Raw genomic sequence first — 72,089 nt, forward strand, 5'->3', positions numbered from 1 at the left:
TTTTTATTGTATTGTTGACAATTTAGTTCGTAAGCATTGTAATATGTGACTCTATGGAGCGGGTCAATATTGACATAGTGGGTTCAGGGCATCAATATGTACTTGGGTTGAAAGGGAAAAGGTTTCTAGGTATTTTGTATTGATGGCTGAACGTTCACGCATATGTAATTATGAGATTATATATATCGATTTGCATGTGTGTAAAATTAGGGGTGTGACAAAACTGTTTGAATGCGAATAGTCTGATATATCCTTAATGAATTGTTTTCTGAAAGTTTGGTTATTGAATGGATATTTATCAGAGTGTTGAGTTTCTTAGATTTATAGTTTTATACTCTTGACACGCAATTGGCATTTGAAAAAAAAAATTATTAGTTCTTTTTTTTGTTGTTTTTTGTTTCTTTGTATTTTGTATTTTGTTTTTTGTATTTTGTTTTTTTTAATTGACTGTAAACTTTCTAATCTAGCAGTGCAACCTTGGAAAGGATCAAGTTTTGGTGAAAACTTTCGAATCCAGGGTTTTGCCACCCTTGACTCTAGGGTTTTCAGCAACACCGATCACCAGCTTTAGGAGGTGCTAGTAATCTCTTCTCTGCACCATGAGGCTAAACAACAGCTATCTAGAAGGTTTAATGAATTGATTTCTACTGATGAAACTTATTGGCATCACTTGCTATTTGGCTCAAAGACGCGGATAGAAATCCCTAATTTTTCCATAAGAGAGCTTCCAATCGTTGACAAATGAATAAGATCAAGGGGCTTTTTGGGAGGATTCGCCAAAAGGCATTGAGAAGGTTGTTTTGGATTATTTCCAGAACAATTTTAGCTCTCAACCTTCTGACTTAAATTAGAGGTGACAAATGCGGCTGACATGTTTAAAAATGGCCCGGTCCAGTCCAAGTCTATTAGCGGCCCGACACTACCTGAGCATGTTATTCTAACGAATCAGGCTGGGCCGAATAATATGAGCCCATTGGCCCTGCTCGGCACGAGCACGACAAAATGCGGCCCTCGATCTGGCCCATTTCTATAATATAAATTCTGTCCTTTATAATGTAAAGATAATACATATATATAATTATAAACAATAAACTTATATTTGAGTGTAAACAATAAACTTACATATATAAAGGTTGTGATATGAATGCGAAATGGAAAGAGAGTTTCTATTGGGACCTCCAAATCTGCTCACTTGACCTCACTCTATTATGAATTATTAAATGACATATATAACATACTATAAAATAACTATTAAGGACAATAATTACACCAAAAAAATATTATATTTATTTTATGTAGACTTTCCAATTCAATAATTGTGAAGACCCGAAATTCGCCGTTAAATATTTTGGAATCCGATATTTGTTCAATTAGATGAAATATGAATTGTAGGCATGATTCATATGTCATTGTATGAGAAATTTGGTTTCGAATGAGTTTATTTTCGAAACAAACGTTATTTAGGGGGGTCCCTAAAATCAACTTTTTATACGTACGGAAATTGGGAAAACTTCCTTCACGAAAGTTGCAGAGCTCGTCGATACGAGTTCGTGCATATGCGGAATGCAAGAATCGGTATTCGTACTAAGAAATTATCGCGCTTGGAAAAGTTTCCATTTTGGGTATATATACCTAGCTATTTTTGGGAATTTCCAAAAATAGCTAGGGTTTCCATTTTGGGAAGTTGGTACTGTGCATCTCTCTCTCTCTCTCTCTCTCTCTCTCTCTCTCTCTCTCTTGCGCGCGCGCGCGCGCACTCGAGTCGAAAACAGAGCAAGGTTACTCTGATCGATTTCTCCATCCTCCGACCACCTCAAGAATCCAGACTACGTCCCACGCCTTCGCCTAAACCTTGCGCAGCTTCCAGTGGAATCCTTGCGCCGCCTCATGGCCTGTAGCAGCGGCGGGAAGCCAGGGTCGGTTTGAGCCCGTTTTGAGTTCAACGTCGATTTCTCCTTGTACCGGCCACAAAAACTCGATATTCTTGGCTCATTAGACTGTCCTCAACTTTCTGAACAATCACCAAGAAGGCCCGGACCTGGGGAGATCAATTTCACGCTCGTCGGAGGCTTCGCCGTTTTCTGCAAATTTTCCGGCCAAACCGGACTGTTTTGGTAATTTTTGACAACTTCCACTCGCTTTCTGACTTCGTGATAGTTATGAAAGTTGCTCAAAATGATTAAACGACAAGGAAAAGCCCGTCCCCGACACCATAGGTGGTGGTCGGCGGCGGATCTGTCCCTAACTCCGGCGGCCTTTTCCGGCCACCTCTGGGGGTCCCATGGGTAGTTTCTGCTCATTTTTTTGTTCTACGTGTTCATACAATCATTTCGATATATAGCATGTGAATTTTGGATATCGTATGATTTAGTTATGAATTTTACGATTTCGTTCGATTTCTATCATTCGATTTGTGATCTGTGAAGATTCGGACCGTCCGATAGACTTATAGTTTTGATATAATGATCGTAGGACTGTCCCAAAGACTTTGTGTGGTCACTGGTGAAAATCTGACCATTGGATCTTCATAGAAGTGCGTTTTTGAATTGTATGCTAAGTTAATTATCGTATTTGGTTAGGTGATTGACGATTTGAGTTGGCGGATGATTGTGAACCGTATTTTAAGCTGTTGAGAAGACGCAGAGGGATTGGAGGTGAATAAATCTCACATGGTTCATTTACGAACCGAATTTCCTTATTGCACAATTAATTGTTATGTGAGAGAAAATGGTTTTAAGAAAATGAGATTTAAAGTATATAAGAAAATGAATTTCTTAGTTTTACTACGTGTGAACTATAGTTGGTATTAGTGGTCATTTCTAAGTGGATGATTACGTGTGTGTATACACACACACACACACACACACGTAATTTTATACGGAATGGTGTGACATTGAAATATGTGGTTTTTTGATGATTTCGTTTTTATATTGTATGAAGGATTTATTTGCCATGAATATTATGATAATTGGTATTGTTGTGAGTATGATTTGGGTGGAGACGTGATATTGTGAAACGGGTGGGATTCTGTTTATATTTTGTTCTGCGGACTGAAATGTCCAAAGTTCGATGGTTATAATAACCAGAGTGTTTTGTTATGAGGGCAGAAATGTCCAAAGTTCGACGATTATCACTGTGATAAACGAAGTACTTTTATTCTGCTGGCAGAAATGCCCAAAGTTCGACGGTTATAGTAGTAACCGAAGTATATCGGATGCTTGCGCCTGGGCCAAGGTGACAGGTAACGATTCAAGTAGAGCTCTAGTCTGTTGTGGGAGTACGGTCATGGTGGTAACTAAGTTATTGCATTGTGAGTACTTTGTGCCACGTGAGTTGGGTTGGTGATTAAATTGTTGGGGTTGTTATGTGTGTTCGGATTGTTGGATTGTTTTACTTGAATTAAAAGAATGTGATTTAATAAATCAACCGTTCATTTCTTATTTACTCAAGAGTTTTGCAAAAAGCTTACCGGGTTTTATGTTTGCAATCCTGGTACATTATTCAAATGGTGTAGCAGATAACCCTGCCGGTCAGGAGTATCAGGGTGGAGATCGAGCGGAGTAGGACATTGGTGTTAAGTGCTGCACTTAACCTATTTTGGTGTGTTGTAGACTCTTTCGGACTTAACATTTTATCTTTGTTGGTATTGTAATAATTGACTCGAGAGATAGTTTGCTACGAGGTTTGTATTATGGTTTGTGAGACGCTGGTTAAGAAAAAAATTCAGGACGTTATTTGTATTGGTTATTATTCATGTTTCGGATTTGAATTTGTTATTCAAAATTCGGGGCGTGACAATAATATTAGATTGTATTCTATTTTCATTTTCCTTATCTATTTTCATTTTCCAATTTCACTACATACTCATTAAAGCATTCATATATATTTAATAAGAATTAAAAATATTATTAAGATTATGTGACATAAAAATGGATGATATATATGTTGAACGCATATTGGTGAGGGAAAACAAAATAAATCCTCTTATGATTTATGACCAAAATCTAAGTCAATCCATTATATTTGCAAAAAAAATAAAATAATAATAAATAAAATAAAATAAAAATATTTAAATAATTAATCATGTGGTACAAAAAATACAAAAAAAAAATAAACATTAAAAAATGAATGATTTTTTTTTGAATAAAAACAAATGATTTTTTTTTTTTTTTGCACAGCTGAAATAGAAAAAAAAATTTTAAAAAACATAATAGTTCATGGCATTTTCTTATTGATTAGACATTAATTTTATAAACCCAAGTTTGATTAAGAAATGTATATTTAGTCAAGATTTATAGAGTGATTAAACCATTGAAATGACTAAATTTTTTATTTTAAAGATAATAATTTGTTTGCAAATTATATGAGTGAGGTTATTTGAGGAAGTTTAGTGAGATTTAGTAAGTAAATTTAGTATTTCAAAATTTGATAAGAGGTGTAAGAAGCATAGAGGTCAAGTGAGTAAATTTGGAGGTTCCAATAGAAAAACTCAAATGGAAAATGTGCCCCAAGTAGTAAATGGTCAATATGGTTTTTTTTTTTTTTTTTTTTGCATGTTAATTACTACCCAATATTTTATAGTAGGGCTGTCAATGGGTCGTGTCGGGTTGGGTTCGTGTCGGGTTAAGGTATTTGTCGTGTTGCAATATACAAACCCAAACCCAACCCATTTAATAATCGTGTCAAAAATTTAAACCCAAACCCAACCTATTTATTAAACGGGTTACCCATTTCCAACCCGCTTAACCCATTTAACAAATAAGTCGTGTCGTGTTAGACAAAATGACTCATTTAAAGGTTAACAATGCGACCCATTTAACTAAAAAAATGCATAAATTGATTGAATTCACTAAAAACTCCACAAGACTAAGAATATAAATAATTATATATATATATATTCATAAATAATTAAATCCAATAATTATAAAGCAAAATATTTCAAATTGTCTAATCCTATGATCAAATACTCTCAACGCCCAAAATTGCAAGAAGAAGTATAGCATAATCGGGTTATACGGGTTCACTTCGTGTTGGCGGGTTGACCTGTGGCCGACCCATTTATTAAATGGTTCATGGCGGGTTGACCCATGGCTGACCCGCTTTTTAATCGTGCCAGTTCAACCCACTTTATTTCGTGCGGGTTTCGAGTCGTGTTATCAGGTCATGTTGGAATTGACAGCCCTATTTTATAGGTGAATTTGTTGTGAGATATGTTTGAATGCCAAATGGGACTTTGCATCGTTTGGATCAAACTTGAATTTGTCCGATTTTTGGAATAAAGAATTCAATTATTAAGGAGAATGTGACTTTTGTTATGTGCTTTCCTTTTCACTAACTCATTTGTCAATTTTTTTTAAAAAAATACCAACTTGCCTCCACACATGCTCTGCATGTGCAAGTATTTTTTTTTTTTTTTTAAGAAAAAAGAAACAATTATTGTAGAGAGAAGTTAGTGGGAGACAAAAGTGGGTTGTGAGATTTTTTTTTTTTTAATAAAAATATAATTTATAATTGTCATAATTGCCATTGTGATTTAATTAATTCTCAAAAAATTTTAATATTTCAGGGTCATTTCTATCAAATTTTTTAATTTTGGTTAACAAAACCTTTTCTCTTAATAATAGTATAGATTTATATAATATTAATTTGGTTGTTTTTCCTTTTCTTTTTTAAATAAGTATACTCTTTCAAACCGCTATTGCAATTATAAACTTATCCAACTCCCCGCTGGGAAAAATTGCCCCACGTTGTGATTTTTTTTTTTTTTTTTTCTGTTTGTCATATTTATCAAGTTACTATTAATAACCTTTATACATTAATGTACAGATTTTTAGAAGAGTAAAAACTCCAAATGGTATTTGAACTAGGAAGAATTCCACAAATGGTCACTCAACTATGACTCATTCGACATTTTGGTCACTCAACTATTACACTGTCAATCACTTAAGTCACCCAAAGAGTATTTTTTATAATCTTTTTTAATGAAAAAAATTAACAAAGTGACTTAAGTGATTGACAATGTAATAGTTGAGTGACCATAGTGATATATTTGAAACTTCAGTGACCCAAGTGTCGAATGAGTCATAGTTAAGGGACCATTTGTTAAATTTTCCCTTTGAACTATTGTGAAAGGTACTTTTTGGTAACTACAAATTTTATTTACTCCAAATAGTACCTGAAGTATTGTATCGTTACTAAATATAGTATCTCCGTTAACTTTTCCGTTAAAATCGCCTAACATGGCATGTATTTTTGGAAAAAAAAAAAAAAAAAACTCCAAATGGTACCAAAACTATTGCACAATGTATTTTTTGGTACCTGTAATTATTTTTTTTACCGCAAATGGTACCTCAAGTATTACGCCTTTACTATTTTTTTCATCATAATATGATATTCATTCATTGGAATAAGTATTACAAATAGGTTGAAACAATACAAGTTTTGGTATAAAAAGATATAAATATTTCATCAAATTAACTATTTATTTTTAGTTAAAAATTTTATCAACAAAAAAGATTTTACACAATACTTGAGGTACCATTTGGGGTAAAAAAAAATTTATAGGTATCGAAAAATACATTTTGCAATAGTTTGGGTTTTTATTTAAAAAATATATGCCACGTAGGCGACTTCAATGAAAAAGTTAATAGAGGTATTATATTTGATAACTGTGAAATACTTCAGGTGCCATTTGGGGTAAAAAAAATTCGTAGGTACCAAAAAATGCATTCCCCAATAGTTCAGGTACCATTTGAAGTTTTTACTCATTTTTAGAATATAATGGGACGGCAATTTCAGGTATTTTAAAATTTTAACCTTAAGGATTGTTTGCTTAACTAATACTGATTATATATTCACACACACCAAATAATATGAAGCAAATAAGAGAAATTGAATAATAGCAACACTAATATGGTAAACATTCTTTTATAATTGTACATTTATTTTTGAGTGCATAAGTACATGTTATTCTAATTCAACAATTGCTTCTAACTCAAGGTTGAAGCGTCTAGCAGTTGGGAGGTTTGCATATGTACGTTGTTGTATGATCTGTAGAGCCAAAAGGATTGGGAGGCATTTCTAAATTTTCTCTTCCTTCCAACATTTGGACAACTACTTTCATGGATGGACGGTCCACCGGGTGCCATTGGATGCACCAAAGCCCAACAACTGCAAGTTTCTTTGCAATTATAGCATCTCCTTCCTCCTCAATTCGGACTCGTACATCTTCTCCTCCTTCTAGAAGATTGTAAATCCATTCTGGGTAGTAAACGTCATTACCGGAGTCCTGATCTGCACCCTTATTGTTCCTCCCCCCTACAATCTCAAGCAACAACATTCCAAAACTATAGACATCTGACTTATAAGATACATTCCCGAAATTCCTGGAGAACACTTCCGGTGCAATGTATCCAATTGTCCCCCTAGCAGTAGTCATTGACACCATACTTTGATCCTTGGCACATAACTTTGACAAACCAAAATCAGATATTTTCGGAGTCAAGTTATGGTCGAGCAAAACATTGTGGGGTTTGATGTCGAAATGGAGAATTCGCTGATCGCATCCTTGGTGTAGATATTCAATTCCTTTTGCTATTCCTATAGAAATATCTAGATACTTATTCCAACCAAGAAAACCATTCTTATTATCTGCTGAGGAAATGTATTCATGTAGTGCGCCATTGGGCGAGAACTCGTACACCAGAGCGCGTCTAAATCCATCAGCGCAGAAGCCAACCAAGCGAACCACATTGACATGGTGGATACGACCCATTGTTCCCACTTCATTTATGAACTCTTCTCCATCCCCCCTTGAATTGTTAAGGACTTTTACAGCAACAAAGACTTCCGAAGAAAGTTTTCCTTTGAAAACAGTTCCATAGGCTCCTTCACCGATCTTGTGCTTGAAATGATTTGTAATTCTCTTAATATCCGCATAAGAATATCTACTTGGCTTGAGAGCTATGTAATCCTCTAGAAACCTTTCAATTCTTAATTGATTTTCCTTTTCCTTGATATCCCAGCCATAGACACAGAAGACCGAAAAAGGCATTAGTAACAGAATTACGAACCCCACCACTGTACCTGCAAATATATTCTTGAGTAACTATATGTCCACAGCTTCTTCTAGACATTATTAACGAGCAAAATACCTGTTATTTGAAAACTGACCTGTAGCCACGAAGATTGTTCTTGTTGTGCCTGCAAATGACAGTGACAAATCAGATTTTCAACTTTATCAAATTTAATGGATCTGAAATACTAAGCTGGGGCCTCCACCCGTAACAGAAAAAACACAGGCAAAAACATGATGACATCAATATATTTTGAAACAAAGATAAACGACATTCTTACTTTGTTTTCCCAAGTCAGTACATTCAATTTCACTTTTGGTGCCATTGCTGTTGAATCTACACCTCTTCCCTCTTGCTTCACATTCTGTACAATTTGGTGTTGACCAATTCACATATAAGTACATATGGGATGGAAATGATAAAACATCATACATCTTTGTACAAGACTGTATGTACGGTGCGTATTCGACTACTGAAGATTCAGAATAATAGATCTGAATTCTGTAGGCAGCTGAGTGACCAAGGCACCGGACTTCGCCCCATGTATCTATTTCAAATTCAGTAGGACAACGTAACAAGGTAATGTTCTCAAAGTCATACATTTCTAAGGCGTACAAGGAGAAGGGGAAAATTGGCATTTCGAAAGGCTTTAGCAACGGGCATTCATTGGATACTTCGATGCTTTGATTGATATAATCGATGTGTTTGACATAGAATTTTGCTAGTACGCTCTGCTGCTCATCAAGAACTGTCGACTGGTCATGATATCTGAGGCGGAATGGGACGTGGATAGCCAGGGCATTATCAGAACACATGGATTCTGTGCAAGCATTTTGGGATGCTTCAATCCCTTGGAAGAATGCCATGAAAGATAGAAAAAAGAAAGAAATGAGAATTTCTGAGGTACTAGCTTCCATGGATTTCTTCACAAAAAGAAAAGAAAAGCGTGGATATATGAAAGATGTCAGATACACAGTGGTTTCATAATCTTATGCATTATACCGAAAGGTCAGTCAAGCTTGCGAACAAAAAGTCTCCTCATCAATGAAGTCGGCAATAAACTAATATCGCTCCAAATCCTCCAATAACTAGATAAAATTGACCGGCTGATATTAACTGACCGACTCTTTTTTTTCGATGACGAAAATAAATACAAGAAACAAAAAAAAATATTGACCGGCTTACCGACTTCTACCTGTCCATTGGTGAGCATAATTTTTTATTGGAGGTGGAAGAAATTTTTTATTCAAAACACAAACTATTGCAAACAAAGCCGATTGCTCAAGATTACAAACAAAAAAAGACAAAACACGATTTTTTATTTTATTTGTGAACATAATTTAGTAAATTACTTGGCCACGTATTGTTGACTCAAAAATAAACTTATTGTCTGATATTGGTAGTTTTTTTTTTAAATTTTTAATTTTTTTTTTATGAGGAATGAGGTAGCAAGTCACTTTAGTTATGTTAGCAAATTAGTAACACACCACCCAGTCAGTATTTAGACCGAGGTTTGCGAGTACAGCAAAGCCAGACTAATCTTCTCCCAAGCGTACGAACTCGAAAACCCTTTAAACTGGTCACAAACTGGTTGAAGTTGAGATTTGAACTCTAAATATTGGGATTCCATACTAGGCGGTTCGTGATATTGGTAGGTTTTGATTGTAGCCATGTGACTAAAGTTTAGCTGCCCACTTTATAGATATGTAATTTGTGAGAAACTTCAGTCCAAAGTTCCAAACCCACTCCACCGCTTCGGCTAGAAACTAAATGAGAAAAGAAGCTATGACAAACAGGTAAATATATGGCATGTATGAAAGCGCAAAATAGTCAACAAACTATTCATAAGAAGTTGTTCGAAGGATAGCTAGATAAAATTGACCGAGCGACTTATACCTGCTCATTGGTGAACATAACTTTTATTGGGGGTGGAAGAAATTTTTTTTTATTCAAAACATAAACTATTACAAACAATATTGATTCGCTCAAGATTACCATCAAAAAAGACAAAACACGTATTTTTTTTTTTTATTTGTGAACATAATTTAGTAAATTACTTGCCCAAATATTGTTGACTCAATAAAATATCAGTAGGTTTTGATTGGAGCCATATGATTATAGTTTAGGTCCCCGCTATATAGATATGTAAATTGTGAGATACTTTCTGTGTTAAATTTCTCTCTCCTCTCTCTCTCTCTCTCTCTCTCTCTCTCTCTCTCTCTCTCTCTCTCTCTCTCTCTCTCATTTCCTCCATGGAAACAAAGGGAAGGTCCATGATCTTGTACTTGTGGATTTTGACTGTAGCCATTCTTGTTAATCCTGGTCATTCAAATCCCCCGGATTCGTTGTATCCCTGGGATTCGTTTAACGGAAGAAATACATGTAAGTCATCTTCATGCGGAAATATCCCCAACATAAGCTACCCTTTTCGACTAAAAGATGATCCAAAGCACTGCGGCCAGTTAGCCTTTACACTCACTTGTGAGAACAACATTACCCTCTTCAACTCGCCTTTTCATGAGAAATTCTATGTGCAGGCAATCCACTACCATAACCAAACAATCCGACTAATAGATCCAAGCCTACTTCACAACTCCACTATACCTCGTAATTTATTTCCCCGGTTTCTTTTGTATGATTTTCCATTTCAAACAGACGGATTTCGGAGGGTGTGGTTTACAAACTTTACATCAACACCTATAATTTTCCTCAAGTGCGTCAATCCACTTGTAAGTACTTCATTATTGTACGTGGACACTGCGCCATGTGTTGACGTCACCGATGGGTATGGTTATTTTAAGATTGGTGATATGAAATTCGGGGATTGGAACGAGGGCTGCAGTCTTGACTGGATCGCTTTCACTGTGTTGAACATCTCAGAAGACTACAACGCAACTTGCAGATACATATACAATGCACTCTCGATCGGGTTTCACTTGCGATATTATGATAATCAAATGTTGGAAGCTTATTACCAATATGGCCAAAATGACCAAAATGACTGTGGAAGCCAATGGCAAGCTTATGGGATCTGTTTTCCCCACAGCATTCCAGGTACGTCAATTCCTAAATATTTAATTCATTTATTTTGATTTATATTTATATCTTATATAATTTTCTGTTAACGGTTAAAATTTTTTAACTTCCTCTTATGTTTATAATTTATTAATATGCAAAAAAACGACATTTTTATTAAGAGAGGGTAAAACTGATATCAACCATAAAACTGAACATAACTACACACTATCCATTTCTATTTTTTTTTTATTTTCCAGTTTTTATTTATTTTTTATAGCATTCTAAAAACAAAAGACCAAATGACACGCACAAAATGCATGTCAATAGGCTAGTATTATTATTAAAAGAATAGGTGTTGGCCAAAACTAAAAATTTTGACAGAATAATGGCCCCAAAAGATTAAACAATTAACTTTATGAATTAATTAAATCACATAGGCAATTATGACAATTAGACAATTACAAAATATATTTTTATTAAAAATTAAATTAAAAATGATCCCACAATTCCATATTTCTCTCCCACTATCTTTTCTTTGTAATAACTATTTCTTCCATTACTTTTTCTTATTTATTTTCCAATTTTTTTTAAACACGTGCTGCTAATTGTAGGTTCACTTGGTGTTTTTTTTTTTTTTGAACGGGGGTTGGTGCGGCTGCCCTCAAGTCTTGATTAATGAAATTGCAGAATACAGGGGGGGCCACATAGAGCCTAAACCCCTCATTATAATAAGCACAAAGAGAACATCTTGAAATAATACCAAGACTCTCCACAAAATCTATGTATTCTAACAATCACTTATTAGCAAAAAGTGCACGAATGGCTACTTCATTTGTTTTGACATAGCAGTGACATACCGGAAAGTTAACTCTATCACAGAAACAAATCCGGCGACACTTAATTTCATCATGCCACTAAGAGGTTGCGTCCATTTAATCCAGTTAATGGTTCGCCGCCTCGCTAGCTAGGCCAGACAAGGCACATAGAGTGTGCATACCGGGACCAAGCTCATTGATACGCTCAAAGTGTGTGTCAATTTAAACCGTGCATCGAACTGTAGTAAAGAGTAAGTAGGGTATCGTTCTAAGCTAGGGATTGGGGTATACTTCCTGTCAAAAATGTTAAACAAATTAGTATTATTCACAAAATATGAAACAAAAGTAAAACTAAGTATATATTTACAAAATTACATGATAGGGGGATTTATAAGAGTTTGTATTCTAATCTAACTATATAATACATATGATCGATCAAACCATGAATCAAGGAAAAGATGGATAGATAAGATGTAGAGATGTAGTTAACAATCATTAACACGAAAACAGGCAATCTAACCATAAACCATGGATCAAAATATGTGAATGAAGAAATCAATCAAGAACAGAGATGAACGCATACAAAGTTCTTATTACTTCCCTTAATTAAATTAACTAGATGAACGCCATAGTTAACCCTATTAAACATGCAATGCTAGTCATAGAACGCTACTCACTAACAAAACATATTTAACGCATAAAGATCAATGAAAGTTTGATTGATTTAAGCCAAGAACACAAGTTGGAACGCCATACAAGCATGCAAGACTCTTCATTGATTTACCTAAGAAATTATAGGTTTTCTACTTAGCAATTAAGACATAGAACGCTAGCAATCTTAATTTGGATTCAATTACATGCTCAATATTTTAAGTTTGCAACCAAAGAACACAAAACACATAAAAGGTGGGATTGAAGCACAAAATCTATGAACTTACATCATCACATATTAAAATCGCAATTTATAAATTCTAGAAACCTAAAACGTTTTATTGCTTCATGATTACTGAAAACTAAACATCAAAACATAGACTTTATTCTCACAAAATATCGAAACATCCATTTAAAACAAAAACCTAGAACGCTAGTGAAATTGTTTTTAACGTTACAAACATAAGAAACCAAAAACAAAAGATAAAAGGACATAGTTACACTTTTGAAGAACTTCAAGGATGCAAGATGATCTTCAAAAGGATGGAGGACGTTGATGATGACTACGACAAGGAGGTGGAGATGCTTCATGGCTTCAATGCTTGAACAATGGAGACGGATCAAGCTATGAGTTTTTCTTCTTCGGCGTACAAGCTCAATTATTAATTTGTTTTCTCGATAAGGTCGAAGACAAAGGCGTAGTATTGGGTGGGTTTTGTTTTTTTGATCATATCCAGATGGATAAGATATACCTTACCTTCTCAACAGGATTTGAGATCAAGATATGACATGATAAAAAATTTCTAGTTACTTAATATCCGGACGTCCAAGCAAAACTCCTCATTAGATTAGAGATAATTAGGCCCCGTTTGGGATTGCTTCGCTTTTAAAAAAAAATCAGTTTTTGTTCAAAATTTTAGATTTTATTGTGTTTGGTAAATAAATAAAAAACAGCTTTAATTGAAAGTTATAGGTCACTGATAGCAGATTTTAGAAGCAGCTTAGAGATTGCTTTTAGAAGCTGCTGTTAGTGCTGTGGATCAAAACACACTCTGTAGTTGTTTTATATACTGACAACACTTTTAAAAATATTATTTACCAAACACGAAACTATTTTAATTCACAGCTGATTATTCTCACAACACAGCAGCAGCAGTTTTTTTTAAAAGTCGCAGCAATCCCAAACTAGCCCTTAAATATCTGTCCAGGTATTATCTCGAGGACAAGAAAGGAGAGAGAAGCTCTAGATGAGACCAGGTTTCGTCCGCCCACCGAAGATATCCTAGCATCGGTTTGATGCTAGATTCCAGGCCAGTGAATTAGATCGATATCAACCCCCTCACTCTTCGCTAATATATATTCCAGCAAAAGTAGATTTCTTATCCTTCTCAATCACGAAGCACTTGCTTAGTTCCGCTACTAACTTGAGTTTTTCAAATGTAAGATTTCTAATTGACGAATGTCAATTAACCCATGTTTTCATTTTTCAAATTTCATACCCAATCTCCCAAACACTGAATTGCTGGTGTTGATTGGATCTAATCATTCAAGCAACAATTCATGGTTCTGGCAGAGAGATCTTCCTCATCAAGCCCTGCAATTATGTTTTTTTCAAAGCACTTGCTTGGTTTGTATTTCTCTTATTTCACCACCTAAGAGAAAATTGTGTGTGACTTGTCTATAGAATGACAGCTCTTGTTCCTTATCTGAGAATATCTGGGCAGGCATTTCTACGTAGTTAAGGCTAGTTAATTTAAAAATAATAGAATAATAAAATAGAAAGAGTTTTAATATTCCTTTCTGGTTAACTATGGTTAACTATGATTATGGATCATTACACGTGGCAGCACAATATTGAATGATGTTGTCACCACATAATTAAGAGCTTGTCGTGAGCAAATCTGTTCATTCTTCTTATGTTGTGGCATAGTTAGTAATTTTTTATATTATACACGAATAAAATACGTACTTATATTTTTTTTTAAAAAAAATACTCTTATACTTCGTAATTTTGAAAGAGATTCGTTAAATTTCTCGTACTTTTGAAGTCATAAGTATTATACACTTACTATACACGATTTTTGTTTTTCTTTTATATATTTTACACATATTATTGAACAAAAATGAATATAAATAAATAATTTTAATTAAAAATTAATTATTTTATTAATAAAAAAATATTTTGCTGAACTTTTCAACGAACTATTTGATAAAATTTCTGAATAATACATGAATGTATTTTTTGCGTACTAGACACGTCCTTTTTTTGACTAACCATGTATTGTGGCGTGAGAGGCTTCCACAACTTTCAAAACTTTGGTGAAACCTTTGACACTAAATGTGTAGTATCTCGGAATTTCTTTATTAATTTTTGTATGATTTGCGGAAATTATTAAGTTGTTGGTTTGTATGATTAGTGGTTTTGTAGGTGAAGTGAAAGTATTTTGGACAAATAATTACTAGAAATGTTTTATTTTCGAGGGGTCAAGGGTTGACTTTTTATTACATTGAGTTTCTCCAAAAACTTCATTCACGAAAGTTGTAGCAAAACACATCGATTCAAGTTCGTGCATATGCGGCAAGCGAAAATCAGATATTGTATGAAGAAGTTATGGTCAGCAGAACTTTTTACTATTTTGGGAAACCCTTATAAATAGAAACCTTTCGAAAATATTTTCATAATTCCCATTTTGGAAAGTTAGAAACCCTAAACTCTCTCTATTTTCCCAGCGACCTAACCCGTACCTGCTTGACCTAACCCGGCTACAACTTCGCAGTCCGGCAACCTTTAGCTACTCCACCAACACAGATGTGTTTGCCGCCACCTCGTTGTCCTCCTTGTTGGTCCGGTTTACACCGATTCACACCGGAGATGGCAGATCAAAGCAGTGAATCTCAGTTGTGGCGGATCCGATCAGAATTTCAGATTTTGGTGGTTGCTTGACTCGAAACTAGTCGGGTTTTGTAGAGTTTTGCTTCCTTTTTCCATGAATGGTGGTCTTACAGATCCATTTGACCGAAGGATCTCAGAACCACGGTGGGAAGTTAAACCTAGCTTTTGACGGCGATCCCGCCCGAATTGGTCTTTGCTCCATGTATGAAAGTTGCTCTAGTTGGTGTAATCTACATTCTAGATGGTTGGATTGATCTGGTTTTGAGGTTGGAGTGGCGGCGCGTGGCGGCACATCCGACCTCTGTTAGAGTAGTTTCTTGCTATGTCATGACCTACTCATCGATACGAGTATTTTGATATATGGGTTGTAGCTTTTGACAATCGTTTGAACATGCTAGGTTTTTCGTAGTTTTAATTCTCTCGGTTTTTGGTCCGTGAGGACCCAACCGTTGGATCGATTTGTTATTTCAGCATAATGATCCTAGGATGTTTTGGAGGCTTAAGGTAGTCTCCAATGAAGCTTAGTCTCAATTGACATAGCCTTTGGGTTTTAGTTTGCGTGGTTCGAAACATAGACACTTGTTGTACCTTAAGTGGTATTGAGATGTGGCCTTTATGTGATTAGGTACTTGACGGAGTTGTTTTGAGTGGATTGTGGGAATTTGTGCTTATCTTGGTTTGCATGTGAAGACGCAGCGGAATTCAGAGATGAGTAAATCTCACAAGGTTTATTTATGAACGGATTTTCCTTATTGTCAGATTTATTTATTTAAATCGTGTAGCTATATGTAACGCCCTGATTTGCACCTCTCCAAATCGAAGTCATTACAGTGCCGCGAACTCTTAAAACCCAAGCTAAATAGCTTAACTTAGATCCTAAAAGCCGCCAGGCAAAAGAAATAAAATTTCGATACTTTGGTAGTTAATTTACCAAATTTTAGGTAGCGGAAGCTTTTACTTCAAATGAGGTGAAAACCCTTTTTGAAATGTTAAAAGTTCTAATAAAACAAGCACTACTCATTCAAAACTGGAAATAGCAATACACGAATATTGGTCCGGTTCACAGTCGAAAGTCTAAGATTTCAAAAGAATTACCATTTAGGCATAATTCGGAACTTGTCAGATGAGTTAGGCAAAACTAGGGATAAACGAGAAACCTGTGACGTGGAACAAACTCCGGCAATGACACAATTTAAGGAATCAAGTGACTAGGCCACGCTCAATGTTCGTCCAGCTGTCCCGTCTCCGTACACAGTACCTGCATCCATAAACTATCGTAAGGGTGATCTTTCGTCCTCGCTGCTCATTAAGACTATACCTAGCTAGGTTTGAAAACTAACTTAAACATAGGTGCAGGCGAGTAGTGAAAATCATTTATAAGAAAACTTTTCATTATAAAATATTACACTAGTGCACCAAGATCTGAAAGACAAACCTGATGGCCTGTCCCATAGACCAACTGCACTACCTTACCTCATATCAAGTAATCACCAGGTACGCATAGCGAAAGTGTCTGCTACCTAACTACACATACGTACCGAGTCCGTCCTTACGATCGGAATACCTTGACGACCGGCGTAACTAACCCTCCGGAGGTTAAGGGGATCGAACCCAAGGAAGTCAGTGCCACCCTTCACTCTCAAGCCATCGCAACGTACTCATTTGCTAGCATGGTTAGGTGCACTAACATATCTTTCAATTTGAAATAAAAACTACTCATACATACACATTAGAAATAGAAAACCGCTAACTGAGGCAAGTCCAGAGTCCCCTACCTAAAATATTGCAGCTTTGACTCCATTTGCTTTCCTAGGCCAACACGACCACATTTCATATTTTGGGTAATTGGAGTCCTAGTCTGACAGAACTAGTGTTAGCACTTCCGACCAATAACTCTTATCGAAAGGCAACCAATTCCATTAGATCAATGTCAAGAAGGTACTTCAGTTTTCTCGCTGGGTGTAGTTCTTCCAGTTACCATGGACACCCAAATATTGACTATTTTCAAGATAACTTCCTTTTGATCAACAAGAAGATAAAACATATGTCGGTACATATGTATCTCCTCATACTAGACCACTTTGGACGCCATTTTCGTTCTTTAAATTATCAAAAGCAACTTTTGCCCAGCAAACCATATTCTTAAATCTGTCCTTTCTCTTTATTACTCAATACCCAAATATGTTTCGAACTCAAACTTTAAAATTAATCCAAACACCCAACTCAACTTAACGACATAAATTTCAAACCCAGCACCTTCATTGTATTTTGACAACCATTACTAGAATGAATCCATTTCCAAGACATAATTCAAGTTTATACTTGATGCTGAAACCATGAATTCCACTGACAGTGGATAGTCATGGACCAAATACAAATATGGACGTACTGGGTATTGATTCCAATTATACCATTAATCGTAGATCAAATTCACAACTCCAAGCTAAATGGTTAATAGCCTCCAAATCAATCTCGTCTACTTAACAATTACATATCAAACCAATGTGTAGTCTGAGACGTACTATTACCTTTATTGAAAATTCTTGATAATAATGAACTCTCACTCTTCACTTCGATTCAATTCCCGAAAATCAATGTCTGTGACTATCATAGCAACAACGGATTTGACATTGTCAAGCACAGCAGCAACAATACTACAATAGCTGTTCTGTTTTCCCATTCACAGAGATAGCTCGCTTCTAGGATTCTCACCACCTCAACCATTCTGCATTTAAGATACACTCAAGGGTTAATTCAAGTCCACAATTCCATCAGAAGATCGAAAATGGCCAAACGGAGACTAAATCGGCTGCCAGAGTCGCCGGAAAATGCAGAACTGCCGGAAATTTCTCGACTTCGAATTGGCTTCATCGAAGCTCGTCGGTGAAAACCCAAGCCATAGGCTTGGTTGCGATGTCGAGACGATCCTAGCACTAGTAGTACGCCGTCGATAAATGGCCGGACCGAGGAGATATTGTCGGGTCTTCGTCGCGGGTCGTGGTTCTAAGAAATGGGTCACCAGCTCTCTGAAAATCTAGAGCCTTCTCGACCTATTTATCGGACCTCAGCAATTTATAGACTCAGATTGATGGTCAGGATGAAGCGGAGTGAAACCAACGGCCTAGATCGCATCAAAATTAAATCCTTTACTTGAAAAATGAATTTCTCAATTCGTGAATTCCAAATTTCGTAACTAATAGTTTTGACGTCCGGAAAATTTCACGAAAATTACCACAAACTTGTCGTGATGCGTACGTTACAGTCGAGTCAACAAATTGAAGATTCACTTCCATAAAACTTTCTTAAAAATTCCCCGAGTGTCGTTATCACATGCGGAAAATAAAAATTAATCTCATCTTAATTCCTTAAATTTTTCTCAGGGCTCACACTATAGTTAGTATCAGTGGTATTCCTGAGTGGATGACCACGTGTACACACACACACACACACACACACACACACACACACACATATATATGAGGGCCATTATACTAAGGGATCCCCTTCTTTTGTTTTTCTAGGGATACGGCATTAGACTAATTTTTCAATCACATTTAAGCATATCAACCGTTCAGCTTTTAAGTTCTAATGTATAGATTATTAAGCAAATTTTCAGCTAAATAGGTAATCGTTAAGGTATCAAACTAGATTAAATCAACGGACGAATCAAATCTGTCAAACTTGAACCGTTCATACTTATAATCTTAAATCTCCATTTTGAATGTCTTAACGATAATCAATTTGGCTGAAAATTTGCAGAAATGATCTACACATTAGGACCTAAAAATTGAACGGTTGAGATGCAAAAATATGATCATAAAGTTGGTCTAATGTCCTATCCCTAGAAAAGACTAAAAAAAGAAATCCCTCACTAGAAGGGCCATGTATATATATATATATATATGTGTGTGTGTGTGTGTGTGTGTGTATAGGGTTTTCCACTAAGGGATCCCTTTTTTTGGTCTTTTATAGGGATAGGACATCAGACCAACTTTTAGATCATATTTTCACATCTTAATCGTTCAGTTTTTAGGTCCTAATGTATAGATCACTTCTGCAAATTTTCAGCCAAATTGGTGATCGTTAAAGCATCAAAAACTGCAATTTACACGAACGGACTGAATCTGTCAAACTGGAACCGTTCGTGTTTATAATGGTAAATTGCTGTTTTGGATGCCTTAACGATCACCAATTTGGCTGAAAATTTGTAGAAGTGATCTATACATTAGGACCTAAAAATTGAACGGTTAAGATATGAAAATATGATCTAAAAGTTGGTCTAATGCCTATCCCAATAAAATACCAAAAAAAGGGATCCCTCACTAGAAGGGCCCTGTATACACACACACACACACACAAGTGAAATATTGATGGATTTATTGTGTGATGGAAACAATATTAGTGATTCTGTTCATTTTATTGTTCTGTGACTTGACTTTTCAGATGGCAATGTATTGTGAAAAGGTGGTTTATATTGTTTCTAAAAAGTGCTTCGAGTTGTGTAAAACATTTCAGATCTTGCGTGATCTATTTAAATGTTTAGTCTTTTGTGACCATGGGTCTAGCGTGTCCTTCTTGAATCTTTTATTGACATTTGTATAACATTTTTGATCTTGCGTGATCTATTTAAATGTTTTTGTTTTTGTACCATGGGTCTGAGGAGACCAAGGGGTCACAGTGGTGTGAAATCTTTATTGAGATTTGTGTAACATTTTGAGTCATGCGTAACTTTTGAATGTTTTGGTCTGTGAGGCCGAGGGTCACTGATGTGATCAAGAGTGTGGAATCCTTTATTGAGATTTGTGTAATATTTTCTTGGGTCTTGCGTGATCTATTTAAATGTTTTGGTCTATGGAGGCCGAGGGTTATAGATTGGAACCGAGGGTAGAAATTAGGAATCAAGTCTTTAGCCTAGTGATTGGTTAAGATCAGTTAGAGCTCTAGTCTGTCTGCCATTGTATTTCGTGGGGGTAACTGTGCATTACTTGCAACTCACGAGTACAAGTTTTAAAAGAGAGTCTCGAGTGTATTCTTTCTTTTAAATTGTCCAAGGAGGGACATGGTTTTATATTTGATTTGTTGAGTTATCAAATAATATGATTTTGTCACGGAGTGACATTTTCCCGTTGAGGAAATGATGTTGAGATTTTGGAAGAAACCAAGGCGTGAGTTGCTTCCTTGAGTTGAAAGGGTGGTTTATTGGTTTTAGTATGAGTTGCTTCGGTGTGATTTCAATTTAGTCTTCCGGACTAAACTGTATATATGAGATCTCTAGTTTTGCTAGTGTAAATTGAGAGTGTAATTGTGGTTTGAGATTATATTTCTTCGTAAGATTTTGGTGAGTCGTGAAATGATTTTTAATGTCATAATGATGACAAATGTTGAGAGGAAAAGAGTGTGATTTCGTGATTTTGTCATTGAGACTAAAATGATTTTGAAATGTTACAGAGGTGACAATTATCTTTTGGTTGAGACAAATAAAGAGTGTTTTTGTGGTTCGCCGTTGCGCGTTGAAATGATTTCATAACATTACTTGAGGTGGTTTTATTTTGGCTACGAATTTGTGAAATCGATTGCTGAGTAGAGAGTTAGAGTATGTGGGTTATAGTCATGAATGGACTTAATTATGCATACTATTGTAGGATGAGAAATTGATTGTTTAGGTTGAGTTTACTCACACGAGTTTTAATGGCTTACCGGGTTTGTTATTGCAACCCGGTGCACTATTCTATAATGTAGGGGTTAGTCCTGTAGGTCAAGGTGATTGTGACTGAAGTGTTGAAGTCTTGCGGTCGCAGTTATAGGTGTTGGAAGCTAATGCTTGTTACTGAATTTATTAGACTTTTGTTTCGTGGTAAGCTCAGAAGGAGCGTTTACTTATTATTTTGTTAGCACAACGTAATTCATAAACTTTGTATAATGTAATATATGACTCTAAAGAGCGAGTCTGTATTGACATTGTGAGTTTGGACGTCATCGTGAACTTGTTTTTAAGAATTTTTTATTTATTTATTTATTTTTTTAGTGTTGATGTCTGAACCATCACGTCCAGTGTATTGTGTTTGTTTAATTGCTTATTCTTTGTGCTTGAAAGTCTGGGCGTGACAAAATGTGTCACCTCCCTTTATAGTAGTATAGGTAGATAGATATATAGATAGATAGATAAATTAGCTGTTACACTAGTAGTGCTATAGATGTCTTAGTGGTGAAAAGATGAAGAACATATTTCTTTCTTCGTAAACCACTTGTTCAAGTTTTTATTCTTTTTACTAAAATTACCACTTTAATAATTTTAATTTTTATAATTTTTTAATTTTTATAATTTCGGAATGACATTATGGGCATCTCCTACTTTGGTTAAGTTTCTGAGACCAAACTTGAGCCTTCCATTTGTGATAGTGCAGATAACATTTTTAGATAATTTTAGTGTGTTTTTATTCTTATTTCTGAATGGTATTATAAGCTTCTCCTAATTTGGTAAAGTTTTGATACTAGTAATCAGTATATCAAACAAGTAGTTGTTAACTGATACCTTCTGTCTCTTCCCCTATAGGCTTGGTTCAACTTCTGTTTCAGAAGATTAAAGGTATAGGAGTCTCTCCCTTCTTATCCTTTTATATATGTTGGAACGAACTGTTTCAAGTGGAGAAAGATGAACATGAAAAATGATTGATGCAGTTAGTAGTCAAACATCAATTTACCTATGATTTGGTGTGCTAATTTGTCTGCTTTTGCCACCGCAGAATTCTTTGATACTGACAGGAGGACGCATTATGGTAAGTTATTTCCTCAATATTCTTTCATTAATTGTCCTTTTTCTATAGTCTGAGATATGGAACCAAATTCAACTTTGATATATTGGGGCTTATATTCACTTCTCAGCCTGCCAGGCTCTTAATTATATTTTTATTTACTGTTTGATATATTTCTTGCAGATTCACGATGGATACCTATCAAAAGTATTGGTACGGTATAATTTATATCTTGTATTTCGAGTATTTCATATTATAAAGTCTTTCATTTTATTACTAATGTTTCAGAAATTCAGAAAAAATTAATCTAGGCAATTTCGTAATATTTCTTGCAGTTAATAGATGGCTGTCTCTCATTTTCATTGGTATGTGCTCCATCCTACCTGTATACTAATATGCCAATATGTATGATAGTTTCCAAAATAAATAAATTAAAGAAAAAGAAAACATTCTTAATGTATGATAGTTTCCAAAATAAATAAATTAAAGAAAAAGAAAACATTCTTAAATTTTGCCACAAGAGAAACGTATCCAATCATATGATATCTAGAAAAGCATGTGAATTGAACATTTTTGTAGAATATCATATGATTGGATATGTTTCTCCACAAAGTTATAGTCATTATGTAAAAAATGTCCAATCATATGATAGTCATGACAAATCTACACAAATAGTGAAAGCATTAGAATAATAAAATAGTAGCCCATTAACATGTTTGTCAATTTTTTTTTTATTTGAGTAAAAAAATTTGCTCTAAACAGTTTGGTAAGAACGTTTTCCTCTCTTGTTTATGAGGAAAACTTGTCCTTGTTTTTTGGATATAATACATTTATTTCTATTATCTAATATTATTGAATTACCATTGTGTCCTCATATATAAACATTTTGTTTAATTGATTTTTGATTAAGAGGGGGCATTTTAGGTAGTTCAAAAATTTAGCCATTCCCCTATAGAATTGGCTTAGTTAATAAAGATTAGCGTTCCTCCACACATGCTCTGCATGCATCAGAATAAGTGTTTTTTTTTTTTTTTTAATGAAGAAGAATATATAAGAGAAGAAAACAGTTATTGTAGAGAAATGGTGGGAAATAACAGTTTATTAATGCAGAGAAAAGATAATAGAGAGAGAAAAATGGGTTACTGGATCTTTTTTTTTTCTTAATAAAAATCTATTTTATGATTGTCATAATTGTCCTTATGATTTAATTAATCATCAAAGTTTATTAATCTTTTAGGGTCATTTCTGTCAAAAATTTTGATTTTGGTTAACAACACCTATTCTCTTAATAATAGTATAGATATACATATTTTCATATGATTTTGTTTGGTAATATACTCCTATAATAGTATAGATAGACATATTTTCAGATGATTTTGTTTGGTGATATACTCCTATATATCACGCAGGACTATTTTTCCCCGCAAGACTTATTCTTGGAGCTCCCCTAATAATTGCTTTTTTGATCTATAAATGGCGAAGAAGACATTTGTCAATGTACACCAACATTGAACATTTTTTACATAATGACCATAACTTTGGGCCAATAAGGTATTCTTACTCGGACATTAAGAAGATGACTAATAGATTCAAGCAGAAGCTAGGCGAAGGAGGCTATGGTTGTGTATATAAAGGAAAACTACGCAGTGGTCACTTTGGAGCAATTAAGCTGTTGGGAAAGTCTAAAACTAACGGGCAAGAATTCATTAGTGAGGTAGCTACTATTGGGAGGATTCACCATACCAATGTGGTTCAACTTATTGGTTATTGTGTCGAGGGATCAAAAAGAGCTCTAGTATATGATTTCATGCCGAATGGGTCTCTTGATAAATACATTTATTCAAGAGAAGGAAGTGTCCGGTTAAGTATTAAGCAGATGTATGAGATTTCTCTGGGTGTGGCTCAAGGTATCGAGTACCTACATCAAGGCTGTGATATGCAAATTCTTCATTTTGATATAAAACCTCACAATATTCTTCTTGATCATAACTTTATTCCAAAGGTTTCTGATTTTGGTCTTGCAAAGTTATACCCAACGGATGATAGCATCGTATCTTTGACAGCAGCAAGGGGAACAATGGGATACATTGCTCCTGAGTTGTTCTACAAGAACATTGGTGGTGTTTCATTCAAAGCTGATGTTTATAGTTTTGGAATGTTGTTGATGGAAATGGCAAGCAAGCGAAAGAATCTAAATGCAATGGTAGAGCACTTGAGCCAAATTTACTTTCCATTATGGGTTTACGATCAATATAGTCATGGAAAGGATCATTTAGAGATGGTTGACGTCACAGAGGAGGAAAGAGCGATAATTAAGAAGATGGTCATCACAGCCTTATGGTGCATACAATTGAAACCAAGCGATCGTCCTTCAATGAAAAAAGTTATAGAAATGCTTGAAGAAGATGTTGAAGGCCTACAGATTCCTCCCAAGCCACTTCTATACCCACAAGAGATGCCCATTGATGATTTGCAACAAATTAATTTGAATCCAACATGCTCCAATGTTGAGCTAACATGCACGTTGTCAGCTAGGTCATAGCTAGTCAAGATTCAACTAATTTGAATGCCTAATTGGATTAATGAACTTTTAAGGTTTATTTTTTATTGTTATTTTTATTTTATAACAATTGTAATTTCATCCCACCCATCAGATGATGCCGATGATAATAAAATCTGTGATCTCTACTGTGTGAGTTATTTCAAATAACTAATAACCTACAGCTCAATGAATTGTAGAAAATTATGTTATAGGTTTTGACGCACGCGCTTGGTCAGTTTCATTGGAGACGTATGCCTGGTTCGACAGCATGTCCTAGTGGCGGCGTCGTCGGACGGGCTATTATGGACCAAGTGTCCGGCAGTAGATGGGTGTCTTGTTGGAATGAACGCTGCGTGCTAGCTGTGCTATCCAGATCTTGCAGAGTTACTGTCGAGGGAGAGGAACACTGGCTGGTGTGGATCGCCCAAGAGCTGAGTGCGCCGGATGGGAGATGAATTCGCTTGGAGGTCACGAGTTGGTGGCGGCGAGTGCGGGATCTGAAGGGTTCAGATCGGATCGACATGCTCTAATCTGGTTTGGGCTATTTGGAGCTGCGTACGTCCACTAGTGTCTCTTTGGTCGGATTGGGTCAGCTTCCAAGGACGACGATGCCGGCTTGTGTGATGGGGAAGACGGAGGGCTGGAGAAATGGGCTGAGTTTTCTCAGTGCGGCTGCTATGGTGGGACGACAGGAGCTCTGTGGGCGAGATGGAGGCGCAGTGGAATATGTAGACTTCATTCTAGACCTAGGCTTGGGATTGGGCTCTAGTCCAATACTTTGGTTCTTTTATCTTTTATTATTTTGTTTTTTATATGTGTTATTGCACTTTATTTTTAGTACTATGTGGCTTTATGCCGGCAATAAGTCCCTATCACTATATGGTAGGGCGACGTGGGCTTGGTCCCGGTATGCACACTCAGTGTGCCTTGTCTGACCTAATGAGGCGGCGAACTATTTGCTTGATCAAATGGACGCAACCTCCTAGTGGCAGGATAAAATTGAGTGCCGCCGGATTTGTTTCCGTGTTGCAACATAGTGGGAAAGCTGCGCTATTTGTAATGATGCTTCTTCGTTATAGAGTTATATTTCCGGTATGTCACCGCTATGTCAAAGCAAATGGAGTAACCATTCGGGCACTCTTTGCTAATTGGTGCATGTTTGAATACATAGATTTTGTGGAGAGTCCTGATATTATTTCAGGATGTTCTCTTTATGCTTATTGTAATCTGGGTTCAGGCTCTACATCCCCCCCCCCCTTGTATTCTGCAATTTCATTAATCAAGGCTTGAGGACAGCCGCACCAGCCCATTTCAAAAAAAAAAAAAAAATGAATTGTAGAAAATTAGAAAATAAGTGATCATGACTATCGTCTTATTAGGAATCTGTTTAGTTGGTTCAGTCGTTGCTCAAAACAATATTAATGATGACCATTTCTGTCACACCCCGATTTTTAAACAACATTAAAAATCAATATAATTCACACAATTATATAGACGTGATTGTCTGGCCATGCATCAATACAAATACTTGAAAAAAATTTTCCTTTTAAACCAAGTATATACTGCTGCCCTGAACCCACTATGTCAATACAGACTCGCTCCTTAGAGTCATATATGACACAAGTTTACAAATTAAATTGTCACAACAAATTAACCATAAATGCTCCTCAGAACTTACTACATAGCGAAAGTCTTATCAACAGTAAAGTCACAAAATTGGCTTCCTATCATAAAGCTGCTAACCCAATGTCTTAGCTTTAGCCATGATAATCCTGAATAGTGCACCGGGTTGCCACACAACAAATCCGGTAAGCTTATGAAAACTTATATGAGTAAAACTCAAATACAACAACCAAACAACTCACACTGATGATAAGGAAAATAACTCACACTTTGATTCCTGTCAAAACGAATTAAAGGAAAGCAACTCACACTTTGATTCCTTTCAAAGTGAAATAAAGGAAAACAACTCACTCTTTGATTCATTTCAAAACGAAATAAAGCAAAGCAACTCACTCTTTGAATCTTTTCAAAATGTACTCATGAATTGGAAATAACCTTGCTCTGTTATCCTATGAGATACCTTGGCAGACAGACTAGAGCTCTAACTGAATTGCAACCATAATCGGACCAAAAGCATGGTTACTCAATTTACTGCCTAAAGCCACCCAACGACCTTAATTCTTCGGGCCTCTCTGTCTCTCGGAATAAAACATTTAAAGAAGTCACACAAGACTAAAAATGTTACACAAATCTCAATGCTTTTCAGAACAATAGAAATCACCATTACCACGATCGTTTGTTTTCCGAAAATCCACATCTCAAAACAATAAATGAACACATTCATGCATAATTCTTTCATCACCCAACCAATCCGCAATGATAATATATATATATATATATATATATATATTTCACGTAAATAAATAAATATATATATATACACACACGTAGTCATTCATTCAAGAATGCCACAAATACTAACTATAGTTTGCTATTAAATAAATAACTCCCAAAACACCGTTCGTAAATGAACAATGTGAGATTACTCACCTCAAAATTCCAGCTGCATCTTCACATAATTTGTAACTTATAGAACGCACTCTGTCAAGCACCTAAGGAAAGTACAGTCTCAATTCAGTACATAAATCACAAAGCAATTAAAGTTCGAATCCCTCATTTAAACTAAAACCCATAAGTAATGCCAATCGAGGAGAAACGTCATTCAAGAACACCTAAAGTCTCCGAAACACTCTTAGGATCAATATGTCAACACGACAAGCCAATCCATTGGTCGGATCCTCATGGATCGAAACTGATGAAAACCCTAACATGCTCATACGATCTCCAAATGCTACAAACCATATATCAAAACGCTCGTATCGAAGAGTAGATATATTTGGTGAAAGAACTTACCCCAAACATGGTCGGATGCGCCGCAAGTGGCTACAAGTGCACCGCACTCGCTGTTGTGCCAACCTCCAAACCAACTCAATCCAACTATCCAACTAGGAGACCTCAACATAAGGATCAACTTTAATACCTGGGGTTTTGGCCGATTTGGCCTAGATCGGTCGAAATCAAGCTAGAAAGCTGGAATCCACTGTTCACTGTGAGTTGAAGCTTCTCTAGTAAAAATAGATCAAAACCACCACCAAGGGTCAAAAGAGGAGGCTTCCGCGAGCAAACAAGATCGTTTTGAAGCCCAGCTGTCGCTGGAGATCAGAGAACCGATCCGGCTAGTTAACATCAAACTTCACAGCCACGATCCGCCGTGATCAGTGCAAGTCACCACAAGAGACCACCATAGGGAGGCCTGAGATGATGAGACGAAGCGATCTGGGTTGGCGCAGTCGTTGGAAATCATTGAAAAACGTGGGTCGAAAAATCGGGTCCTGGTCAGGTCGACAGGAAGCTGAGAGAGTTTGGATTTCTGGAAATTTCTGGAATTTGCCCAAAAAGGAAATTTTCGGATTTTGTGAAATATTTCCGAAAATTCTCTATTTATACTAAAATTTTTGAAAATAGAAATAACCTCCGCTGATCATTACTTTCTCATACGCACTCTGATTCACGCGTTTCGCATGTCCATGAACACGCTCTATGATTTTATGAAGAAAGTTTTCGGGGAAACTCTATGTATAAAAAGTCAACATTCGTACCCACTAAAGCTATGCGTTTCGAATAATTATTCGTCCGAAAATAATTCCAAAACACGAATAACATAGAGCAAAGCAAAACAACAATAATTCATACAACTGGTCCATTATTAAATTCAAGAATTAAATAACGAAAAGCCAGGTCATCACAATTGCACTAGTACATTCATAAAAAAAAAAAAATTTAAAAAGTTACAAGACCTGCCTTGGATTTCACCCTGAAATCCAAAGTGGTCCTATGAGGCCTACCTTAGGAGAAATTCTACCAAAAATTTGGTAAACTTCCCCTAAAAATATACTACCCAAACCTGTAAAAGAAACTCAACTCTCCTATTACACATTTCCAACCTCCAACTCCTAAAGCCTACGTGCTCCCATAATAACAACCAATTCCAACCAAAAGTACATATGAACCACTATCCTTAAATCTCGATCATCAAATTTTCATACGAAACAAGTAACACTAATTAATGTTATCTATTTTAAGCCGGAAATCGATAATACGAAATAAATATCTAACACTTCATCCGTAGCTCTCACCAAGTGGTAACTACCCGAGTTACCTCACTCGTAGCACTCACTAGATAACCGCTAAGATCATGTCATCAGTTGCACTCATCAGATGGCCACTAGGATCATGTCACTAGTAGGACTCATCAGAAGGTCACTAGGATTATGTCACAAGTAGCACTCATCAAACAGCCACTAGGATTATGTCACCAGTAGCACTCACTAGGTGGCTACTAAGATCAATTTGTAAATAGTACTCATTAGGTGGACATTAAATGAAAGATGTCGGATGAACGGCTTACACTAGACAACTACTTTTTAGCTATACTACACTTTTTAGCTATGAAGAGTAATGCAGATCAGATGATGCATCGGAGGATACTGCCGACCAGAATAGTCTTCTCACTCTTTCTAAAATGTGGAATAACACATACAAAATGGATAATGACTATAAGGCACCGCCGATTAGTCAATCATGCTATCTGGAGGGTACTGCCATCCGAAATACTAGGAGGCGATGGCTAGAGAGTACTATCGACTAACCATCTCATGTCATTTGTAGGGTACTGCTAACCAGATGATGCATTAGAGGGTACTGCTGATCGGATTACTTGCCGACTAAGACTTTCTTTTCATCTGGAGGGTACTGCCGACCAGATGACACATCACAGGGTACTGCCGACCGGATATATATATTATGGAGGGTACTGCTGACCAAAATATTATTTGGAGGGTACTGCCGACCAAGTAAGCCCTCAATACATTTGATAATATAATTAACCCCATAATTTAACCTCTTTAATAACATAAATCATAAGCCTGATTGCCTGAATTATCGACTCTCCACATCTAATCACTTACATCTCAAGGTGAGGAACATAATCATGATCACATCCCTTAACATCTCTCCACGTTACTCAAAATTTAAATTCGGGGTATTCATTGAAAATTCGTAACTCAAAGTAAATATTTCAAATCCAACACTCCTATTGGAAATAAAATAGCATTCCATCAATTCATATATCATAATATTCAACTAAAATTAAGCTCTTATCGAAAATAGACTATAAACCATAAATTCAAGCTCAAGACGAAACTTCAAAACCGTTTTAATTAATTCGTTGTGAATTACTGAAAATCTAATCTCATATCGGAATTGGCTTAAACTTCAATAGTTTCGTTAACTTAATAATTCAATTAACCTACAGAAAGATCACAACGATCCAATAGTCGGATCGTCATAAACCAAAATCCAAACTTCCTGAAATTTTGAAATTCAGATTACTCACCAATCGTTCACCAATTTCAACAAACATTATATCAGCATGTTCGTAATATCAAACTCTACCTAACAAGTCAAACCAAAAGGGCAAAAGCGGGTGCACACGCCCTTATAAGCTGCCAAAAGTGGCGGTGCATGGGGCCCTCTAGAAGGGGAAAATTGTAAAGCTAGCAAGTACTGAAGACATCCCTAACATGGCATGAAAACACGAGATTGTTTTATTCGAAACCTTCTGTTAGAATCATTAGTATTCAAATATTTCCTTGATGCCCTACTAACCCAGAATGTTGATGAAAATTCACATTTTTGACTGCTAGTATCATCTGTGGAGCAAAATTGTTTGCTATTGTATTAAAAGAATTCAATTCACCATGTCCTACTGAAGGGGCTAAATACTGGTTACTACCCTGTGGTTTGGCTCATGTGAGGCATATGTTTTATGATGTGGTGTTGAGGTGGCATGCATAGTTAGCTTAAGAGTGAGTCCCACTATTATAAAATATTTTTCAACAAATAACCTAACCATAACATGGACTCACATAACGGAAGACTAACGGATTGGACTTATTAGATCAAAATTGAAAGGAGAAGGGTGTTTTTGATTAAATTAGGAGTTTAGGAACTGAATTGACTTTAGACCCAAACCACAGGGTAGTAACCAGTATTTAGCCCTTCTGCTTAAGATGTTCATTTGGTAGAAGCAAAACTAGCATATCTGGAATGGGATTAGCCGAGTCCAATTATTTCAAACATGAGAAAAAATCACTAAATTAATATTAAATCCAATATCGCCTTCCAAAATACTAAAGAAATCATTTCAAGAATATTTATTTCTGAAAAATTAGAATCGCATGCATTTTAATTCAAAATAAATTTCCACTCATAGTTTATTTCTAAAACCGTCAAATGTAGGGATTCTTATCGAGCAATGGGTCAACACCTTGTCCTGTACAAAATTATAACTCGTAAATGATGATTCAAAATTAGTTACGATTCTAAAACAAAACTGGAAAACCCCTCGCCCATGTAATTCGTCAAATATCTAAAATCACATCAGAATCAATCCAAACTTCAAGGGTTTCGCCAACTTAATTAATTTAACATTCAAATGAAAATTGAAGACGATCCAGCGATCGGATCTCCTCGAAATCACAATTTAAAATTCCAAATTTTCAGAAATTTCGGCTGATACCAATCTTCCTTCGATTTTTCCCAAAATCATATCTACAAGCTCTACAAGCTAATCACAACACAACCAACAAAATTTGGAGGCCAGAGTCGGCCCTGCACGCCCCCACGCTTCACCAACAGCTGCCTCGAGCCAACCCCTAAATTGGGTCATAACACCTATGCCAAAATCTTCCTCTCATCAACCCCTTCTATTCCTAGAACTATAACAAAGTCCAGAAACTAACCAATTTACCAAAAATTACCTAAAAAGCCAGAGAAAAACCCTAGAAATTCAATCGTTCGATTCGGCCTCCACACTTCAAATTGGATCAAGAGACTTGGAGGGATTGATGTGTGTTCAATGAGCTTAAAAGCCCAAGAAGAAACGCGAGTTCCAATCGAGTACCCGAAATGATGCCTCCACTACCTTTCTCGCCTTGCTGTTACAATTCAAATCGTGCCACCAAACCACCACAGACTTGAAGAGGAAGGAGAGAGATTTCCAACAGCCCAAATTAGCCGCCAGATGACAGATATATTGCTGGAAACTAAAACGTGTGGGGATCGCGGTTGAGAGAGAGAGAAAGTAAACAGGGTAATTAGGGTAAGTTTTTGAAAATAGTAACTTTCCAAAGTGAGACTTCCTATTTATAGTAAATTGTCTAAATAGTAATTTTAGTTTTCTAACCATAACTTGTGCATATAAACTCCAATTTGAGCGTGCCGCGTGTCCACAAACTCGGTTTGACGTCCTCTACAACTTCTCTGAGGATAATTTTCCCAAATAAGGAACGAAATAAAAAGTTAACTTTTTTGTGCCACTAAAAGTATCAAAACGAAAGCAAAAAGTAATAATAATTGTTGTTTACCGTCCGAATAACTAGTAAACCGGTAAATTGGGATACCGGACATTAACAAGTAACATAGAAGCACATGTACCCTTTGCTACTTGGCTTTCTATCTTGCAATGATGATATATATTTTTTTTTTTTCACCTTGATACCATATGAAGTTCATGATTTGATGTGCAGGAAGCCATTGTTTGGGCCTTAAATGGGCAATAAGAGCCCCGACTTGTTGCACTCCTTCTACAAGTCTTATATATATGTGACTGCATTTTCACTTGTTGGATCACTTATTTAGATTGGTGGCAATGAAAAGCTCTACTGGGTTGTACATATATGCTTCTGGTGATTGATCTTTCTGTTAGTTCTGTTACTAATGAGAACTTTTTTTGGCAGTGATAAGGGTTTCTTTGTTGATATTTTTGTGAGAGCATCAAACACACCAGCCATAAAGATATATGAGAAGATGATAATCTTTAACTTAATTTTATGAACTGAATTTTAGCACGTGTACTGAAACTCCATTCAGTTAGTACTTCCTAGATAGAATAGATGCTTAAACCACCTTTTGATACTTGCAGAGTCCCATATTGAATCAATTAGCTCTGAAACTCGTCTGTGATCTTTATGCCTTGGAACAAATATGGAAAGACATTGGAACCTATTGTATTGTTGATTTTTTTTTCTTTTTCTATTCAATTATGTAGCTGCTGCATAATATGTGGTGCAAGTATATATGTATTTATTTACAACTCATGCAATATTTCTTTTGCAGTTAAATGATCTTTGTGGGGGAACAGATTTTGGGAAGCATGAAACTGCATCACTGGTGGCAGGGGATCAACTAATGTATCAATAGCATACTGAATAATGAATGATACTAATCACAGCTTCATATTACTAAAACTCCATTCAGTTGGTCTATCAATACTTCAATAGCACATTGACAAATGAATTTTGGACTACGCAGATGGCTACCTTATCTCTAGTGTATAATTTGATCGTAAAAAGAATTTATTCAGCTTGCCCAGTTAATTTGTATTGATGCATTGGTGAATACACAAACACACGGTACACACCTGTGTGACTCATGGTGACAAATTTGCTTTCTTGCTGGCTCTATTGCGCCAGTATTTACTACTTATGAATTTCTGCAAGTCATATTGCATATATATTCAGGTGGATCTCTTTTGAAGCAACTGCCCTGTTTGGAGATTATGTTTGTCAAGGAATTTATTCTGAATAATTCTTCTCTTTGTCGTCTTGTCCTTTGGCAATGTAATCACTTTACTCAAACTAAAGTTCTTTAGGGAGTTTGTAAGTTGGTCCATTAAGAATGCACCATCTTTTAACAATAAACTAGGTAATACTCCTGCACGATGCTGTGAGTTTGTTTTTTTATTTTCTCAAATTTCTTTGTAATAGTCACAATTGTAATCTGAGAAACTTAAACTGAGAATGTTATCACTCTAAATTTACAAAAGCTAGTGTTTTACTAGAAGAATGGAACTACTACTGATATTCTCTTTGGACTTGCAATAAGAAAGAATGCATCAATATTTGCCAACAGAAAAAGTCAAGCTATGGAGCACAAAGGAGGTGCATCAATCCCCGCAGATTTCTTGCCTCCGATAGTGATCAGAGGAATCATATTTCTGCCTAAAAGCGTAACATATCTGCTAGGGATCCATACACAGTTGTCTAAGAAATTGGAATTTGTGAGTTGCAGCAGAATAGAATTTGTGATCTGTAGACTAATCCTGTAGAGTTTGGCCAGAAATTGCAAATTGTTTCAGCTAACTAATTTTTCATGTTTAGTTGTTCAGGGAAATGATTTGGGAAGTTATGCTAGTATAAGAGAGGTACTCGATCATTCATTATGCTGGCATTTCTGTAGTCTCTATTCATTATGTAATGCATTTGGTTCTTTGTGACTGCACAGACAGCTTTAATTTTTTGAAATCAGCAGTATCAAGCAAAGCATGCATTTAATTTCACAAAACTTCAGTATACTCATCTGAAAAAATGACACATCTGGTTGAAGGTGAAATTACCTTGGGAGTTCATTACGCTTTCCCCAATGCTTATCAATGACAAAGTTGATTGGCATGTAAAATTTACCAAGTCAAAGGACAGATCATTACTGCACTTAATTCTCTTCTTATCAGCTTCAAGATCTCAGTTACCTGGAAAAACAAGAGAAAAGGCTGGATTAATACAGAGCTTTAACAGGGATACTATTATGTTTGTTAAGTCCATTTCCTTTTTTATCTAGAGAAGCAAACAAAAAGGTCCATACTCATACACTCAGTAAGGTAAACCAATAAGAATCACCAAAAAACAAATTGACCCAAACTATGCAGAGAAACTGAAGCATTATTTGCAGGTCAATTTAGTAACATTTCAATTCTCACTTCCATTTCAAGACCAAAAAATGTAGGGTGTTGGTTTATGAGGTAAACAATAAAGAAAGTTGATTGGTAATGACTACTTTTCGGGTTTCATACTTTGAGAACAAATCCCTGACTTTCAACTCTAATAAATCTTCAATAATAGTTCTTCCAAATTGTTGAACTGATCCAAAACTGTTTAATCTGATCATGACATCCATGGAACACCCCAAATCACATTAAAAAAGAACAACTTCAGTTCTGCATTATGAACCTTGTTTGATACCTCCCTCAACTGCCCAGTTTTCCAAATTCTTAACTTTCATGCTGTATTTTCTAAAATCAAGTCATGATTTACAGTTTGATGAAAAACAGTAGTAGAACAGAAAATACCAACAGATGTAAGCCAACAGCCATCATCCTGATAACGGATTGGGACAAAGGCAAGTTTTTTGCTTCATTGCTAACAAGCATCACATGTTTATCATTGCTGAATGAAGGCTATCTATGGCTACATTAATTTCTACATATTCACTTCCCCTGCCATAAGATTGCACATCAGTCATCTAGTTTTCAGTTTTGGGTGAACAAGCAAGTATACCAAACATACAAACTAAACACGAATTTCCAAACAGCATGAATTCACAACTGAAGGAACACAACCAGACTAATTCAGCACTGCAGTCATTTTAAAGTAAGTCTAGATATTTATCCATCAATCATCTCGGATCAACTTTGACACTCAGAAACAGATTAAGCATGCAAATAAATGAAACTCCACCTTTGGAGAATTTATTCAAAGAGGTAATGTTCTTTTCTAACCTATTGCTTGATTCATAATCCCACAAATCCAGTAATGTAAGCAGCAACTAAGACCCATCTGTCTGATTTTATATAAAGAAGAGAAAAGATGCATACCTTTGATTTTGATTGCTGCTCGGAGCACACCCACAAAAAGATTCTGACTTAGCTCTCGAGTCCCTTTTTTGGGTCTGAGAATCTAAATTAAATTTTCAGCAATGCACCATAAACAACCGATGATTCCCAACTGCAATAGATTTGATCTACTCGGTTGAGAGATCGATTGATGAACTTCCACTTGAGATTTAATCTTCTCAGACCCAAAAAAGAGCTTCAGACAACCTTCAGATTCAACAGCCTCTCTCCTCACCGCAATAGGCAAATGCTGTGTGCTATAATCCCCAGTTGGGTCAACAGACGCTCTCTTAAAACAAAATGCTCTTAGAAATGAGGTGGAACAATACCAATGCAGACTTGTCAGCCAAAACAGAATCATCTACAGTTTTTTGGAGTCCATGTACTCTTGTCCGGTGATTTTATAATCTTCGAATTTGGAGGACCTATCTGAACCAAATGAAACTAGATTACAACCCTTCAATAAATAACCAGAGAGGATTGCACTAAAAAAAAATAGTGATCTTATCAGGAGTTACCGAAATGGGAAAGATGAGATTATCAATAATGTCAACATGCTCAGAAACAATATGCAGGCGTGCATCAGCTATATAACATATAAAACACAGTTCAGTAAGTATTAGCATAGGATCAATGTTCAAAGACTTCATTATTCAATTCGTAAAGTTGACTTACGAGATATTGGTTCAGCTGATGAAAATCATTCAATTCGTAAACGAGATATTGGTTCAGCTGATGAAAATCATTCTGGCTTTCTCGATTCCACCCTTAAATGAGATGAAAGTAGTCGGGTCCTGCACTATATGCCAGCAATAATGACAAGGCATTCAACTAGTTTGCTTTTGTTCTAACCACTTAATTTGCTTATATTACATTTAAGCACTAAATACCACAGCTAGATGTCTTTTATTCCAAACAAATCTGCAACACAAGACAGGACATTTAAAACAAGCTACATGAATCGAAGCATCCAGTTTAAACCATTTAAAATTCTCTAGATTCAATTAGTACACTTCAATAATTTGTATATACATGAAACATGCATCAAGTAATATCATAAGTGGATAACACTTGATAAAATTTGTGAGGCTCACCTCCCATCTATAAGAATCAGTATGGTCCTCCAATATGAGTTTGGTCAACAGGTTTGCACTGCTTCCAGCACAACCTTTTTAGCTCGTTTCATATTCAACAAGATCAATATTTGGATAAGCAATAGGAAAGACAGTAACTATAATACATAGCACCTTCAGAAAAGAAGAGTTTCTGCTTTTGGTGCAGCCATATAATTTGGTAGCGCCAGCAAAACAACTTTCACAGATCCATCCATCTATGGAAGATTACTCATTTCAATGTTTTATTAGTAAATGGTTTCAACAAGTCCGAATTTTTAATCTCAATCATCATATGAACAAAAGAAAGTCCTCCATGCTATAATTCATGTCCACATGAAAACCGAGTTCTGAACTGATATTCTAACATGACTAAAGAAAAGAAATTAGCAAAAGCATTCTAATAGCAAAGTAACTGGCATTAAAAAGTCATTGAACTTTATAAAATTGGCAGGACCATTAATAAAACTGGCAGGATGAGGAAAAGCATCACAGACCTGATTACGAGACGGAGCATAAAAATTTCAAACAAAATTAATATTGTGTACAACTCAACTAAAAAGATCTACTAACCATCCAATTCGGTGAAAATTTGGTCCAAGCCTCAGATGCCTTGTCGTAGGATGTAGCTAAGAACATTGCTGAGTCTACTTAATTTGCTTGATAAATTAAATTTAAGTACTAAGTACCACAGCCCGATGTCTTTTATTCCAAAAAAAATCTGCAACACAAAACAGGACCTTCAAAACAAGCTACATGAATCAAAGCAACCAGTTTAAACCAGTTAAAGTTGTCAAGATTCAATTTAAACCAGTTTAACACGTATGATGTACGTGTTAATTTGATCACTGTAACATTAGTACACTACTGATATCAGGAAATAATGATAAAATAAGTCAGTTGAAGTTGGAAAGTTGACTGGTTTGTTGGTTTCCATACATTTTAGAAGAGAGGAAGAACAAAGAGGATTATAGTTTGGTCTGCCTAGCCATTCGACATAGGAATATAGGATGATGATTCGTATCCTGATGATCAACCACATTTCCAACCAGGTATACAAAACTACATTGATAAAAATCATTTTAACTCAAAGGTCGATCTCACCGTATCTTGACGATTAACCACCTTTCAAAATTCAAACCAAAGAGGATTATAGTATGATGTATGAATCAACTCTCTTTACGATGATTCTATTCAATAGATATGATGTTGTGTTTGGTAGCTGAGAAAAGTGAGAAGAACGATTTCAGGGTTGGCTAGTGGATAATTGAAAAAGTTTACAATCAGTACCAACTAAAGGCCACTAATAATTTCTATACAAAAAGTTCTAAATTGAGCATTTTGGTATACGAAATCTGAAGCCCAACCCATTATATAGACACGACGGCATTAACACTGTTTACTCTTAGGCCCCGTTTGATTGGCCGGAATGTTACCGTGGGAAAAAAAATTGTATTAATTTTTCATTCAATGATGGAATGGAATTGATTTAGCATTTCCATTTATAGTGTTTGGATGGATTCAAGACTTGAGATTAGAAAATGGTTTGAGAGAATTGATTTGTTAATGATTTTTCAATAATGCTCAATCGAATTAAATATGGAAGATTAAAAATGAATGAGTGGAGATAAGAATTATGAATTGACCAGATTTTATGTAGGGCTAAACAAGGAAATTTTCAATTCCATTGAGTGAAGGAATTGAAATACCACACTCTAGATGATATTTCTATTCCGCCTTTTTTATGAAATTGAATTCCGGTCAACTCATTTATTTTACTTTACTTTCCAGATTTATGACTCAACCAAACACGACAATGTAATGGAATGGGAAAGTATTTCACATTCCAGATTTGATTTCCTGGCTAACAAACGGGGCCTTATGTCATTACTCATTTGTTAGAGGGTAATTTAGTACTTTCATAAGTTTCCTCTCTCCTTTTTTTTTTTAAAGCATTTCTCTCCTATAGGCCCGCTCACCTGCGGGACGAAAATAAAGGGACAAAACGGGACAAAACCATCCCAGCCGTTGGATCTTAATTCAGTTGATCAAACGGACAAAACGGCAAACCATTAAAACAAATTTTTTTTTAACCTATTATCCAATCCCGTTTAGTCTCAACCAAGACTCTACGTTCAGTCTTGGGTTCTTCCTCCTCCCTTGTCTCCACGTTCTGTCTTGAGTTCTTCCTCCTCCCTCGCCTCCCATATACCATTCTTGATTCATCCTCATCCTCATCATCATAAGATTGGCCTATCTTAAAGGTATTTTTCTTAGATTTTACTCTCTCTCGATTTTAGGGTTTTTATTTTATTTTATTTTTTTCTCTTCAGTTTGGGTGAATCATGGAGCCATCGTATTTTGTTTGATGATTTCATTTCTGGTGTTCTGATTTGATTGTCAAAATTTTGGTATTCTTTTGCAAGTATTGATTTTGCTGGGATATAGAGTTGGTCAAAAGAAATTGAAAAAAAGGTCAATACTTTTTGTCCATGGAATGGATTGAATCATTGAATAGAAAGCCTCATTGACCCAAAAAGGTCAATACTTTTTGTCTTGGTTTCATTGTCTTAATTTTGATTTCATTCTCTATCTCACGGTCAAAGTTTCTGCTTTTTTTTTCTTTTTTTTTTAAAATCTTTTTCAAGTAGGGCAATATGTTAATTCAGAGCACTAAAATCTCAAACGGTCAACATAGATTTGTTTAATGAGGAGCTCATGGCTTCACACAATTTTGTCGTCAAAATGCAATTGCATACATGAAGAGCTCAATTATAATATAAGTAAAATGCTTGAATTGAAATTGTGTTTAGAACTTGTGTATATTCTTTTGCATTATGATTATAACTTATGATTGTGAATTGGGATGTCTGTTACATGTCACTGACCAAGTAACTGTAACTGGTCACGTAACTGACCATGTCACTGACCAAGTAACTGACCATGTCACTGACCAAGTAACTGTAACTGGCCATGTAACTAGTCACGTAACTGACCATGTAACTGACCATGTCACTGACCAAGTAACTGCCCATGTCACTGACCATGTCACTGACCAAGTAACTGGTCACCTACCCATGTCACTGACCATGTCACTGACCAAGTAACTGCCCATGTCACTGACCAAGTAACTGGTCACGTAACTGACCATGTAACTGACCATGTCACTGACCAAGTAACTGCTTGAATTGAAATTGTGTTTAGTTTTTAACTTCTTTTTTATTAGTGTTATGTCTTTGACTCTGTTATGGTGAAATTCTAATTATAGCTGTGTTTGTACAGGGTGTTTGTAATATAATGCTATAGCTTTATGATGGGTGAACCATCGTTACAAGAGACAAATGAGAATGCTGTTGTAGATGAACCAAAACTTCAGCTTGGTCAAGAATTCGAATCAATAGAGGAGGCCTATTACTTTTACAATGAGATATATGCAAAGACTATTGGTTTTAGTGTGAGAATGGGTTCAACTAAGAGAAGTAAGGTGACTGGAGAGATTACTTGGAAACAATTTTTATGTTCCAAGGATGGAAAAACAGATGAGACTTATGAGAACTCAAGACGGCAACATTCATCGACCATGGAAGAAAGGAGGTGCGGAATAAAGCATATGGGTTGTAAGGCAAGGTTGAACATCGTCTTTAACAAGGCAAGCAAAAATTGGTATGTAAGTGACTTCGAGGAGGCTCATACACATGAACTTACAACCCCCAAAAGAGTACATTTATTACCATTACACCGCAAGCTTACAAAGGCAAAAAAGTGTCTTATGGAAAAGCTAAGTAGTGTTAATGTTCGAACAAGTCAGCAATTCAAAATAATGGAGACTGTGGCAGGTGGTATACAGAATGTTGGATGTATTCGCAGAGATTTGAGAAACTTTGAAAGAGATTCAAGGGAAGAAGTGAAGGGACATGATGCAACTATGCTACTTGAGTTCTTAGAGTCAGAAAAGGAAAAGAAGCCGTCTTTTTATTTTGAAGTTGACCGAGATGAAGAAAATAGGATGAATCGTTGCTTTTGGGCTGATCCTACCTCAAAAAAAGCATATTATTTCTTTAACGATGTTGTTGTGTTTGATACCACGTACAACACAAACAAATATCGCATGATCTTTGCTCCAATCACTGGCGTCAACCATCATGGCCAAACAATTGTATTTGGTTGTGGACTTCTAAGTGATGAGAAAACTGAGTCTTTTATTTGGTTACTGGAACAATGGTTGAAAGCTATGCCTAGTGGTCCACCGAAAGTTATAATTACTGATCAAGATCCAGCAATTGCAAAAGCCATTGCTCAAGTTCTTCCACTTACACTCCACCGTTTTTGTCTTTGGCATATCATGTTTAAATTTCGAGATAAGCTTGGTCCTGTGATTGCTCAAAGTTATTATGGACTCTTCAAAGCCAGTGTATATAACTCCAAGACTAAAGAAGAATTTGAAGCTAGTTGGAAGAATGCTGTGCAACAAAGTAGTCAAGAAAATCATGCGTGGTTGAACACAATGTATGAACTACGAAGTAAATGGGTCCCTGCATTTTGCAATCACATCTTTCATGCGGGTATGCAAAGTAGTCAAAGAGTTGAGAGTAACCATTCATTCTTCAAATCATTTGTTTCGGTGAATAATTCTTTATTGGATTTTGCTACAAGGATTAAAAGGGGACTTAGACAACAAAGGCATGAAGAACTGATTCGTGATCATGTTGATAGTAATGAAATTCCAAAGACAAGGACTTACTATCCCATAGAAAAGCAAATGCGTGAGGTGTACACAAAAGAAATATTTTTGAGGTTCCAAGATGAGGTTGTCAAGAGTACTGCTTACTTGAAATGTGAAACTTTGAAGGAAGATGAAAATGAATGCGTGTATAATGTTTTAAGGGCTGCAGATGATGAACAAAGCTGGAAATTGCGACAAATAGTTCATGACAAAGTTTCTGGTTTTGCCAAGTGTAGTTGTGGAGGCTTTGAGGTTGAAGGAATTGCATGTAGGCATATCATTTTCTTTTTCGAAGTATGAATATGGTACATTTGCCAATTGAATACATCTTGGATAGGTGGACAAAAAATGCAAAAGTTGGAAGAGTTTGGGATGATGATGGTGTCGAAGTGAAAGATGTGGGTGATAAGTCATTGATGATGAGATATATTCAATTATCTCAACTTTCACAAGGTGTAATTGATGAGGCGTCTCTTTCACAAGAAACAACAAAATATTTCACAGACGGACTCCATTCCCTTCGCCTTGGTATTAAAGAACTTCTCTCAAATCTGGGTGTTGAGGAACTTCCATCCACAAAAAAAAAAAAATACCTCAGGAAATACTCATTGAAGAACCATCTCAATCAAAGGCAAAAGGAAGTGGGAAGAGGTTGAAGTCATCCAAAGAAATTGCAATGAATAGGCAGAGAAACTGTGGAAAATGTGGTAAAACTGGGCACAACATAAAAACATGTGAGAAGCACAATGCTAATGGGTAATAACTTTATTTACTACTAACACTTGCTTTTATTTCTTGATGTGATCTATTTCATGCTTATTAATAATGTATCATTGATATTGTATATGAGCAGGTCAAGCATACAAATTAACCCCACTGAGCAATCAAATGAAGCACCACTTAGCATGTAAAGGATGAAGTTGATCTTTCTTCTGTTTTGTTTCAGCATAATCACAAGTTTTTTTATATGTAATGGATTGTAATATGCATCAGTTGGGTTGTCATTCAATGAATGTTTTTTCATTCATCCACTGCCCAGAACTTGTGTATATTCTTTTGCATTATGATTATAACTTGTGATTGTGAATTGGGATGTCTGTTACATGTCACTGACCAAGTAACTGTAACTGGTCATGTGACTGACCATGTCACTGACCAAGTAACTGACCATGTCACTGACCAAGTAACTGTAACTGGCCATGTAACTAGTCACGTAACTGACCATGTAACTGACCATGTCACTGACCAAGTAACTGCCCATGTCACTGACCAAGTAACTGCCCATGTCACTGACCAAGTAACTGGTCACCTGCCCATGTCACTGACCAAGTAACTGCCCATGTCACTGACCAAGTAACTGGTCACGTAACTAACCATGTAACTGACCATGTCATTGACCAAGTAACTGCCCATGTCACTGACCAAGTAACTGGTCACGTAACTGACCATGTAACTGACCATGTCACTGACCAAGTAACTGACCATGAGACTAAACGGGATTGGATAATAGGTTAAAAAAAAATTTGTTTTAATGGTTTGTCGTTTTGTCCGTTTGATCAACTGAATTAAGATCCAACGGCTGGGATGGTTTTGTCCCGTTTTGTCCCTTTATTTTCGTCCCGCAGGTGAGCGGGCCTGTTCTCTCCTATTCTCTCTGGACTCTCACTCTTTTTCCACAAACCCACCCCTTTCTCTTCCTCAATGGCCGCGACCGGAAGCTTACCAAGCTGGAGATAGGCCACTTGTAGAAGGCCGGTGCCATACCTCTCTGCCACCTTCAGAAGACCATGACTATAACGTCCCGAACCTGAAGTTACCGGTTTACTAGTCATTTGGACGGTAAACGGCCTTTACTTCCACTTTTACTGTCGTTTTAGTGCTTTTAGTGACCCTAAAAGTTGACTTTTTATTCGGGTCAAAATTTGAGAAAATGTTCTTCATGAAAGTTGTAGGGGACGTTAAACTGATCACGTGGATATGTGGTACGTAAAAATCGGAGTTCGTATGCGAAAGTTATAAACGAAAGACGAAAGTTACTGTTCATGTAGTAAGTTTCTATAAATAGCCGAGTTACTGTGGCAAGTTGCCATTTTTGGAAACTTACCCAGTTTTTCTCTCTCTTCTCCCCCGACCTTTTCTTCCTCTTCGGCCCGGTTCTTCCTCCTCCGATTTCTTCCTCCTCCGGCCACCCCACGATGGAATCTGGACATCAGCTGGCTCGCCTCCTCACCCTGGTCACGTCTGTGGTGGTGTTTTGCAACAATTTGGCCAGAAGAGCTCGATTGGGAGCTGTGAAGGTTACTGTAGCATATCGGGATATCAGTCGATTTCCGGCGATTCCGGCCTTCTCCGGCCACCAAACCGGCGTCAAAGGTTCGGTTTTCGACATAGATCATTTCCCCTAAGGACTTTCGTTTCAATTTGCAGTGTAGAGGTCGAATTTGCAATTTCTAGGGTTCTTGGAGTTTTCTGGAAAAATTTCACCAGCCAATTTGGAGCCCTTCAAGGTAAAATTGGAACTTGTTGTAGTTGAGAAAGAGGTTGGGTTTGTTGAGTAGATGGTGCTGCCAAATTTTGGTGGCCATCGGAGGTGGTTGCCCGTGGCGCGTGGGGCCCACGCGCTGCCACTGTTGGTGGCGCGTGTAGGAGTGTAGGGCAGTGTTTTAATTCCGGTTTTTAGCCTATTAAATCCTATAAATTGTGTAGAGCTTGTATGTGAAATTTGGTAATTTTTGGAGAAACTTGGAATTAATTATGAATTTTGAAGTTTAGGGTTTCAATTATCGAATTACGAGAATCCAACCATCGGATATCTCTCGGTTCTGACTTGGAACCTTTAAGATAATGAATTAGTATTAGAGGTAAAATTTGGGTTGAATCCGCGAACAAGTGGAAAGTTGATTGGTGAGGGTTTGATTATGGGATTCGTATTAAATTGTCGAATTATCACTTACGGAATATAATCGTGTACAGGGCGACGTACTGAGCTCTGGCTCGATGAAGGAACTCATATACATGATCGTCGGAATAGTACTGTGAGTGGACTTTTGTTTTTAAGTAAATGATGCATGCATTTATTTCTTTGAATATGCTTTATTTATTTATCAATTTACATTTCGAGCGTGTGATTTTAATCTCAAAGATTGATTTCACTTTATCTCATATAAGTGCTTTTGATAATGATTTGTTTCCGAAGTTAATTATGATTTATAATCTTATTTGACGAATTATTTATTTCCGAGGTGATTTCCGGAATTATACCCTTAATTATAATCTATTTCGATTTGAGACTTTTAAAGGATTTTCGAAATGGGATTTCGATGGAGTTATATTCCTTATTTATTTATCGACTTCGGTTTTGGCATTGGGATGCCTTGATGATGATTTTGAAATTGGTTTTGTTTCGGTTTACGGAAAACATGCTTATTATTATTTTCTTCCTATTTATTTGAATTTGAGATTATCTTGGCGTGTGGGACACGTCATTGGAAATTCTTTTACGAGAGATGGGGAAGCCTTATGTATTTACGAGAGATGGGGAAGCCTTATGTATTTATGATTTTACTGTGGTTTTCGGATTTTCTTTTGCCATACTTTGGGTGACTTATCATTGCTAGCATTGATCTTCCGCCTTTGTGGCGAGGTGATGGGATCACTGAAGCCCTCCGCCTTTGTGGCGCTGGTTACTGTCTCTGTGACAGTAATTCTCAAGCGCAGTATCCTATCGCTACACATAGTGGCGTAAGGGTATATTACGGGAGTCATGGGAGTACTTTAGCCTGGGAGGCTATCACCCGAGCCTGAGAGGCTCACTCGTATGGCTATCATCTTCCCCTACTCATTATATTCTTGACTAGCGGGGCTAGTCCGATTTTCCGTTTAACCAGCGGGGCTGGTCTTATTTCTTGAGAAATGAGATTTCAGTTTTACGATATATCTTTTCGAATGTTGTGACTAGTGAGGCTAGTCGGTTTATCGTTTGAAATCCTCGGATTTAAAGCTAATTGTGTTTTCTAATTGTTGCATGCATCGGTTTTTAATGAAATAAATGTGGGAAAGTATGAATTTCTTTTCCTTTAAAATTGTTTATTTTTGTCCACTCACGCTAACGTTTTTCGTCTACTTTCCCCTGGGCCCTCTGGTTTCAAATGCCCAATTTGCAGGCAAAATTAGTTGAGGTCGGGCGTACATGGAGTTGAGGCATAGTCAACTGCACGGTTTCCGCGTTTGCCTTTGAATTAGGTTTTCCCTTATTTACCTTTCTATTAGAATTGCTCTGATTACCTGTGGGATTAATGTTATTCAAGTTGTGTTTTGTGTTATGTGAATTGGACGATGTTGTGATTTGGGGAGCAGGGGCAGGGTAGCTCCAGGAGAATAAGGATGAATGACTCAGAAGTGTAAATTTCCTTTCTACAGGTTTTGGGTAGTCTATTTTAGGGGAAGTTCTGCCAAATATTTGGAAGAATTTCTTCTAAGGTGGGCCCCGCAGGGTCACCTAGGATTTCAGGGTGAAATCTAGGTTGGGTCCTGTCAATGACTCTCACTCTCTCTCAAACCTCAAAATTTCCAGAATGGAAAAGGCCCAAACAAAGAACCCTAACCCCAAATCGAAGAATTCCCAGAATTTCTGTCATCCAAATCTCCCCGTCGTTACTCGACCTCCATTTCCTCATCTTCCTCCTCCTTTGGTTCTCATTTGCTTGATCTGGAACAGTTGGTGGCTGAGATGGGTTGAAACCTCTGAGATTGAAACCTTTGCCCTCTTCTTTTTTCTTACTCAGATGGGTTGCTTTTGATTTGATTGTGTTTGTCTTCTTCTCTCTTCCTGATTTGGTAGGTGTGTATGATTCTAACTATTTGGTTGAGCTTGAAGAGGAAGTGAGAGGGCTTTGATATTAGAGAAGAAGATTGCAATGTCATTTGGAGAATCTCCAGTAAATGTTGGAAGACAAAACATGCCAAGAGTAATATAAATGAGATTTTGGGCGACGATGGTGGGCAAGTTCATGGAAAATTCGATGGCAAGTTCTAGATTAAAAAACTATAATGAAAGACGGGATTTTGGGCGACGGAGGTGGGTTAGTTTGTGGTGGTGTTAGCGGCGGAGAAATTGGGTCTGAAGAAGATGGGTGCAAGCTACGAGCCGTCTGGCTATGCGCTCTATTGAGAGAGAGATGGGTGCCCAGATTACAAATGTAAAGAGACTAAATCATCCCTCAAATTATGCTAGGTGGCTCATCTGCGGTAGACTTTTAACCACAATTGCTTCAAACATGCCTAATTATGGATCCAATCCATATACATTCAAGAACCGCTTTGTGAAGAGCAATAATCTCTGCATGGTTCAAAGATATAGGGACTAGAGTCTGTTCTGTAGACCTCCAAGATATTACAATCTTGCCTATGGTGAACACTTAGCCAGTTTGGGAATGACCTATGTGTGGGTTGGAGAGGTACCCAGCATTAGCAAAACCTTCCAAAACGCTAATGTCGTTTTAGGGTGGGGATAGAGAACACAGGTCCATTTTGGCGCGTTTCTGATGGATGATGGGTCTGAATCCATCATCTCTCTATAGGGATAGAAAAAGCCCATATAACTAGTCCAATGGCGTCGCGTTGGTGCAGTGCTATACTTAGCTAACAAGTTCACTACAAATGAGATGTCCGGTCTTATGCATTAAGCTAAGTACAATAATGCGCCTATTGTAGTTAAATAGGGCACTTTTGCCTCTAGCACATCTTCATCATCATCCTTTGGACGAAGATGATCATTTTCAGGATCAACACTACAGACGATCATGGGGTTACTTGAAGGCTTAACCTTGTCAAAATGCCTAAGCATATGTCAACACGATCCTCAAGTTCCAAACAAAGACAAAATCGTATTCTCCCAAGATCCTTCATCTTAAACTCGGATTTCAAGTGTTCAGCGGTTTCCCGTAACTCTTTAAAGGCTTCTAATGAAGATCATGTCACCAATATAAACTACGATAACACATAAAGCTTGTTATGGAAACGCACGGGCATATCCCTTCCCAATCAAGTAGTCACTTTAGTGAGCATTTCAACCTCATTGAAAACGCGCTCTGTGGTATAGAGCCACTTGACTTGGGTAAATGAAGTTCACCGTGAACCTTCATGTATATTCTGTATCTAGATCTCATAGAGATAGTAGTGACCACATTCGTAAACTACATGTTCAGTTATTCGAAAACTACCAAACTGACAAAGTAGTGGAGTGCAATGACATCCACTATGAGAGAATATGTTTCATCGTAGCCAATTTCAAGGCATTTTGTGAGAAGCCTTGCCTTATAAGGCGAGATTGCCATCTCTTTTTCTCATCACGCTTTCTAACGAAGACCCATTAGTCAATAGGTTCATCAACAGAGCGCGGTTCAATATCATCGAACTCAACAAACTCATGAGCAACGAAATGAACGAATACATCATCAATCATAATGGAGTTTCTATCCCACGTCTCATATACACTAGTATAATTTTCAAAGACCTCTATATTCTCAAGAATAGGTTCTGACGTTGATGCGTCCCCCAGCGATAACCATAATCAGGAAGATTCTCATGAGAAGGATTTTGAGTGTCAGTGATCAAAGGATTGAGTTGTGTCAAAGTATCCTTTGAACCCACGGGCCTCCCATGCATCCTAACTGGGGCCTAGGCCTGTAACACCAAGGTACAACTCTCTATGGCGTTGGTGCCATCCATACCTCCGTGTAGGGTGGTGCTACGTCCTCTCGTGGGAACCTCTATCTTTGCAGGCATATGTGCAGCAGATATGTGTGATCTCGTCACTTTAGCAGGGATCGAGATGAGATATAGTTGGGACAGATCATGACAATTCCTGTCGTTTCTGCTGAACATCCGTGTTCTTATCTCCCCCTATCAACAGGAAGACTGTCTCATCAAAGTGACAATCCGCAATATATGCGGTAAAGAGATCGCCTAGCAAGGTTATTAAGTGGCATACGATTGTTGGAGTCTCAAATCCAATGTATTTACCCATTCGTCAGTGAGGACCTACCTTAGTGCGCTATGGTGGCGCAATTGGCACATATATGACACACTCAAATACGCGTAAGTACGAGATACTGGTGACAGAACCCGACCCAGGAATCACCCCAATTACTTGGATACGAGCCTGCGGGGCCCACGTTAAGCGAAATCGTACCGAAAATTCTGCAGAACCTCCCCTAAATATGGGCTACCCAAAAATTTACAAACCTGGACATGATTAAAACTTTAACTTCTACTCAACCTACAATTCCATATTTACAATCCAAGCACATATATTACATTCGAAATGTACAAATCCCAACATAACCTCCGTAAGCAACAACAATCCGAACAACAACATCCATCAAATTTAAAAAGGGTTATCAGAGCAACATTAATAACTAAGCCGATAACATACAAGGTAGGTTAAGTAATAACCTACGGACAAAAACGGAAGCGCTGATTTCCAAAGTCTCTAGAGCCTGGACGCGATCTCGGCTAATCTGAAATCTGGGCATTTGAAAACGAAGGGCCCAGGGGAAAACATATAAAATCCATTAGAGTGAGTGGACAAAACCGAAACAAGAATTAGAACAATTTATGGTATGCTTCCCCATTTCTCTTTTTAACAAAACAAACATGCAGCGAGACTCCATAAAAATTTCCAACTCAATCTTTTTCCAAGAAAACTCATTTGATAACTAGGAAGGACTGCTTCCTAGGCATCTCATGCCATCTGGGAGGGACTGCCACCAGATGACGCATCGGAAGGGACTGCCAACCGGAATAGGAGGCGGTGGTTAGTTGGGACTGCCAACTAGCCATAGATAGTAGACGGGACTGCTGACTAACTACCTCATGTCATCTGGAAGGGACTGCCAACCAGATGACGCATCGGATGGGACTGCCAACCGGGCTATAGTCTGGAAGGGACTGCCAACCAGACTATTACCTAGAAGGGACTGCCAACTAGGTAAGATACGCATGCGCCAAAACTGGCCTCCTTGTCAACTGCTTTCTTTTTAAATCCTTTTGATACGCTCAAAGCAAGCATATAATTTAACCCTAGAAATATCATTAGTAGTATAAGCAAGTAGGGATCGTTCTATTCCGGGGATTGAGGGTACACCTGTCAATGTAAGACAATTTAAACAATTAAAATAAAAACGAAGTATACTATTCACATAAAAACACTATTCACGAATTTAGGGGGGTTTTAGGTTTTTGGTTTTTCGAAAATTAAAAACAAGAATTAAAACTAAGTATAAACAAAAACACAAATACAAGAATGAGATGTAAGAAACAAAGATTAAAACCAAGTTCATGATTGAATTCGAATAAACTTTACATTGTTCTTCCAAGTCATGTGAAAGGAGTTGATCATGTGAAACATTCGAAAGCAAACGATTTCCCATATTTTACTTTTCAATGCTAATTAATCTAAGTGAAAGCACATAGACTAATCCTATCAAACATGTAATCACGCCCTAGAAAGCTAGTCAATCATACATATTCAACGCATGAAACACATAGAAAGGCTATCAACTCAAGTGTACAACTTAGTATGAATAAGTTCACCTAATTGCAATCCTCTTCAATTGAATTCGATTTTTGTCCAAAACCTTTACTACTTTCGATTCAAGTTACACAAAACAAAAAGTTGATTTCATGTTCTTAAATCTAGCACCATTCATATCAAAACCCTAAGTGTTTCGAACCACATAAGATTAAAATACAAAAGATATCTATAAAGCAAATTCAATCGAACAATCACACATAAGAAACTTTGGAATCACAACATAGAAATCGAAAATCCTTAATCAATCATAAATTTTCAGAATACAAACCTTGTTCAAACATCAATGTTAACTAGAACAACATCCAACGAAATCAAACAAGGAGAATCAAAAGTGATTACAAGAAAGAAGGTTGAATTACACCGTGAATGGAGAGATGGATGAATGATTTGAACAATGAACGAATGAAGCTTGAAAGCAAGCTTCAAAGTGCACGGCTTCAAGGTGGAATGGATGATGATGCTCACGGCCTAAGCTTGCTTCTTCCTTCCTTGCTTGAAAACGCCAAAAGATGAACTAGAGAATGGAGAGAGCTTCCGCGCGTAGGGAGAATTTTTCTGAATTATAAAGTGTACCTTGAGACGTCTAGGGTGATTGTATATATAGGGAACGGCATGTCTTGGCTTCCAAGCCGTGAGTTTTCTGATTTATTTACCAAGGAATTAAATTAATAATTCCACATGCCTTCCACCAATGAGAAATTGCCAAATAAGCCCTAGTGTGTCATCCAACCAATCACAAAACTCCAAGAAGATTCCCTAATATATTCTTGCCGAAATCCCTTGAATATTTTCTGATTTTCTTCTTGTATTTTCGGCCAAAATATACTTAGGGTTTCTAGGAATGAATCTAGACGCCATATGGTGCTTTTCTTGATTTCTTTCCTTAAATTCCACCCTAGAAAATCTCTTGCGTAATCTTTTATTTCTTCCTTGGATTTTTCACGCCACTTTATCTCCTCCCTTTGGTTTTCACGGAAACACATCCCTAGGGTTAGGGTTTTGCGTCACAAACCCTAATGTCATGGGCTTTGATGGGCCTTGATCCATTTTGCCGAAAATCCATAGAGTTCTTGGGCCTCGTTGCTTCAACTTCAAGCCTTGTCTCCCTCCAACGTCAAAACACATAATTTTTCCATTTCTTTTTCATGGTTGCGTTGAAAACTTGCTTGAGAAGCCTTCCTCCATTTCGCAGGGTTTCCTAGTTGGATTAGGAAAGCTTATTTCTTCATTTCTGCTCAATTGTGTGGCCCTTTTTCTCTCATATTTGTTCGTCTTGATGTTCGCAAGCTCCTCTTTCCATTCGTGCTCTCATTTCCACTTTTTAGCTCGGAGGTCCTGAAAATAGAAACTAATATGAAAAATAGAAACTTTCCTAATTTGAAAAATAGAAACTTTCTAAAATTGAGAAATGGAAAGTTTCTAAAAATGAAAAATAGAAACTTACTAAAAGTGAAAAATAGAAACTTTCCTAAACTGAAAATGGAAACTTGCCAGAAATGAGAAATGAAAACTACAAAAATGGAAACTTTCTACAATAAGGAACTTTCCCAATCAAAGAATAGAAACTTTCCCAAACAGGGATTTTTCAAGGAAATGGCGCAGAAAAATATAGGGAAATGCAGTTAAAACGTCGCATTAAAATGCTCCTATCAAATTCCCCCACACTTAGCTTTTGCTAGTCCCTTTGCAAAATCACAACACAGACACGACTACGACTCAACAAAAATTAAAGACTTGACACATAACAGACTCTATTGCCCTTTAACTATTTGTCTCAGCAATCTCTTACTTTCACAACACCAAGATTAGCACTTCACCAAGAGTCAATGTTTAGGCATTCGAGAGTTAATTAAAACACATAATTTGCATATACACAAGTAGGACATGGTTGGAACAATGGTGATGGTTTCTGTTAAGCATGCTTCAAACAAGTATGATTCAATTCCTCACAAGGCATATCCACTCTTTCTTCTCTCAGATCATGGCAATGCTTAAAAGCTTATACACTCAAGTATATGTGAAAGATAGCAAGTATATCACATAATGCAAGAAACGAAAGCACATGTATAAATTTTCTTTTAAAGATCTCATGAAAGATACCAACTACTTGCACAGATGGACCCAAGCCATAGGTTCAACTCTTGTAACTCATCTCCACATCAAGGGCTGTCCCATCTTAAGGATCAAGAAGGTCTTATCGAGGGTTGTAATGGGGCCATGGCTCAAGGTTTAAAGAAACGAAGGGTAAGGAATTTAACAAAGTGTCCTAAAAACCTAGCAGAGCTCATGCAAATGTAGAGAGACTTCTAGAAATCTACCAAGTATGCAAAAACGTCACTATCCCATGGGGGTGTTATAAAGGGGCCTAATGTCTTCATGTTGGGCCCAAACTTCACTCCAAACTTCCTTTGATCTCTAGTGAGTTGGACAAAGGCCAAATTTTTCTGTAGTGGGCCTTCAATTCAAGGTAAACTCCAAACTCACCAAGTATGGGGGACTAAAATCCATAGATATTTCTTTCTTTTTCTTTTTCTTAGCCGTGCACATATTTTCATTTTTCTTTTCCTTTTTCCACGGCTTTTTCATATATTTTTCTTTTATGGACAAGTCTACCCCCACACTTGAGCTTTCACCTCTTCTTATTCTTCATTATTGACGCCAAAAATCTTCAAGTAAAGTCTCAATTTAGCTCCACTAAGTTCTTAGAACAAAAGGTAGGGTTATAGCTATACTAAGTTTTAGGTTAAAGATTTTTTAAGGGTGATGAAAGAAAAGGCTTAACGTAGGCTCAAAGGGGTTTATCTAGGGGAGTCCCACGACGGGTACAATTAGGGACACAGGTTTATATGGCAATGGTGATAATTCCTAGGGTGCCTCTATCCTTTCCAGAATCAGGGTCATGTATTGATATAACGTCTTAACAAGCACAAGAGTGAATTCTAGCATTCTCTAGTCCATCAAACTTAATCTATGGCAAGCAGTCAATCAAATGAAAGAATAATGAGATCATCAAAACATCGCCAATAAAATAAGAATATATTTTTCATTTCACTCCAAGAAATAGGGACATGGGCTCAATTATCTCACATGGGTTATTATGAATCAAAACTCATCTTAACATGTTCATATTCTGTACCAAAGTCACGAAATCCATATCCACTACAAGGCACATATTTTTCATATATCTCAATTAACCAAGGAATACCATTTTAAAATCATCTCAATTGTGTGATTCTCTTTTAGCCATAATTTCAGAGATATAGAATCATCCTAGATAGTTGAAAGGGCATCCTAAGACTCAAAACAAAATGACACAAAACAAAGACTCAATGGACGCCAACTAGGGACTAGGGTTATTTCCTTTCTCCTTTCGGTAACTCCTTTGGGATGTGACCAGGTAAGGAAGGGAACGATTTTGGCGGAGCTCAGCTCACTTGTTTAGCAGGGGACGAGACCCTTTGCTAGCACTTCTCGTATCCAAACCAGACCTAGACATCACACCTTAATAGATGCGCCTACGATGAAGAAAGTATTTCACCCAAAACATGACTCAATGACTCAATAAAGCAACGAAATTTTGTTATTTTTTTTACATTTTTCGATTTTTTTGTAATTTTCAATATATATGACTCAAAAAAGTATAAATCCCATCCCCCACACTTAAATATTGCATTGTCCTCAATGTAATCAATCATAAACATGCAATGAAACACTTAAGCATATAGGATAGGATTTACGAAAATAGAGACTAACATAAAAAAGAAAACATGAAAATAAAGAGAAATAGGGAAGGAGGAATCAAATCTGCGTGTGTAGACTCATTCACAGCTACTTCTGAATTGGGTTGCCTCCCAAGCAGCGCTTAATGTTTATAGTCTTTCAGCCTAGACTTGTACCTCCATTTAATCTTCAGGTTGTGGAGCGTTTTGGAGGGGTACATCCTCCACATCATGTGTTTGTTCACTCTTTATCTGCACAGCTCCATGAGGAAATACATGAGTAATAACAAAAGGTCCAATCCAACGAGAACGAAGTTTACCTGGAAAGAGTTTAAGACGAGAATGGAATAAGAGGACCTTTTGTCCCACAACAAAAGTCTTCCTACGAATCATCTTATCATGGAACGCCTTAGTCTTTTCTTTGTAAATCTTGGCACTCTCAAAGGCGTCATTCCTAATTTCCTCTAACTCTTGCAATTGCAATTTTCTATGAAGCCCAGCCTCATCTAGATCCATGTTAAACTGCTTCACAGCCCACCAAGCTTTGTGCTCTAACTCCACAGTTAAATGGCAAGGTTTGCCATAGACAATTCGATATGGGGACATACCTATGGGAGTTTTATATGTAGTTCTGTAGGCCCACAAAGCATCCTCCAAACGCAAGGACCAATCCTTTCTGTTAGGATTCACAGTCTTCTCCAATATCCCCTTGATTTCACGATTAGAGACCTCAGCTTGCCCACTTGTTTGGGGATGATAAGGTGTAGAAACCTTATGTGTCACATCATACTTCTTCAAGAGAGCCTCAATCGTTCGATTGCAAAAGTGGGAACCACCATCACTAATAAGAACTCTAGGCATGCCAAACCTGCTAAAGATGTTAGACTTGATAAAATCTGCAACAACCTTAGAATCATTAGTTCGAGTGGCCTTTGCCTCCACCCACTTCGACACATAATCCACAGCAAGCAAGATATAGAGAAAACCAAAAGATGAAGGAAAAGGTCCCATGAAATCTATACCCCAGACATCAAATATTTCAACAGTTATGATATTAGACAAAGGCATTTGATCTCTAGAGCTTAGATTTCCGGTTCTTTGGCATCTATCACAAGTCAAACAATATGCATATGCATCCTTAAATAATGTTGGCCAAAAGAACCCGGACTCTAACACTTTAAACGCAGTTTTCTTGGACCCAAAGTGACCCCCACATGCTTTAGAGTGGCAAAAAGAAAGTATAGCATTATGTTCATGTTCAGGCACACATCTCCTAATCAGTTGATCAGAGCAATATTTCCACAGATAAGGTTCATCCCAAACATATTGCCTAATAGTTTTCTTAAGCCTATCTTTATGAGCACGTGACATGGTATCAGGAATCTTCCTAGAAACAATGTAATTCACAATATCCGCATACCATGGTTCACTTACTTGGATTCCAAAGAGTTGTTCATTTGGAAACGTCTCCACCAAAGGGAGAGGGTCTTCTGCGTGCACCAAACGACTCAAGTGGTCAGCTACCACATTTTCACTACCCTTCTTGTCCTTGATTTCAACGTCAAACTCTTGTAAGAGTAGGATCCATCTAATGAGCCTTGGTTTCGCCTCCTTCTTGGTCATCAAGTACTTCAAAGCTGCATGGTCAGTATAAATAATCACCTTGGTACCAAGTAAGTAGGAACGAAACTTCTCAAGGGCAAAAACAACTGCAAGGAGCTCTTTCTCTGTAGTGGAGTAGTTCAGTTGTGCATCATTCAGAGTCCTTGAGGCGTAGTAGATGGCATAAGGTCGTTTGTCCTTTCTTTGCCCCAAAACAGCTCCAACTGCATAGTCAGAGGCGTCACACATCAACTCAAAGGGCAAGGACCAATCTGGAGGTAGCATGATAGGGGCAGACATCAATAGTTCCTTGAGCTTGTCAAAAGCCTCTTGACACTCCTTGTCAAACACAAACGCCACATCCTTTTGGAGTAGTTGGCATAGAGGTCTCGAAATCTTGGAGAAATCCTTGATAAATCTCCTGTAAAACCCTGCATGGCCAAGAAAAGATCGAACCTCTCTCACAGATGTGGGAGAGGGTAAGTAACGCACAAGGTCTACTTTAGCTTTATCAACTTCAATTCCCCTAGAAGAGACAATATGCCCTAAAACTATACCTTGTCTAACCATAAAATGACATTTTTCCCAATTTAACACAAGGTTAGTTTCCACACAACGCTTTAAGATAATTTCCAGATTATTAAGACAATCATCAAAGCTTTTTCCAAAAACAGAAAAGTCATCCATAAATACCTCTATGATTTTCTCAATGTAATCAGAAAAGATACTTACCATACACCTTTGAAAGGTACCTGGGGCGTTGCATAGTCCAAAAGGCATACGACGATAAGCAAATGTTCCAAAGGGACAAGTGAATGTCGTCTTCTCTTGGTCTTCATTGGCTATGGCAATCTGATTGTAGCCTGAGTAGCCATCCAAGAAGCAGTAGTAATCATGTCCAGCCAATCGCTCAAGCATTTGATCAATGAATGGAAGAGGCAAGTGATCTTTCCTTGTTGTTGCGTTGAGCTTTCTGTAGTCAATACAAACTCTGTGGCCAGTAACTGTCCTTTGGGGCACCAGTTCGTTTTCTGCATTCTTCACGACAGTCACCCCTGACTTCTTAGGTACAACCTGAACTGGGGAAACCCATTTGGAGTCTGAAATGGGGTAGATGACGCCACAATCTAGGAGTTTGATGACCTCCTTCTTCACAACTTCCATCATAGGAGGGTTGAGACGACGTTGAGCCTCTCTAGTGGGTTTTGTCCCCTCCTCAAGAAGTATCCTATGAACGCAAGTAGTAGGACTTATTCCCTTGATATCCGCCAATGTCCATCCTATGGCGGTCTTGTGTTGTTCCAACATCTCCACCAATCTCTCCTCTTGAGAAGAAGTAAGAGAGGAGGATACTATCACTGGTAAAGTCTCCTTGTCTCCTAAGTAGACATACTTCAAGTGGTCTGGTAGAGGTTTAAGTTCAAGTTCAAGTTCTGGTGCCTGAACCACTGAAGGTAAAGTCTTATTAGCAGATAACTGAATGGACAAGGGTGGAGGAGACTTACCTACAAAGGATGATGCCTCAAGGAAGGACACATTAGCAATGATTTCGTCCCCACAAGTTTCCTTGAGCACATCCTCATGGAGTGTGGCGCCAACTTTGGTGTAGCCCACTCCTTGCTCGAGTGTGGTGACCAAAGTATCCTCATTCATGATATCAAACATTTCCTATGCAAGATTGTCCAGAATATCAATAGAAAAACAATCATGAACATCAAGAGGATACCTCATAGCTTCAAATATGTTGAAGCCAATAACGTCACCATCAAATTCCATGGTGAGAGAGCCATCATACACATCTATCTTGGTCCTGGCCGTCCTTAAGAAAGGGCGACCCAATAGCAATGGCGTTGAACTCACTGGGGAGTCCTCCATCTCCAACACATAGAAGTCAGCTGGAAAGAAAAGATGATTAACCTGCACAAGAACATCTTCCAACAAACCTCTAGGGTATGCATTAGACCTGTCAGCTAACTGAATGATAACATTATTAGATTTAAGCTCACCTAGACCTAGGGTTTCATAAACAGAATAGGGCATGACGTTCACAGATGCCCCTAAGTCTAACATCGCATTCTCAAACCTAGAGTTACCAATAGTGCATGGAATAGTAAAACTTCCAGGATCCTTGCATTTATGGGGTAGTTTCCTCTGAATTAAGGCAGATACGTTCTCACTTACCTTGACTACCTCCTTCTCACCTTTATTTCTCCTTGAGGTACAAAGCTCTTTCAAGAACTTAGCATACCTAGGCACTTGCTTGATAGCCTCAAGGAGGGGTAGATTAACTTGCACCTTCTTGAAAGTTTCCAAGATAGCTTGGTCACTTTCATCCTTCTTCGACTTAGCAAATCTGCGTGGAAAGGGCATACAAGACGAAGAAGGGTTAGCAATAACCGAATTAGACAAGTTAGAATCATTACCTTTAGGTTTTGGTTTTGCTTTAGAAGGGGAGGACGTCCTAGTCTCTTCTTTGGACGTTGCAGGGTCCTTTTCAAGGCTCTTCTTGGTAGCTTCTTGTTCCTCCCCAACTTCAATGGCCACTTGAGCCTCCTTGGCTTTCTTAGGGTGATCCACAAACACCTTTCCACTCCTTGTAGTCACCAAAGATGTATTCTCCACATTTCCCTTAGGATTTCGTATGGTGTTACTAGGGAGTTTCCCAGTTTCATGAATCTTGCTCATAAAGTCTACAACTTGACCCATTTGGTTCTTAAGATCTGCAATGTCTTTGGTGTGGGTCTGTTGTCCTTGAACCAAGGCCTGAGTAGAACTGGTAAGAGCTTCAAACATCTTGTCATAGTTGACGCTTTGATTTGAGCTTCCTGAAGCATGTTGGCTCTGCATGTAAGGCCTTTGGAATGGTGGTCCTTGAGGTCCTTGAAAAGATGGTGGTGCTTGAGGACGTTGGGAATTTCCTCCAAGGGGATTCTGAGTGTTTTCATTGTTTGTCCACTTGAAGTTGGGGTGGTCCCTCCATCCAGGATTATAGGTATTCGAATAAGGATCATATCTTGGACGTGGTGGACCCCCATGATTCCCTTGGTAGCCTCCAATAGCATTCAATGATTCCCATCCTCCACTCTCTGATAACTGAGGGCATTGATCAGTCACATGCCCTTGCATAGAACATACTCCACAAGCTTGCAATATCCCCTTGGCATTCACAACTTGATCCATGAGAAGGGTGAGTTTATTCAATCTATCCTCAATGACCGAAGTACCTATCTCACTCACCTTCCTAGTTGTGAGACCCACACCCTCATACTGTTGGGCATTCTTTGCTCTATTCTCAATCATAGCTCGCCCTTCAGCAGGTGACTTGTCTACAAAGGCTCCCCCAGCTGCAGCATCTAACATGTCACGTTCCAAGGGTAGGAGACCTTCATAAAAACAAGTAAGCAAGGTTTCTTCCTTCATCTGATGTTGAGGACATTGTGCAATCAAGGATGAGAACCGCTCATAACAAGCGGAATAAGATTCATCTTGAGCTTGCTTGATTCCACTTATCTTCTTTCTGAGTGTGATGATCTTGGAAGCTGGGAAGTACTTCTCTAAGAATGCCTTCATCATAGTGTTCCAAGAAGTAATTCTTCCAGAGGGATGTTCATAGAGCCAATCCTTGGCACGGTCAGCTAGAGAAAAGGGAAAGGCCTTCATCTTAAGGATATTCTCATCCGCTCCTTGTGGTAACATGTTGATACACACAGACTGAAATTCCCTAAGATGCTTGTTGGCATCTTCCATATTGAGGCCATGGAACGTTGGAAGTCTATGAAGCAATCCACTCTTCAGCTCAAAATCCGCAGTCTTTCTTGGGGCAGGTGCAGGGTACACAATACTTGTAGGAAGTCCTTCTTGAACCACAGATGAAGAGAGTTCTCTAATAGAGGCCATTCTAACGTTTTCTTCAGGGGGTGATGAACCAGGTGGTGAATTCTGAGGTGTAAGTGAGTTGGACGAAACACTAGGTGATACTGACCCTTCAGAAGGAAACAGCCTCCTCCCTTGATCGTTAACTGTGTATTCCTTGTATGTTGGAGAAGAGGGCTTTTTGTACTCAAGAAGTGAAGGATTCTTCAAACGAGCGAGCCTTGCTTCAATTTCTTTAACTGTAGAAGGTCTAGAAGGCTCGGTCATTCATAGAAATCCTGAACATTATTAAAATTTAGAGAAGTTAGTAAAGTGTATAGTGAAGTAAATACAAGTTAATGATTTATACATAAATGTCACTATTCATGATTTACTATTCACAAATTTACAAGTATAAAGAGAAGTATAAATTACAAAAAATTCCACAAAGTATAATGTTACATATATACAAATTTTAGTTAGGGTATGGCATAGTTAATAAAAGTTTACATCCCATTATAAGCCCTTAACCAAAGTTTAGACGTGCGGCCCAAGGGCTCGATCCTTAATACTAGTCGCCCTTCTCAATCTTTTGGTAACTCTTTTCACACAGAGCCAGGTAGTAGAGGAACGATTTTGGCGGAGCTCAGCTCACTTGTTTAGCAGGGGACGAGACCCTTTGCTAGCACTTCTCGTATCCAATCAACCTAGACACCCTATGCTACTAAGGTGCGCCATATGAAAGAGAAGGGTGCAAGACTAATGTTAAAGACAAAGTCCTTCACCTATTCCATTATGGTCAAAAACTTATAATAAAATTCATACTCTCATAAACCTGATTTTTACTATTCACAAAAGTTTTATACAATTATTTCTTTTTCTTTTCTTTTCTTTTATTTACAATTATTTCAACACTTAGGTACGGGAACAGGGAGTCTCGATGTGCAATGGGACTGAAACAGCGACCCTTTTCAAGACTATGTTTAATCCAATATACTTTAGTGCATCACAACATTTTCGTTTGTTATAAATATCATTGATTTCAAATTAAATTCCAAACGGTAAATCAAGTGGACGTGCGGCCCAAGTATAGTTGTCTAGACACAAAGTCCCTCCTACATCCTTTGGGCAACCTTACTGAAATGGCCAGGTAGGGGAGGGCGAACACAAGAGGCAGAATCCATTTTGGCATGAGCTACTCCCACAATGTGGTTTAGGCCCATTTGTAAGCACTTCTGGATCCAAAACCCGTTATGAACGTTGTCCCCTTCCTAGACACTATCCCACATAGGCTATACTTACTTAGATGAAAAAGGTCCTAGGTGTGAAGACAGTTCAATGAATATTAATAAAAACCGCCCTCAACCTTAAGGGACCTGAACTAGGTACCAATAAGGGGTTTAGGTTAATATTAATAAATACGACTTCACCTATTCCTTCTTTAATTTACAACTCACAATAAAACTCATATTCAATAATATAAATAACAACCTAAGTATTTACTTTACTAATTTTCGATCACAATATGAACATATATATAATATTTACGAAAACAACAATATTCACAATGCAACAAGTGATTTTTCAATCCCCCGGCAACGGCGCCAAAAATTGATACGCTCAAAGCAAGCATATAATTTAACCCTAGAAATATCATTAGTAGTATAAGCAAGTAGGGATCGTTCTATTCAGGGGATTGAGGGTACACCTGTCAATGTAAGACAATTTAAACAATTAAAATAAAAACAAAGTATACTATTCACATAAAAACACTATTCACGAATTTAGGGGGGTTTTAGGTTTTTCGAAAATTAAAAACAAGAATTAAAACTAAGTATAAACAAAAACACAAATACAAGAATGAGATGTAAGAAACAAAGATTAAAACCAAGTTCATGATTGAATTCGAATAAACTTTACATTGTTCTTCCAAGTCATGTGAAAGGAGTTGATCATGTAAAACATTCGAAAGCAAACGATTTCCCATATTTTACTTTTCAATGCTAATTAATCTATGTGAAAGCACATAGACTAATCCTATCAAACATGTAATCACGCCCTAGAAAGCTAGTCAATCATACATATTCAACGCATGAAACACATAGAAAGGCTATCAACTCAAGTGTACAACTTAGTATGAATAAGTTCACCTAATTGCAATCCTCTTCAATTGAATTCGATTTTTGTCCAAAACCTTTACTACTTTCGATTCAAGTTACACAAAACAAAAAGTTGATTTCATGTTCTTAAATCTAGCACCATTCATATCAAAACCCTAAGTGTTTCGAACCACATAAGATTAAAATACAAAAGATATCTATAAAGCAAATTCAATCGAACAATCACACATAAGCAACTTTGGAATCACAACATAGAAATCGAGAATCCTTAATCAATCATAAATTTTCAGAATACAAACCTTGTTCAAACATCAATGTTAACTAGAACAACATCCAACGATGTGATGCCCCGGAAATTCGTATTTATTTTCCGAGGAATTTCCGGAATCTAATTTATGGTTGTTGGACGGTTTCGTGGCTCGTGGATGGAACGGAAGTATTTCAGACGAAATTCTATTTGAAAAGTGTGACTTTAGGGCGGGGGGGGGGGGCTCAAGGTTGAATTTTTATTCGTTGGGATTCTCCGAAAACTTCCTTCACGAAAGTTGTAGAGCGCGTCGATACGAGTTCGTGGATATGTGGAACGCGAGAATCGGAGTTCGTATGAGAAAGTTATGGCCATTGAAAGAAATTTCCATTTTGGTATAAATAGAAGTTTCCCGAAGGAGAAACTTACTATTTTCATAATTTCCATTTTCGGAAACCATTTCTTTTTCTCTCTCTTCTCTCTCGTTCGCACCTTCAGAATCAAAATTATCCGGCTGACCCGACCCGAACCCGGACGATCCGACCCGACTTTTCCGGCGAACTGCGGCGGTCTCCGGCGACGAAACTTTCCAGATCAGTTCCTCTCCTCCGTCTGGTCGTCCCTGTGGTGTCCTCTAGCACCGATTCTCGGTGGTGGCGGCGGTAGAAGGCGGTGCAGGTTGGCGTTTTCAGACCCGGTCGGAAATCCTTGTTCCGACGTGGGCGAGGCTTCAAGTCTTCTTGGTTGAGCTCAGAGTAGCCTCGTTGATCGATCCTTGGTGGTTGTTTGGATCGATTCACGTGAAACTTCGATAAACTCAGTTGGGATTACTGTTCACACCTTGTGAGGTAGTTTTCGATCCCTTAAGCTTGTTTTCTGACTTCGAGCTAGTTATGAGAGAATTCACAAGCATGCTTAGATGAAGAACTTTGATGTTGGGAGTTTTGTGAAATAATGTGTTTTGGCCGGCGGCGGTGCACCACCGTCTGTGGTGGCGTTCCGGCGGTGTTCCGGCCACTTAAGGAACTGTTTTTGGTATTATATATGTTCTACTCATTGATACGAGCGTTTTGATATATAATATGCAAATTTTGGAGTTCGTATGGAATTGTTATGATTTTTGCAGTTTCATACCAATCGATTATTCTGTCCGTGAGGATTTGAGCGTCCGATCGACTTGTGGTTTGGTCACATCGATCGTGGACGTATTCCGGAGACTTTGGGAGGTCTCGGATGTGGTTTTGCCTCGATTGGCGCCACTTTGGGGATTTTAGTTCAAAATAGGGGTTTCGAAATTTAATCAAATGTGAATCGTTACTGATTTGAGATCATTGGTGATTAGGTGCTTCTAAAGGTGAATTGGACGAGTTGTTGGTGATAGTGTTAGTTCGGTTCTGTATAGATGACGCAGCGAGAATCTGAGGTGAGTAATCTCATGAAGTTCATTCACGAACGGGCTTACCTTTATCGTTTTGAGAGTTATTTAGTTAACTGCAAACTATAGTTGGTATTAGTAGGCATTCATGAGCGGATGACTACGTATATATATATTTACGTGAAATATATATGTTTTGGTGGTTTGTGGATTTTGAAACAATATGCATGAAATGATGCTTTTTATTGTTTTGGGTTGTGGCTTTTGGAAAACAAATGATTGTGGAAATGTTGATTTCGATTTGTTTTGAAAAGCGTTGAGATTTGTGTATTTGAGGAACATTTTAGTTCGCGGGTGGTTTATTCAAATATGGGTTTTTACCGGGAGTAATTGATAGGGATCAATTACGGGGAATCTTTCATTTTAGATTCGTGTAACATTTTGGGTCCATTGTGACTCCTTTAATGTTTTGGTATTTATACCGCGGGTCCAAAGACTTACGAGTTGAGGATCGTGGGTGGGAAAATCGGGACTTCACGCCTTTGGCCGGGTTAGTGAATACGATCAGTTAGAGCTCTAGTCTGTCCGCTGTGCTTGTTTATTCATTTAAACGTGTGAGTTTATCTCGTGATTTGAGTGAGTTTATCTCGTGCTTTGTTTCTTAATTGAAACGCGTTTGTTTATTCATTTAAACGTGTGAGTTTATCTTGTGATTTGAGTGAGTTTATCTCGTGATTTGAGTGAGTTTATCTCGTGCTTTGTTTATTGATTTAAACGTGATTTGAGTGAGTTTATCTCGTGCTTTGTTTCTTAATTGAAACGCGTTTGTTTATTCATTTAAACGTGTGAGTTTATCTCGTGCTTTGTTTATTGATCTAAACGTGATTTGAGTGAGTTTATCTCGTGCTTTGTTTATTGATTTAAACGTGATTTGAGTGAGTTTATCTCATGCTTTGTTTATTGATTTAAACGTGATTTGAGTGAGTTTATCTCGTGCTTTGTTTATTGATTTAAACGTGATTCGTGTGAGTTATTCTCGTGATTGGTGTGAGTTGTGTGTGGTTTGAGTTACTCATACGGGCTTGCAAAAGCTTACCGGGTTTGTTGTGTGGCAACCCGGTGCACCATTCAAACGGTGTAGGGGTTAATCCTGCAGGTCAGGAGAATCGGGGCTGAAGTTGGGGTTGCATACTTGCAGCTAAACGGTAGGAAGCAAATTTTGTGACTTTACCGTTATTTGGACTTCCGTTGTAGTGAGCTCTGAGGAGCATTTACGTTTTATCTTGTTGTTGACAATTTAATTCGTAAGCTTGTGTAATATATAACTCTATGAAGCGAGTGTATATTAACTTTGAGGGTTCAGGGCATCAATATGTGTGCAAGTTAAGGGGAAAAAGATTTCAGGTATTTGTATTGATGACTGAACGTTCACGCATGTATAATTATGGGATTATATATATCGATTTTCATGTGTGTAAAATCAGGGGCATGACAAACGAAATCAAACAAGGAGAATCAAAAGTGATTACAAGAAAGAAGGTTGAATTACACCGTGAATGGAGAGATGGATGAATGATTTGAACAATGAACGAATGAAGCTTGAAAGCAAGCTTCAAAGTGCACGGCTTCAAGGTGGAATGGATGATGATGCTCACGGTCTAAGCTTGCTTCTTCCTTCCTTGCTTGAAAACGCCAAAAGATGAACTAGAGAATGGAGAGAGCTTCCGCGCGTAGGGAGAATTTTTCTGAATTATAAAGTGTACCTTGAGACGTCTAGGGTGATTGTATATATAGGGAACGGCATGTCTTGGCTTCCAAGCCGTGAGTTTTCTGATTTATTTACCAAGGAATTAAATTAATAATTCCACATGCCTTCCACCAATGAGAAATTGCCAAATAAGCCCTAGTGTGTCATCCAACCAATCACAAAACTCCAAGAAGATTCCCTAATATATTCTTACCGAAATCCCTTGAATATTTTCTGATTTTCTTCTTGTATTTTCGGCCAAAATATACTTAGGGTTTCTAGGAATGAATCTAGACGCCATTTGGTGCTTTTCTTGATTTCTTTCCTTAAATTCCACCCTAGAAAATCTCTTGCGTAATCTTTTATTTCTTCCTTGGATTTTTCACGCCACTTTGTCTCCTCCCTTTGGTTTTCACGGCAACACATCCCTAGGGTTAGGGTTTTGCGTCACAAACCCTAATGTCATGGGCTTTGATGGGCCTTGATCCATTTTGCCGAAAATCCATAGAGTTCTTGGGCCTCGTTGCTTCAACTTCAAGCCTTGTCTCCCTCCAACGTCAAAACACATAATTTTTCCATTTCTTTTTCATGGTTGCGTTGAAAACTTGCTTGAGAAGCCTTCCTCCATTTCGCAGGGTTTCCTAGTTGGATTAGGAAAGCTTATTTCTTCATTTCTGCTCAATTGTGTGGCCCTTTTTCTCTCATATTTGTTCGTCTTGATGTTCGCAAGCTCCTCTTTCCATTCGTGCTCTCATTTCCACTTTTTAGCTCGGAGGTCCTGAAAATAGAAACTAATATGAAAAATAGAAACTTTCCTAATTTGAAAAATAGAAACTTTCTAAAATTGAGAAATGGAAAGTTTCTAAAAATGAAAAATAGAAACTTACTAAAAGTGAAAAATAGAAACTTTCCTAAACTGAAAATGGAAACTTGCCAGAAATGAGAAATGAAAACTACAAAAATGGAAACTTTCTACAATAAGGAACTTTCCCAATCAAAGAATGGAAACTTTCCCAAACAGGGATTTTTCAAGGAAATGGCGCAGAAAAATGTAGGGAAATGCAGTTAAAACGTCGCATTAAAATGCTCCTATCACCTTTACTTTTCACAGAGTCACATTTTCTCAAATAATAAACCAACTGAAACTTATTTCCATGCTGCATGCATTATTTAAACAAAATAAAAGTCCACTCACAAGTGAGTCCCGTAGCTAATCCTGCTGCCTGCCCGTGTCCTCCTCGCTCGAGGGCTCAGTACTCCTGTCACAATTGAATAGGATATAATTAACCATAATAAGGAAATGCTCTCAAAATCAACTCATTCCCCTCAGAATAAGCATCCGTTATTCATAAATCGTTATAAAATTCCCACACTTCAATTTGGGATTAAATTCTCGAATACGGAAATCTCTTTACAACTCAACGCCCTCATTAAATCTTTAACCTTCACAAGGATCGCTCCGATAACTTAGCCAATTAGATTACAATTCCTTACCCATAATAAATCATCAAATTCTAATAAAATATCCTTTCCAAAATTTCCAAATTCTTCCTAGCTTTCCATATTTCTCACTCAAAATTCCATCACTAAATTTCAACTCCTCTCTAAATTTTCTTTTCCAAAACACAATCTCCACTCCAAACTCCTCCACAAAATAAACAAGTCCACAATAATCTGAATAGTAAATTAACAAGAGATTTACCCCTAAAATTTATAATCCATACTAACCAAAATAACAATAACTACACCAAAATTCCGAAAAAAAAACTCAAACCAAACAATCCTCAAGTTTAACACAAAACTCAAAAGTGAAATCCAATTCCGGTCAACCTATTTAGCTCAAAATTATCTCCACAACACCCCCAACAATTCTATACCTGCAATCACAACCAAAACAAGCAGAAAAAGCCGGAATTCCAAACCCAAACTCAAGAACTCGGATGGAACTGTTCACGCTACTGTTCACGTCCCCAAACACCTTCAATTCTTCCTCCACAGCCCAAAACAAGCTGCAACAAGGTTAGGAACACGTTCAGCAACTCACCAACAACCAAAACCCAAAGAAATTCGACCGGAAATCGCCGGAAAATCGAGATCGGAGCCAAACCCTGATTTTCCCCCTTTATGCAATTCTCTTCAAATCTCCAAAACCAAAGCTACCCAAGGTGAAAACTTACATGGCTAGAAGGAGAAGGAAGAGAGGATCACGCCATGCCAAACGATTCGTCCTGTGGTGGCCGGACGGCGACGAAATCGCCGGAAAGGTGCAGCGGCAACGGAGGAGAGGGGAAGAAAAAGAGCAACTCGGGCTTGTCCTGTTTTTTTTTTTCAATTCTCTTACTTTCTCTCTCTCTTCCCATCTGTTTTTAACTTCTCCTTTCTACAATTAGAAACTCACAAAAAAAAACCATGCTAAGAATAGAAATTTCTATTTTTGGTCATAAATTTTCCTTAGAAACTCCGATTAAAACAAACTACGTGTCCACGAACTCGATTTTTAGTATACTACAACATTCACGAATAATTTTCTTAACTCAACAGACAAAGAAAAAGTCAACTCCTAAGTCAAAGACGGTAACAAAGCAACTAGTAAAAACTTTAAGGTACGAGGCATTACAACTGGTTCCCAGTCACTACGTGTAACGCAGAGATAGATTTGAGTGGCAGTAAGTCATAGACGAATTAACATAGCTGTATACGATATTACATCACCCCAAGCGGATATAGGGAGATTGATGCACATTGCCAATATTCGAGCTACTATCGTAGTCATTTTCGTGAGACCATTTGGGTGTGTACGTACATGATAATATGATGTTCAACATCAGTCCCAATGATATGCAATAATCATCAAAAGTCTTTGATGTAAACTCTCTAGCATTGTCAAGTCCAATTGGCTGAATGGGATGATCTGAGATGTGAGCCCGTCGTCATATGATATGTGCTAGGAGTGCAGTAGCAGCTGCAAGACAAGTGGATAATGGCACAACACGTGACCGGTGTGTTTGCGTGACAACTAACATCATAAAATATTTAAACGTCTGCAAGTTTGTTGAATCAGTCCACAGAATCCCCTCGAATTCTATGTAAGAATAGAATGCCTTTTAATAGGACGGTCTTGGTCCTAATTTCCATAAGAAACAAGCTTTATAGAATGAGCGAGGGAGCAGAAAAAACCAATGAGGATATTGGTTGGGCTGAGCGTCTGAAACGATATTGGAAGCAAAGTTAGTAATTGCAGCATCACCTGGGGCTCCATCACTATGACCGACACCATCCATGGTGTCATGGATATGGACTGTACTAGCCCTAGGCTGGCGGTGGATGGCGGCAGAGGCGACGGTCACACTTAGTTCAGGAATCAACCTTTGATTCGTGCTTCGTTTCGCTCGAAAAATGGATGTTCGTGTGAAGTCTTTAATAGACAGATCATGATATGACTAGGATGATCTATCCTGTCGTGAAAAGGCCAATATGTGTCTAAATCCAAGAGATCTTCTCTCATAACTTTATTGGATTTAATACCTCGAATAGTGGTGACATAGAGTCCTAGAGTGACACATAAGTTTCCCTAAGATGTGCTGCCTTTATTTGAAATCATTAGAGGTAGTGCAAAGAAACTCTTTTCCATTCTCTACATGCATTTTAGCATAAAATCCGTTGACTCGAATGGCTCAATAAAGTTCGATTTTTCTCTAGTAGTGTAGAGAGTTTCTGTGACGGTAATCAAGGTGCCATTTGGCAAGCAAAATTTGGGCTATTCCATATCCTTGAACTATTTCTGATGGCCTGGCCATCGTAATCACAAAGTAATATGCTCATAATCAAAATGGAGTCATAATGAAAAGAACTTGAAATTTTATTCATAAGCCAACAGAGAACGTCATTGTTTCTTAACTATTAAGAGAATCTAATCTAAATTCTAGCTAATGCAAAACAATGTTAGTCGTTTGACTTCTTTCTGTAACTCCAAAATAAATATGACCAGGTGAGTAGAGAGATGTTGGTGGAGCAAAGCTTGCTTAAGTACCACCTATCTCAAAACCTTCCTGGACTTCATACTTACTTTGGATGAGCCTAGTGGAAGAAAAACTAAACTAATGACATTTACTACAAAATACATGGCAATTGCCTATTACATCTCTTGGAAAAATAAAGACTTAAACAAAATTGGCGATCTATTGATCCCAACCAGATTTGAAGTCTGCAACCCTTCACTCTAGATCACCTTATTGATCTTCTTGTTCCAAGTAGTGAGCATCTTTTGCTTCACAATATGCTTTGTAGGTAGTGCCAATATCTTTACAAGCTCTACAAATGTGTGCCCAATGACCGGATGCTCCACATCGAGAATATACATCTCTGTGCTCAGACTCCGTTGATTGAGGCTCTTTGAAAGCATCATTTGGATGGCTCTTAATGTTGATGGCGTCACCAACATGGTAAGAGGCATTGCCTCCCTCTCTCTTTCCAAGTTGACCTCTTCGGTTTCGTGTTCGCCTATTTTGGTGGTTACCTTTATCATAGAGCGAGAATATGGACCAAAATGTCCAGAAATGTCTCTAGATTTAGGATTTCATTCTTGGCACCCTCCCTTAGGGGTGCGACTATAATTGGACTCCGAATATGCTATGTTCCCACAGGCCTAGAATTATAGTTCTTCACAAGGATGTTGTCATGCTTTTTGATTAGCAACATTTATAGCTCCAATGAGCTCATGAAACCTTGTGATCCATCCTACAGTAACATCGATTCAATGGTTCTTAGCAACGATCAAAGTAGAGACGGGTAAGGTAGAGAGAGTCTTCTCAATCAACATCGCATGTGTGATATATTTTTCACAAAATTCCATCAAGGATTTAAAATTGCTTCGGAGTTGTAGTCAAGAACTGACTTAAAATCACAGAAGCGGAGGCTATGATATCTCACTTCTAAGCTAGGAAGCAGGGAGTCAAGGACGTTGCCAAATCTTTCTTCTAGTGAGACCCACAGCCGTTTAGGGTCTTCTTCATTCATATACTCATCTCGGAGCGAATCATCCATATGATGAGTCATTAGGATGATGGCTTTCACTTTATTTGTCTCTAAAGCTGCTCTCTTTGCTTCCAAAGCTTGAGCTTGCTCAACAGCTAGCATGTCCTGGCTAGGCTCAAGAATAGTATCCAAGATTCCTTCGATGATGAGATGTTGGCTGATATCAGGAACCCACTTGTGATATCCAGAGCCAATTGTTCCCAATAGAGAGAAGTCCAGTTTGTTTAGGTTACTTATCCTGAAAGACAACAAGAAAAAGAGTTAGTTTCAGAGCTGAAAAAGATACCATGAAAACAAAAGAAATTTTTGAGCATAATCGCTCCCAAGAAATTAGGAATTTCTTAGCGTAGTTACTCCCAAGAAATTAGATTCCAAGAGGGATTGGATTAGATTGAAACAATGATGTGTTTGTGGTCGATTGTAACTTTTCAACAAACTTTAAGTTTGGAAGACTCTATAAGCTCCAAGCTTGGAGTTAGCATGAACCCCCACAGTTCGGCTAAATTAGTTATCCGCTATGAAGAGAGGGGTAGAAGAAGGGAGGTTGCAAGTTCCCGAGAAAAGAACAGAGAAAGAATAAAAACTTCAAAAACGGGAACTTTTAGTATAAAACTACGCCGGAAAATGGTTGGGAAAAGTGGCTGGAAATCTCTAGTGGCTGGGCGCTAACCGGAGCTTAGCTGGTAGCGAGGCTAACCTTCTGGGCGCTGGCGAGGCTAATCCGTCGACGATCGAGGCTAAGGCGTCGCTAGCAAGGCTATGTCGATGTGAGGCGAGGCTAATCTGTATACGCTAGGGGAGGCTAATAAGGAGCTGGCGAGGCTAACGAAGCGAGGCTAACCCAGCCGGTTCAGTTTTTCCGATAGCAGGTTCATGGCTTTTCCAGCCGGCTCTGGGTTCTTGGGATCGATGGCTTCTATATATGCGGCATCGGTTGATAGGGTTTGAAGGCTACGATTTTAGAGTTTCAGGGTTAGGGCTTCGTGCTAATAACATGTTTAAGAGAATCAATATTTGTGAGAGAATTTGTTGTACTTTAATTGATAATAGGGTTCTCTTTATATAGAGGATTACATGTATAGAATCAGAGTTGTACATGAAAATATAATCGTATAATGAATGGATATCTACTAAGATTCTCGGAGATTATCTCTAAGGCCTCGTTTGGTTCGCAGAATTGAGTACTCTAGAAATAAAAGTCATTACCTTCCTTTATTTGGTAACCAAAACTCTGGAAATACTTTCCTGACAGAGGGGAAAGTAGGGAGAAAAATCATTCCACTTAGAGCCCATGGGATTGATTTTCCCTTCCCATTTCCCAGTGTTTATAAAAAAATTTTGGACAACAATACCCTCTCTTGCATAAAAAATTGGTGTACTTTTGAATTTTTATGATGTTGTTTTTATTTTAAAATACAAGGGTATATTTGAAACATTGATATATTTTTACTTTCCTTTCCTGCACTAACCAAACACCAGAAGAGAAATCAAATGGTCTTTCCTGAATACTTTCCATGCATTAGCAAACTGAGGAAAGTGACAGGAACTTTAGTTTCCCTTCCCCATAGGAAAGACAAGAGAATTGATTTCCCTTTCGTGAACCAAACGAGACCTTAAAGTAACCCTATTACAACTTGCACAAGTAAACTAGAGTTTAGGCCAAACACATATTCTCGATATACTTTTTGAGGTGATACAAATGAAAAGAAAAGGATTCATTGGAGAAGTTGGAAAAAACTTCTCCTCACAAAATTGGAAGGTGGAATGAGTTTTAAAAATATTTATGCTTATAATCTAGCAATGCATGCCAAGCAAAGGTGGAGGTTTTATCTCTGATCCTAACTCATTAGTTTAAAGATTATGTAGAGCTAATTATCGCCCTCATTGCTCATTTTGAGAAGGAGCAGTGGGAGATTCTCCATCTTTTTCTTGGAGGAGTATTCTGAATGGAAGACCTCTTTTAAAAACTGGAGTGCAATGGCACATAGGTAAGCATTTGGAATGATAATTACATTCCTAACTGCTAATAATTTTTAGTTCAAATGCCTATAGATTGCATCTTTGAACAGGTCTGGGAACTTATCGATTCAAGTGCTAGATAGTGGATACCTCCTACCATTCATACCATCTTCTTGAAGTTGCTCAACAATTCTATGTATCCCTCTCAGTAGAAGAACTATGAAGGATAGACTGTGTTAATGCTCAAGTCCGGCGGTAGCCGATTCCTTGCATAACGCGGGTCCGGTGGGCGGACCGCTACTACTAGGATTAGGTGATTCCTGTTAGCTGCAACACGATAGACAAGGTGTCAGAGGGAGACCGCGTTGGGCCGTCTTCACTTCTCTGATGCCTAAGTCAGTCACTGTATATGCGCAGCATAACAATAAATGAGTAGTAATTGCGTAATTAATGAGGAGAGAGGAG

General features: G+C 37.5%; 3 protein-coding genes and 1 long non-coding RNA gene across 8 annotated transcripts; 2 read left to right on the top strand and 2 right to left on the bottom strand.

Moving 5' to 3' along the window:
- Nucleotides 1-6,908: 6,908 nt before the first annotated feature.
- Nucleotides 6,909-9,041, bottom strand: LOC112192177 (rust resistance kinase Lr10). The gene is made up of 3 exons (XM_024331770.2): nucleotides 8,356-9,041; nucleotides 8,173-8,202; nucleotides 6,909-8,085 (listed from the first exon to the last, which is right to left on the bottom strand). The coding sequence occupies exons 1-3, from the start codon at nucleotides 8,990-8,992 to the stop codon at nucleotides 7,010-7,012; spliced, it is 1,743 nt and encodes a 580-aa protein (XP_024187538.1). The 5' UTR covers nucleotides 8,993-9,041; the 3' UTR covers nucleotides 6,909-7,009.
- A 1,317-nt stretch (nucleotides 9,042-10,358) lies between these two features.
- On the top strand, nucleotides 10,359-24,892 carry LOC112192150 (rust resistance kinase Lr10). The gene is made up of 4 exons (XM_040512446.1): nucleotides 10,359-11,129; nucleotides 22,196-22,228; nucleotides 22,388-22,417; nucleotides 23,614-24,892. Exons 1-4 carry the CDS (start codon nucleotides 10,886-10,888, stop codon nucleotides 24,744-24,746), a joined length of 1,440 nt encoding a protein of 479 aa, XP_040368380.1. The 5' UTR covers nucleotides 10,359-10,885; the 3' UTR covers nucleotides 24,747-24,892.
- A 9,191-nt stretch (nucleotides 24,893-34,083) lies between these two features.
- LOC112192185 lies at nucleotides 34,084-36,848 on the bottom strand. Of its 5 annotated transcripts, XR_005804413.1 has the most exons (6): nucleotides 36,633-36,848; nucleotides 36,412-36,459; nucleotides 36,214-36,332; nucleotides 36,057-36,124; nucleotides 35,521-35,967; nucleotides 34,084-34,398 (listed from the first exon to the last, which is right to left on the bottom strand). It is a non-coding gene; the product is annotated as an uncharacterized LOC112192185 (long non-coding RNA). The 5 variants fall into 5 exon arrangements; XR_002933405.2 differs by lacking the exon at nucleotides 36,412-36,459 and having other exon boundaries at nucleotides 36,256-36,332; XR_002933404.2 differs by lacking the exons at nucleotides 36,057-36,124; nucleotides 36,412-36,459 and having other exon boundaries at nucleotides 36,256-36,332.
- Nucleotides 36,849-39,963: 3,115 nt separating this feature from the next.
- On the top strand, nucleotides 39,964-41,673 carry LOC112164036 (protein FAR1-RELATED SEQUENCE 5-like). Its single transcript, XM_024300284.1, has one exon. It carries the CDS (start codon nucleotides 39,964-39,966, stop codon nucleotides 41,671-41,673), a length of 1,710 nt encoding a protein of 569 aa, XP_024156052.1.
- Nucleotides 41,674-72,089: the final 30,416 nt, after the last annotated feature.

This window comes from Rosa chinensis, chromosome 1 (assembly GCF_002994745.2).
Source record: "Rosa chinensis cultivar Old Blush chromosome 1, RchiOBHm-V2, whole genome shotgun sequence".
NCBI lineage: Eukaryota > Viridiplantae > Streptophyta > Magnoliopsida > Rosales > Rosaceae > Rosa > Rosa chinensis.

What these genes read in the sequence shown, in the direction of transcription:
- LOC112192177 (XM_024331770.2), bottom strand. Translation starts at nt 8,992, where the DNA reads ATGGAAGCTAGTACCTCAGAAATTCTCATTTCTTTCTTTTTTCTATCT. An exon ending in TACTGACTTGGGAAAACAAA is followed by an intron (nt 8,203 to 8,355) that starts GTAAGAATGTCG and finishes TGTCATTTGCAG; the next exon opens with GCACAACAAGAACAATCTTC. An exon ending in AACAATCTTCGTGGCTACAG is followed by an intron (nt 8,086 to 8,172) that starts GTCAGTTTTCAA and finishes ATATATTTGCAG; the next exon opens with GTACAGTGGTGGGGTTCGTA.
- LOC112192150 (XM_040512446.1), top strand. Translation starts at nt 10,886, where the DNA reads ATGAAATTCGGGGATTGGAACGAGGGCTGCAGTCTTGACTGGATCGCT. An exon ending in TGACAGGAGGACGCATTATG is followed by an intron (nt 22,229 to 22,387) that starts GTAAGTTATTTC and finishes TATTTCTTGCAG; the next exon opens with ATTCACGATGGATACCTATC. An exon ending in GATACCTATCAAAAGTATTG is followed by an intron (nt 22,418 to 23,613) that starts GTACGGTATAAT and finishes TATATCACGCAG; the next exon opens with GACTATTTTTCCCCGCAAGA.
- LOC112164036 (XM_024300284.1), top strand. Translation starts at nt 39,964, where the DNA reads ATGGGTGAACCATCGTTACAAGAGACAAATGAGAATGCTGTTGTAGAT.